The sequence below is a fragment of the Setaria italica genome, chromosome IV (genome assembly GCF_000263155.2).
Source record: "Setaria italica strain Yugu1 chromosome IV, Setaria_italica_v2.0, whole genome shotgun sequence".
Lineage (NCBI taxonomy): Eukaryota > Viridiplantae > Streptophyta > Magnoliopsida > Poales > Poaceae > Setaria > Setaria italica.
The window spans coordinates 3,895,376-3,964,074 of record NC_028453.1 but is presented as its reverse complement, the minus strand read 5'-3'; the positions used below and the strand labels follow the sequence as shown (position 1 = coordinate 3,964,074).

The 68,699-nt window shown below is 45.7% G+C and overlaps 9 protein-coding genes and 1 pseudogene across 10 annotated transcripts in view; 4 read left to right on the top strand and 6 right to left on the bottom strand.

The window, feature by feature from the left end:
* The window catches only part of LOC111257010, a 2,862-nt gene extending 587 nt beyond the window's left edge, over positions 1-2,275 (bottom strand). The window contains exons 1-2 of the mRNA XM_022825903.1: positions 1,760-2,275; positions 654-972 (exon numbers count right to left, since the gene is read on the bottom strand). Coding sequence (XP_022681638.1) covers positions 654-972; positions 1,760-2,275 — 835 coding nt within the window. The remainder of the gene's footprint in view (positions 1-653; positions 973-1,759) is intronic.
* Positions 2,276-4,045: 1,770 nt separating this feature from the next.
* On the bottom strand, positions 4,046-6,470 carry LOC101757827 (THO complex subunit 4A). Of its 2 annotated transcripts, none has more exons than XM_004964628.3 (5): positions 6,143-6,470; positions 5,934-6,068; positions 5,666-5,734; positions 5,391-5,575; positions 4,046-4,619 (listed from the first exon to the last, which is right to left on the bottom strand). In XM_004964628.3, exons 1-5 carry the CDS (start codon positions 6,326-6,328, stop codon positions 4,436-4,438), a joined length of 759 nt encoding a protein of 252 aa, XP_004964685.1. In that variant the 5' UTR covers positions 6,329-6,470; the 3' UTR covers positions 4,046-4,435. The 2 variants fall into 2 exon arrangements, with proteins under 2 accessions (XP_004964685.1, XP_004964684.1); XM_004964627.3 differs by having other exon boundaries at positions 5,934-6,074; positions 6,143-6,469.
* A 114-nt stretch (positions 6,471-6,584) lies between these two features.
* On the top strand, positions 6,585-8,507 carry LOC101757426 (autophagy-related protein 8D). Its single transcript, XM_004964626.1, has 5 exons — positions 6,585-6,787; positions 6,865-6,920; positions 7,603-7,655; positions 7,819-7,937; positions 8,223-8,507. Exons 1-5 carry the CDS (start codon positions 6,757-6,759, stop codon positions 8,318-8,320), a joined length of 357 nt encoding a protein of 118 aa, XP_004964683.1. The 5' UTR covers positions 6,585-6,756; the 3' UTR covers positions 8,321-8,507.
* Positions 8,508-17,630: 9,123 nt separating this feature from the next.
* Positions 17,631-19,398, top strand: LOC101757029 (putative UPF0481 protein At3g02645). The gene is made up of 2 exons (XM_022825900.1): positions 17,631-18,614; positions 18,670-19,398. The coding sequence occupies exons 1-2, from the start codon at positions 17,631-17,633 to the stop codon at positions 19,396-19,398; spliced, it is 1,713 nt and encodes a 570-aa protein (XP_022681635.1).
* A 3,701-nt stretch (positions 19,399-23,099) lies between these two features.
* LOC101756615 (probable protein phosphatase 2C 54) lies at positions 23,100-27,641 on the bottom strand. The gene is made up of 4 exons (XM_004964625.3): positions 27,182-27,641; positions 25,541-25,741; positions 24,944-25,155; positions 23,100-24,002 (listed from the first exon to the last, which is right to left on the bottom strand). Exons 1-4 carry the CDS (start codon positions 27,266-27,268, stop codon positions 23,435-23,437), a joined length of 1,068 nt encoding a protein of 355 aa, XP_004964682.1. The 5' UTR covers positions 27,269-27,641; the 3' UTR covers positions 23,100-23,434.
* A 5,411-nt stretch (positions 27,642-33,052) lies between these two features.
* On the top strand, positions 33,053-38,813 carry LOC101756209 (T-complex protein 1 subunit alpha). Its single transcript, XM_004964624.3, has 17 exons — positions 33,053-33,230; positions 33,316-33,380; positions 33,757-33,846; positions 33,940-34,026; positions 34,111-34,170; positions 34,282-34,332; positions 34,429-34,524; positions 34,868-34,933; positions 35,356-35,573; positions 35,790-35,886; positions 36,591-36,677; positions 36,838-36,972; positions 37,072-37,176; positions 37,531-37,659; positions 37,741-37,844; positions 38,261-38,351; positions 38,438-38,813. The coding sequence occupies exons 1-17, from the start codon at positions 33,158-33,160 to the stop codon at positions 38,519-38,521; spliced, it is 1,638 nt and encodes a 545-aa protein (XP_004964681.1). The 5' UTR covers positions 33,053-33,157; the 3' UTR covers positions 38,522-38,813.
* On the bottom strand, positions 38,748-43,067 carry LOC101754202 (probable LRR receptor-like serine/threonine-protein kinase At4g36180). Its single transcript, XM_012845670.3, has 4 exons — positions 42,461-43,067; positions 41,911-42,066; positions 41,666-41,734; positions 38,748-41,313 (listed from the first exon to the last, which is right to left on the bottom strand). Exons 1-4 carry the CDS (start codon positions 42,789-42,791, stop codon positions 39,119-39,121), a joined length of 2,751 nt encoding a protein of 916 aa, XP_012701124.1. The 5' UTR covers positions 42,792-43,067; the 3' UTR covers positions 38,748-39,118.
* Positions 43,068-43,689: 622 nt separating this feature from the next.
* Positions 43,690-46,191, bottom strand: LOC101755810 (putative glycerol-3-phosphate transporter 5). Its single transcript, XM_012845099.3, is given in 3 exon segments — positions 43,690-44,397; positions 45,152-45,650; positions 45,652-46,191. Coding segments are annotated over 3 exon segments (1,425 nt in total). The 5' UTR covers positions 46,060-46,191; the 3' UTR covers positions 43,690-43,879.
* LOC101755535 (T-complex protein 1 subunit alpha-like) lies at positions 46,104-48,513 on the top strand. Its single transcript, XM_022825897.1, has 7 exons — positions 46,104-46,203; positions 46,785-46,849; positions 47,588-47,677; positions 47,770-47,856; positions 47,942-48,001; positions 48,113-48,355; positions 48,436-48,513. Exons 1-7 carry the CDS (start codon positions 46,104-46,106, stop codon positions 48,511-48,513), a joined length of 723 nt encoding a protein of 240 aa, XP_022681632.1.
* A 353-nt stretch (positions 48,514-48,866) lies between these two features.
* On the bottom strand, positions 48,867-51,220 carry LOC111257009 (annotated as a pseudogene).
* Between the last annotated feature and the right edge of the window lie 17,479 nt (positions 51,221-68,699).

Below are 68,699 nucleotides of genomic sequence, written 5' to 3'. Positions count from 1 at the left end.
CAATCAGTTGCAAGATCAAAATTATTGGCTAACAAGTGGAACCACTGAACTTTCTGTAGTGAAGATCAAACTATTGGACAATCGAATTTCTTAAACGAGGATCATGGTAAGAAATGAAAACCCGGCAATTTATAGAACCAGACCAAATTTAGGATCTGCCAAAGGACTGCTAAATCCCACAAGGCACTCTCAATACGAGACCTGAGATTGTTTCCATTCAAATGCTTCTGCTTAATCTAAATTCTAAAGAATGTTTCAGATTAGTCCAGACCAAAGAAAGTAAACAATTTCCTCAAGCACGAAATCTGCAACCTTGGCGAAAATAAAAACCCAAGAAACTACATATAGAAACCATTCTTTTAGAAAAAAAAATGCAGAAGTACCACTCTGAACATATAAGCTACGTTCATGTTGTGCAAGTTAAATTTTCTGTTGTCATCAGCATGGTATTTCATCAGATTAGTTTACTGATTTATTTGCACATCAAATTTAGAACTACAGAACTACTGTGAGGCACATTTCTATTCTCATCAGTACTCATCCATTGAGCATGTCATCACAAGACCACTTTGAAAACTTTCTAACTCTCACCTGCTGAAACCGTAACAAGCAGAAGTGCTACACAGACCACTGGAAAACTGCAAAGTTCTCACCTGGTGCCCCGGCGGTGTAGACGACGATGTTCATGGGCTCCTCGCTGTGATGCAGGTCGGTGACCAGAGGGGTCAGCCGCCCATACAAGCCGGCCTGCACGCACATTCTGGTGCCGAAGACCTCCCCTTCGTTCGCACGGATCCCCACCTGGGTCCTGAGGTTGAGCACGGAGCGGCCGTAGAAGCAGAATGCGGGCAAATTGGCTTGGCCGAAGTTCAGCGGCTGGTCCGAACGCAGGTACCGGATTCTCCGCCGCCGAGACGCCTCGGGCTCCTCCTTGTTGCACCGCCAGAACAGGATACTGCAGCCTCCTAGATTCTGTTGCAACGCAACACTTGTGTTTAGAAAAAACAAATAACTAGACAACACCGGTGACTGGATGAACAAGCATATCTGAATAAACATTGTAATGAGAACGAAATGTTCAGACCAAGCTAACTAGTACTCACTGTGATCTAGCAATATTTTCCAAGACCGACGACGGTGACAAATAGCTAAGATTTTCCAAGTACACATCAAATTATTCTGGTGACTCGCATATGGCATACGAGAACAGCAGGCAGGTCACTAACTAAGAATCCAGTGCTTTCAACACATCTTACTCGATGCAGGTAACGAATGACAGAGTTTCATAAAGCAACCATAATCTACAATAGACACCAACTTCTGGATAAATGATAGGAAATGGGGACGTGAACAGAATTAATGTGAATCAAACAAATCAGAGGAACAAGAACTCAAGAGCGCGGAACTACAGCTAGCGGGATTCAGATCTAGAACTTTTTTATTGACAGAAGTGGTAATCATGGCAAAACAAAAAGTGCCTAGAATTCGATCACCATGAACAATAAATCAGGAAGAATTAAGCAATTAACTGCTTCAGTAAGTGCAGACTTCGGCAGGAACAAACGCAAGAATCAGATTAAGCAGTTCCTGTGGGAATCGACGCAAGGAAGAAATTAAACATCCACGATTGAATGATAGGTTGGCGTTCCCAGCAGACAGCAACCCGTTCACGCAATCGATTGGTTCCACGCACGAATCCCGCTCCGGCCAAATCAAACGCTCGCCAGTGCCGAACAGAACGAAAGGACGGCGAACTCACCGGAGTTGATGGAACCGGAAGTGGTGGCGGGCCCTGTCTCGGCGGGACGACCTCGACCACCCAATGCCTCATGGTGCTCCGGGTGCCGAAGTACTCGTCGATGCTGACGCCGTTGTTCCAGATGCGGAACCTGCCGTTGGCGCGGAGGGTGCCGTTGTAGACGTGGCGCATGAGGACGTAGTCGCCGCGGCCGCCGTCGGTCCTGGCGGGCCTCCACATGACGGCGTCCTGCTCCGGGTCGTCGTAGCCGCGCTGGACGGCGCACTTGCCGCGGCACCACCTGGGGGCCGGCTCCCCGGGCAAAAGCGCGAGGTAGCGGCCGTAGGCGGCGCCGTGGAGGAGCACGTAGTCGATGCCGTGGCGCTGGACCCGGTGCACCCGCCACACCCCCGCCAGGGGCGGGTCGTAGCCACGCGGGCGCAGGGAGACACCGATGCCGTCGTCGTCGGCGTGGAGGTACGTGCCGTGCACGCGGCTCCGCAGCCGCACGTGGATCCCGTCGGCGAAGAGGTCCATCGCCGTCGCCGCGCGGCGGGGGGGGGGGGGGGGGGGGTCTTCTCCGGGTTGGTGGTGGCGGCGGTGCGGCGGCGAGCGCGTGGGGCTTCTCCGGGCTGCTTGGAGCGGACGGGGTGGGGTGGGGGAGGGAGGCGAGACGAGAGCCGAGCAGGTGTTTGTTGCGGGGCGGTTACGTTTGGGCGTCTGGGCGGGGGGATTTGAAGGCGATGGTAGGTCGGTGGCGGCGCGGCACCTTCACTGACTGGTGGGGCCGCTCGCCGCCAGGGCAGCCGGCCAGCGTTGCAGCCAGGGACATGTGGGCCCATGTCGAGCGCCAGTTCGGCGCCAGGGTGGCAAAGGTCACCGAGGGGCGAGGGCCTCGGGCTGGACCCCTGCGTCTGCGTGAGGGCGTGAGGCGAGCAATGCCACGCCACCAATGCCACGCCACCAGCGCCGACCCTGCTGGTGGACCCCGCTGATGCGTACTATTTCCTGCCGTTGCATTATTTGTCATTTTAACTTTTTTTATGCATAATTATTATTATGCACTTAGATATATATAATTTGAAACGGAGGAAGTACGAGTCTACGACGAGTGGGTCATGCGACGGTGAGGTTTCAATGCTTGGTGATGTTGGTTGAGGAAATCTTTTTACAGCCTGTGAAGGAAGAACTCGGCTGTTGTATGTACAAAGAAATTCACGGAATAGCCGTTTTCATCCAATGTACGAGAAATTAGCTGGAGGAAAGGAAGCAATGCTCTCAGCCCACTATACAAGAAGTTTTCCCTGTGAATAACCTCTTCCTAATTGACAGATCATGGGACTTGAAATACGCGTTGTTAATGGTTGGAGATGCAATGAGAAAAGGTACTTCAATTTCAGGCGGTGAGAAGAAGGGAGAGACCACAAGTTATCTAGAATTATTTGAGGATGATGTCACTAATATAATTTATTATTACCACAGCTACAATTCTGTAGGGATTAAACTAAAATACAATCATCGACTAAGGTCCTGTTTGTTTGCCCCTAGATTATATAAGCTGGATTATGGTTCAAGAGTAATAGGATAAATAACTATCTTGGGACCGCTTGGAACCACAAATAATCTGAAATAAGCTGCTCAAGAATAGCTTATTTGAGATTATTTGTGGTCCTATGGTAGTCCGCAAGTGTTCTTTTACCATAATACCCATGAGCCATAATCTAGATTATATAATTTATATGAATTATAATCTGAAATAAATAGGACCTAAAACTCTACAAACAATGCTGATGGAGGAGAGGGCATTGCTGGCTTGCTGCTTGTGTGCCGCCCGGGCTCCATCGGAGACCGCTCCATGGAGAGATGGGTCATCATGGAGGCTCGGCAGTGGAGGCTCACGTCATCAACCTCAAGTAATGTACGAAATAGCGAAATAGCGAGCTATAGCGAAATAGCGAGCTATAGTGAGATTATAGCGACGCTATAGCTAGCTGCCACTACAACAGTGTTTATTAATTAGCGGGTTACAGTGATTGAACACAGCTCTACGCTAAATCTTATAACGAGCACAGCTCTACGCAAAATCTTATAACCCGTTATTTTGTACATTGAGGTCCTCAACAACTAACCGGCAACCTCACTTCTTCTACCGAATACATGCTTACCATCTAAAAAAATTAAAACATGCTTCTAATCTGACGCGTACATAACATGTCCATTTCCTAAAATCTGAACTCATCAAGCAACAAAAACACATAAAACCACAAATCCTGGACGCAGGCAGACCATGCACACGCTCAGATAAGCTAGTGCCACACCCAAATTGAATTGTGCCCAGACTAGCACAAACGTGACGACCTCCAACAGCATGTAATAAATTTTTTTTAAACTTGTCTCTATTCTATCCCCTCCTACAAGCTTCTAAACTATAATTAAGAAGCTGACAAAAAATACAATGGAACAAGAGCCCACATTTGGTCATCGGCAGCACCTCATCTCACAAATAACCCCCCACCCACCCCACCATCATCTCATCACCCAACATGCTCAGTGGAACAAAAAAAGAAGCTTCTTCCAGCTTAACCTTACACACTCACCGCTCATGATCCAATACATGTCTGCATCAACATTCCTACAGAAGGAGACATAGGGAGACCTATTGCCTGTGTTGAATCAGTGCCACGGTGCCAGAATCATTTAGCTGGTCTCCATTGCTGCTGCGTGGTACTTGTCCAAGTCCGCATCCAGATCTTCAGCAGAAACTTTCTCACTGCCACGCCCTCCTCCCCTCCCTCGCCCACGGCTCGCAGGCCCTCGTCCGCGCCCACCGAATCCACCTCTACCCTGAGGCCATCCTCCACCACCACCTCTTCTGGGACCGCTGCAAAGTCAGTACTGATTTGTTACTCCATATCTTAAAAAGAATAAACTAGGGTGCGATAAAACATAGTTGAAATTATTCAATCACATCACAATACAATCTTAAAATTAGCAACCGATAGCTAAGACTCAGCTCCACTTTCATTTGTGCTTTGATGTACACTAGCAGCGCGGGTGGTGTAGCTATAGATCATTCTCGTTTATTCTTTGGATGCTGTGGTTGAAAAGCTGTAATTTCATTACTGGTTAAGTAATGAAGTAGATAAAAGGAACCGAAGACTAAGACTCGGCTCCACTTTGATCTTGTGTTTGACAGATTTGACACACACTACATAAGTATCATGTTGAGGCAACATTGATGAATTATGAGCTCTACTTTCCAGGTGATTCTAAAATGTCAAGAAAAGCTTGGTATGAGAAACGAGTGTGTCATACATATACTTCTATCACTAATCTGGCTTGAATGCATTTACTCCCCACAGGGCAAAAAATATATATGTTTCCTTTTTTTCGTTCCTGCAAGAGTTTCAATATTAGTACTCAAAAGTCACATAATCCCTGGCGTGCTTGTAGTACAAGCACACTTAACAAACTATAGAAACCATGCAGAATTGAAATTCTAACAGGCATTAATGGCTACTTCCTATCTGTGGAGATGCTAATGAAACAATACGGTAACGGCTGGCAAGAAGCACAGTAGTTTTAGAAAGCAATGTTCTGCCTTCGTTATTTCATCAAGACAGGCATAATGGCCAAGAATGATGCTACTAACCTTGTGAAAGGCACCTTGAAGTTTCCAGCTGGTGGGTTGAAGGCGAAGGTAGGGGTTGGTGGCGCCTCAATATTTGTCCCAATGATCTCAATTTTCATAGGTTTGCCATCAAGCTGCACATTGTTGTACCTCTTAACAGCAGCTAGAGCATCAGACCTTCTTGAGAAGACAACCTCTGCAGTTCCCTGTCAAAGTTGAGGCACACATTAATGAGCACTTGAACGAAGGAAATAAAAGGAAGGGGCAGACGGGAAGAGTGTGGGCATCAGAAGAACCTTTGATCTCCCACTCCTGTCATAGTTGATGGAGTAACGCTTGATATCACCAACATCAGAAAATAGTTCCTGAGCAGAGTAGGATGAGCAATTGAGCATAGTGTTTGGGTGGGTACAATGGCGCAGCAGAGCAAAACAAAGAAAAGATGGAACCGTTCGTTTTGTCTCCTAATAAGCAAGAGTAGGTGCTCAATCGATGAATCAGATGTAAGCAGCGAGGCTGGGAAAGGCATGATGTAGCACTAGGTTTAGGGCAGGAGAAAGAGACCTTGATGTCGTCGTTGGAGACGGCATAGTCGAGGTTGGAGATGTAGAGCCTGGTGGGCTCTTCGAGGACGCCCGCCATCGGCGCGGCCTGGAGGCGACCGGCTCCGTATCCAGCATAAGCCATGGGCCGCCGCGCCTGCGCCTGCGATTCAGTTAGGAGGACGAGCACAGCAGGAAATCTCGATTTGGGGAGAACGGGAGGTCCCTCACCTGGAAAGGGGAAGTGGTGCCGCGGTGGTACGGGGCTGCAGCAGCGCGGGCGTTGAAGCGGCGGCGCGGCGCCGTGGGTGCGGGGCCTCCGCCTCCGGAGGTAGGGCCTCGGCCGCTGGGGCGTGGTTGCTTGTTCTTGTTCTTGGAGATGAGGTCGTCGAGGGACATGTCGAGGGCGTCGGCCATCCTCCCTATTCTCCCTCGCGGCGGCGGCAGCAGCAGGGGGGCCCGGACCGGGAGGAGCGGCGGCGGCGGCGGCGGCGGCGAGGGTTCAGGGGAGAAGAGGGAGGAGGAGAGGCAGGCGACGCGACGACGACAAGCAACGAGTTTTCGATGGGCTGAAGTTTCTGGTAGGTATAGTTGTGGGGTGTTGGGCCCCCATGACCTCAATTGGGCTGATATGGATTTCTCCCACTACTATCCCGAACCGGACAGCCCAGCACGGCAACCACCACTTTGCCGTCCGTCTTCCGGACTCTTCTTCCTTCCTCCTCTTCTCCAGTTCTCCTTCCGACCTTCCTTCCTCCTCCCGCAGCTGCGTCGGCCGTTTGGGGGAGGGCAAATTTCGTCGAAGGGAAGGAAGCAATCGACGATTCGATCCGATCTGATTCGCCATGAAACCCTTCAAGCAGGAATTCACCTTCGGTCAGTAGCTCTCAGTACACATCTACCTCTGTATTTCACTCGATCGAATGAATTCCTGATGCATGCTGGGGGTGCAGATGAGAGGGTCCAGGAATCCGCCGCCATGATCGCCAACTACCCCGCCAGGATCCCCGTATGTGAAGCTTCTCTGTTCCTTTTTTTTATTTGATTTGATGAGGAGGAGAGGGGACTTCCCTTTCCTTCTCTGTTCCAGGCTTCCAGCCCAAACCCTAGGAAAGCAGGGCCTGCCCCTTCGTGTCCACAACTGACATCACTAGCCGGCCGATTAGTGGTTGATACTGCTCTATGCCAGTGCCATCAGGTGCTTCTTATTACGTTTTCCACTTCTGCTCTCATTGATCAAGTCATCACGTATGTGGATGTGGACGGAACCAAACGGCACAGTGGATTTTAGGATTCACTTCAGAATTCCTTTGTTGCTTCACACAATTTCTTGCCTTTCGGAACCCTGAAATAAATTTCTCATGCTGGGGCCTGGGGTTTCGTTCAGGGTTTAGTCTTATTTTGTTTATGCTGTGCCGATTGAATCAGTTCCCTGTCTTCCCAGTTATGCCCACCATGCTCCTGCAAAATGCAAATCAATTTTCTGATGCTCATGGATTCTTACATGCATGCATTAAGGTCTTGACATGTTGCAAATTCTAGCTTAAACCACGCACTCTGAATTTCTACTGAAACTGAACAAACTCTAGCCTCTATTTTGTTCTGCATTCCCCTTTTGCCCCCAATCTCGGACAGTTTGTGGCATCTCTTGCTTGATGAACATGGAACTCCTTGTATTTGGCTATTTGCAGGTCATCGTTGAAAGGTTTTCAAGGAGTAATTTACCACAAATGGAGAAGAGGAAGTTAGTTGCTACTCTCTTTGTGCCCATTACATTGCTAGAGATGGATGGGGTGTTTGATTGTCAATGATCCCATGCCGTGCCATGATTGATGTCTTACAGTAATATCATTGATCATTCATTTCAAAGATTCAAATGCAGTAAGACAACTTTATTTATGGTGCAGGTACCTGGTTCCCTGTGACATGCCCGTTGGGCAGTTCATTTTCATACTACGGTCCAGGTTACACCTATCTCCAGGAACAGCGCTATTTGTGTTTGTAAACAACACATTACCCCAAACAGGTGAGACTGCCATTGGTCATATAATGTATTTGTTACTCCGATCCCTTCTGAAGCCTCAGGCATTTTGTTCCTCAGTTGTGTCACGGCCTGTTGTGCTATGTTAGGACCAAGCAATGTTGTAAAAAATACTAGGTTCTAGGCTCGCTCCAAAGCACCCGAATGTCGAAACTTGGACATTTCGGGAAAGTAGAAAGGGGTGTTGTTTTGCATGAATTGGTAGTCTCTCTCTTTTTTGGGGGGCAATAAAACTTGAACTCATTGTGATGATGCAACTTTTATCCGCAGCTAGCCTGATGGGAAGTGTGTATGACGCGTACAAGGACAAGGACGGCTTCCTCTACATGTGCTACAGCAGCGAGAAGACATTTGGCTGCCTGGCCTGACCTTATAAACGTAGAAGTTTGCTTTGCACAGTCAGATAGCCCGTGCATGTGTTGCCTTGTGTATTACAACCGTGCTCGTTCTCGATCAACTCTGTACATATAAGATCGTGCTACTCCGTATGTTATTGTTATTATTATTATTATTATTATGTTATAAAAGAAGTACGCATCTCATTTTTTAAGACAGGCAAGACACGTGAAACATGAGGTACGATTGGTCTAGCTATAAATAAAGTAAGGTGATATTCTAACTGCTACTTCCAGCACCGTATGTCCGTATGTGGGTGTGATTCGGGTAGAAACACACGCCGCATCTGATGAATATGGGCTCTCAGCCACAGACGGTGCTGGGCCTTGTAGTTGTAGATGTGACTGATGCTGAAATTGACGAATGATTAACTAAACAAAGAAGAGCATCCATGCTTAGCCGAAGATTTAAATCGGTTTTAACTCAAACGTGATCCACCTGTTTAAATTAAACGAAGCCTTCGACGCGAATCAATACCCCACTCTGTACAACACGGCACTCCGATCAATCCCCCACTTAATTACTCGCATAAACGGAAAAAAGGCTGCCGATATGGCGCCCACTTGAACACGCATTAACAGGAACCGGTTGGGCGATGAGGCCCCGCGCATGTTTAACCATCATTTCTCTGCGGAAATTGTATCTGTTTTGCAGATCACTCATCACAAGCGGCACCTCGCAAAAGATGGAAGGAAACAATACTCAAGTGGCAGGGATTATTCTTCAACATCCAAAACGACCCAGATCGGAGTGTTCTTTCCAGTCTGGTGTGTGCATGATGCTTTGGGTGGCATATTGGCCTTCCTGCTGGGCGCTTGATGCGCCTGATCCGACCAGAATTTTATACATGTCAACATGTGTGCCATTTGATCATTGTCACTACCCGTGGCTGGTAGCTCAGGTGCTAGCCTTTTTTAGATGATGAGCTAAAGTGGTAGCTGTAGCAGACACCACAGTCCAATTGTCGCTGGATCGATTATAGACTCATACCTGGTTTTCTTTTTTTTCGCGACCGTGCCTTTTTCATTAAGAGGAAAAGAAGTAGCAGGTTACATGGTTGAACAGTATCATTTAGGAACGATGACCTGCTTTACAAAAATCTTGTTAAGAAAAGTTTACATTACCATCATTTTGCGACCCAACTACCAGGTTAGTGCCCGTATCATGAGTTTGAGGAAATGTAGTGAAAGATGATAGGCAGTGGAAACGAGCTGCTACCCAAGCATACGCGTCTTCGAGGATCCTTTGTACAAGCATCGTCACCATCTTGTCCATTCTATTGAAGGTTCGTGTGTTACGTTCAAGCCAAATGGATCAAGAAATCAGGATCAACAATGAGTCAAAAGATTTCCTGTCCATTTTGTCAACTCGTTTCCTTACCACCATCCACCAGTCGACGAGAGAGAGAGCGCTCTGAAGCAGATGGTGTGAGGGCCTGCCAGTTCACTCTTGACAGGATCAAGTGCCAAACTTTCATGGCATAGGAGCAGTTTATCATTAGATGATTGAAGGTTTCTGATTCCTGACTGCAAAAGATGCGAGTATCATCATCCTGAAGATTGTGCTTCTTGCATCTTGATGCTGTCCAGCAGCGTCTATGAAGAATAAGCCACATAAAGAATTTGCATTTAGCAGGTGCTCGTGTCTTGCAAAGGATCCTTGCCCCAGATATTTCATGATGTCCAATGAAAAAGGCCCTATATGCTGACGTCGTGGAGAAGCTAGGTCCTATGTCCATTTCCATAGCACCCTGTTCGAGGTGGCATCATCCAGCGTGATCATCTCCAATTTGTTCCAGATGTTTAGGTAGTCAAGCAAAACCTGAACCGTTAGAGCACCTGTGATATCCCTGACCCATTTTCTATCCTGTATGCCTTCATGAATTGTTCTTTTCTTACAAATTCTAGGACCAACTGCCTGAAGTAGGCACGGGGCAATCTCAGCAATGGAGCAACCTTCAATCCACCTGTCTGTCTAGAAAAGTGTGTGCTTGCCATCACCCACTTGTACCGAAGTGGAGTAAAAGAACATTTGAGCGACCAGGGGATCCACTGAGTCAAGCAAATTATACCATGATCGCGAGGTGTCTGTTTTCTTCAACCACAACCAGCTCATCTGAAGTGCATAGCCCATGATACGTAAATTTGTGACCCCAAGACCTCCAAGAATAGATGGTCGGCAGACTTTTGTCCAGGCTAGTAAGCAGTGACCCCCAGAGATCATCTCTGTTCCTTTCCATAAGAAAGCTATTCTACATTTGTCAATTTTTCTGATGGTCCATGGAGAGATGGCGACCGCGACAGCTGTGTGAATGGGGACGGGTGACATCTTAACTTTGACCAGAACTGCTCGGCCTGTCTTACTCACTAATTTTGCCTTCCATGTCGGTAAGCCATCACTAATCTTATCCATGAGAGGCATTAAGTCATTTCATCGCAGCCTTTTAGCAGATAGCGGAATCCCCAGATACTTGCATGGGAGAGGTTCTAGGCATCCTGGAAAGAATTGTAGCAACCTAACCGTGTGTTACAGGTCACATTGGATTGGTGAAATGGGGCACTTGTCCAAATTTGTCTGAAGCCCAAATGCCAACCCAAAGAGGTCTAGAATGACTCCAGTAGCAACTAGGTCCCTTTGCATTGGTGACAAGAACAACACTACATCATCTGCATAAACATAAGCACATTCTTGCATGACACTATCACCCAGAGGCATTAGAAGACCTTCTCTGCCTGCCAACCTGATCATGGAGTTCAGAGCTTCTATTGCTAGGACAAATAGCATTGGTGACAAAGATCACCTTGCTTGAGACCCCTAGCATGGCAGATTCTCCTACCTGGGCACCCATTCAAGATTATCTTGGTGCTTGCCGTGGATAGGAGCATACTAAGCCAATTGATCCACCTTCTTGTGAAACCTATGTGCGGTAGCAAACATAGCAGGAAAGTCCAGTCAACCGAATCAAAAGGTTTGGAAATGTCTAACTTGAGCAGTGCACATGGTGATTTTCTTCGATGAAGGAACTTTGCTGACAACCAAACCGTCATGAAATTATCATGCAGAAGGCGACCTTGTATGAAAGCACTCTGGTTGTGATGAATCAGATTGTGCAATTCCGAGGCTAGTCTATTGGCAAGCACCTTTGTGATGAGCTTAGAGAAGCTATGAATGAGACTAATTGGGCGGTAGTCTCCAATTCTAGCTGCAGCAGGTTTCTTGTGAAGTAGCACCATGTAGGCTTGATTGACCAGGTACAGGCTGCGACTATCAAGGTTCCATAAAGCATTGAAGGCTCGCATGATGTCATCTTTGATAACCGGCCAAGCAGTCTTGTAGAAAAGGCCCGTGAATCCATCAGGGCCAGGAGCCTTGTCTGGTGGTAACTCTAGTATTGTTTTCCAAACCTCCTCCTTGGAGAAGCAGTAATATGTCGAAGAGAAATTAGCAGATAGATTGCCTCAGCTTTAGCTTCTTCATGCATGACATCTAGTTGATCGACCTTAAGTGAGTGCATATGATTCTTCCTGCTACGATGGCATGCCTGAAGATGAAAGAACTTCGTGTTGGTGTCTCCCTCCGCTAAGAAAGTGATGTGTGATCTCTGACGCATGATGGTTCGGAGTAAGGATGCAAGGCCAAGGCATTTGAGTTTCATCTTATTGCGTAGGCTCCGTTCATGATGAGATAGCGTTCTACTTTTATGTGCCTCATCAAATCTAAGCACCAATTCCTTAGCTATTTCCAATTGGAGCTGAACACCATCAACATGCTTGGCACTCCATCTTTTTAACGCGACTGCCATATTTCGAAGCTTGTAGTCTAAAGTGCGAAATGCATTTGCATGTTGCCATAGATAGGTCCATGCTTGCTCCACGGTCTGCAAGTAACCATCATATTTGGGCCAGATGTTTTTGAACTTGAAGCGCTTGAATGAAGACAAAGCACAGCCGGTTTGTAAAAGAAGTGGAGCATGGTCTGAGCATTGGGATGACAACGCTCATAGTTTATGATCTAGGAAGATCGACATCCACTCCTCAGAGGCAAATGCCCTGTCAATGCATTCCAAAGTTGGATCCAACCGCTCATTGCTCCAAGTGAACAAGCGACCATTCAGATGTAACTCCTGAATCTCCAGATCATCAATGAAGCATCTGAAATGACCCATCATTCATCGATCTAGCCGCGAATTATTCTTGTCATCTGCCTTATATATGAGATTGAAATCTCTGCATACCATCCATGGACCAGTGCGCCCATTCCTAAAATCTCATAGTTCAGTTAAGAACCATATTTTTTCAGTCTCTAACTGGGGACCATACACGCATGTTACCCACCAATCCTCATCATTTGTCAGTAGCTTGATCTTAGCAGTCACTGAAAACTCACCAAACACTGGGCTAGATGTTGCCCACACCTGTCTGCGCCATGCCAAAATAATACCACCACATGTATGTGTTGCAGGCAACGTCAAGTAATCGAAGTCATCACCTAGCAACTCCCTAATTATCAAGTCATTACAGGCATCAAGTTTGGTCTCGTGTAACATCACAAGTGACACACGTTCTTGAGCGACCAAATCATGCACAACATATCGCCTAGCTCTAGCATTAAGCCCTTAAACATTATACACGAGTATGTTTTCAGCAATCATAGGTATAGAGTTTTGCGACCCAAGGGTGTTAGGACAGGTAGGGAGGAGCTTATGGCTCAATCTCCGCTACCGCCGCATTGAACAACGGCCGACCATCAGGGATGAGCTCGTCGAGGGCTTCACATTGAGAAATAGGCATAGTCGCCGTGAAAACCTCCCAGAAACGTTGGAGGGCCACAATGTCCAGAGGCCCGGCAAACGATGAATTGCCCAGCTTCTTCATAAGCACATTCTGTGCTTGAAGCACCGGCTTTGTCGCTCGATGTCGCAATTTCTTGGCTAGCCTCTCGCTCCTCCTGATCACCGGTGTTGAAGATGGAGGAGTGCGGGCCTTGCACCTAGGTGGTGCTCGTTGCAAGACGGCCGGTGACCTCACCCTGCAAATGGAGTTTGCAAAGTCAGCCAGAACGTTCTTAATCCGCGTAGAAGTCTCCGGTGGAAATGGAACGATAATGTTTGTTTGGAGCCCCTGGTAAGGGTCACGAAATTGTTCTGTGCCGTAGTGTCAATGCCAGAAGCTGGAGCATCATCAAAGCTTACCACTTCAAGGTTGATTGCCGCGTGATCAGAATCAGCATGGGAGCACGTGGATGCTTGTGTGCAAGAGACCAGGGCAGGGACATCCGAGCTAGCCCCCAATGGTGGAGCCTGCAGGACAGCTCCTCCATCCTGGGTGGCCTCAGTTGTGGGTGGCCCCTCTTCCAGCACCAGTGGCTGCACTCCCACTGTACCTGTTACCTTTGGCTGGCCCAGCCTATCAGAACGAATTGCATTGGACAGGATTGATAACTCTGCTTCCTGCCTCATTGGGTCATGTTCAAACATTGACCTCCCTCGCAGCGACCTAGATGAGGCATTATCTTCCTGATGATGATGCACTAGAGTGTTATCTTCCAAAAGATGTCTCTTCGGGAATCCAAGACCACTTCCGTGATCATCGGGTCAAATGCCTACACATTTGCACTGACGCCCGGTGCATAGCAGTTAATGATGGCGTCTTGGGCGTTTTCCACCTTGCCTCCACTTGAAGGTGTAGCATCTAGGTGCGTTGCCCCTACCGTTGGACCCTCTTTAGGCACTCCATGCGCCCAGTGACCAAACCGTAGAGGCGTGGGCAGCGACCAGGCCAGTTGCTGCAAGCCCACCCTCACCATCATTGTCGCCTTGGAGAATGGTGACCCCCATCTAGGACCCAAGGAAGGTCCACCACCCGAGCTCCCTGCCTCATGTGTGAACCGTGTCCTCTTTGGTCATGGGTGTTTCCTACTCCGTTGTGAGAAGCCAGGATAATCCTCATCTTCCATGCTGTCATAGTTATCTGGCGGAGTGTCATCATTTGATGAATCGCAACCTCGATGATTCTGATGTGTACCCTATACCACAACCCATCATGTTTGGAGTGAATCAATTCATGAGGTTTTAAGAAAAGGCCACATTCCATGTATGGTGCCGGCGGCTCGGGGATGAAGATCAACCTCTCATTTAGAACAAGATCCGGGTGAGTGCACCAGCCAGCCAGGTACCAGATTGCGTTGTTATCTCCAGCAAGCTGTGGTGGGGCTTCAACCAGGTCAGAACAAGCTGAAGCTAGAACAATTTGTGCAGTCTCCAAGTTATGGGCGTGTGTCGGGATTCCTCGAAGCTGAACCAACACTCTGAACCGCATTGAGGCCAGGCTAACCATGGATTGACACCGCCACCTTCTTCAAATCAGCTGGAACGACGCTTCTGACGGTAGGTAAGATCCGTTCCACTATTGCCGGCGTACTGAATTGAACTAGGAAATCATCTAGCTCAGACCTCTGTACAGCAGACTCCTCTAGAATGAGATTAAGAAATTTCTCAAGGAGTCGTCCAACCTACAAGACAGAAACCTTTGGACGCGCACCTCCAATTATCGCTACCAGGGCTCAAGATGAAATATTTGATTCTTGAGTATCCATCTTCTGTGACCTTGGCACCACTCACATTTCAGTTTCTAGGCGACAAGCAGAGTGACCATATGGCCTGGGTGACGCTGGCAGCGAGGAAAGGGACATGTCCTCAGGCCCAGACAATGGCAGCGCACAAACTGCTAGAGGAGAACCAATATGTCCAGTAGAGTGGGAGTGTGCTGACCTTGTGGCGTCGGAGGAAAACGAACGACCACGTGCAGCCGAAGCTTGTGCCGGTGCAACCATCTGGGGCTGATGTGAGGGTGGAGGTGGAGGGCGGAGAATGGGCTGTGTTGGGGAGCGATCTCGCTTACATTGGCGCGACCGATGGCCCTCCCGTCTGCAGCGGAGATAGCGGGGATGGGTTTCTGCAGGCAGCAGCGATGTGGTCCATAGCGAAGCAGTTGAAGCAGCGACCTACCAAGTTCACCGGAATCGGGCGGGGTGTGTGACGCAGACCAGCTTGCTCACCGTGACGCCCGCGGTGGCGACACACCTCCACACAGCCCTCATCCGACGGCCCCTCATCGCTGACATTGGGAATCCACAGATGGCGACCTTGAGCGACCGGGGGTACATGCTCTGGCCATCCCTGGGCCCTGGAACGGTCGGCCTGGGTGTTGGATGTTGGTCCCCTCCTCCGAGCATCCGCCATGAAGCCACCAGGGGATGGGGCAGAAGGATGGGTGGTCGGTGAGATGTCTATTGCCACCGCCTTCCCCTTCCCTTTCCTATGGGTGGTGGACAGTGATCTTGTTTGCGATTCATCCAAGGAAGACGAAGAAGAAGCACTATATCTCAGCCAATCTAGGGTCCCTCCTGGCAGCCCCTCAGCTCGCCACTCGAATGGAGGGGCTAGGGGGTTGAGGGATGGCGACCGGGGCGACCGCATTGCTAGGGACGTCGCTGCCGACGGGTCCACAATGTCTGCTGTTGGGGGGAAGGGGTGGATCTAGATCTTCCTCATCTCCCCTTCCATCGTCAGATCTGGGGGCGGAGCCAGGATTTGAGCATAGGGGGGTTGTTTAAGCCGACAACAATAAATCATACATGATGAAATATATATACAACGAGAGTGTAGATAATAACCAAAAATGTTTATTCTACAATACAAAGAAGGCCAAAAACCAGGGGAAAAATTTAATTACACCTTGGTGTCTAACCTCCACCGGTCAACCTAATTCTAGGATAAAAAAGAATCACGGTAATAATAAATGAAATGAGAAGACAAAAGGAAGAATAATCCTCAATAAAATAAATATCGTTAAGATAAATGCGGAGGGAGAATAAACAAGCATAGCACTGACTATATTTATTAACTAGTAAATTATTAGAGATTATCTAGCTAATGGAGGAGGTACTGTGGGGGCACCAGATGTTGGGGGTGTCAGGACCCCCTCAGCCCCTCCCTCCTTCTGCCACTGGATCCGGCGGTGCCCATGCGTGCCTGATGCGACTCGCAGGACGAGGATGGATGCCGGAGCCAGGAGCGGCAGCTGGGGGGTTGGTGGATGCTAGGGCCGAAGTGCTCGTCGGCGGGGTGCAGGAGCTAGAGAGAGACCCGGAGGACAATTCGGGTTTCGTCTTCCAAAACTGTTCCCTCACCGCCGACGAATGTGTCAATCTCACCGGTGTCGAGACCTTATAACTGGTTTTCTTTTTCGCACTTCTATATTTTGTGATTGAATTTTATTTCCAATCCATTGCCCATAAATGGAGTCGTGCACCTACAACCAGGAGCGACGTCAACGGGGCCCTGGCCCCCTATGCAGGTGTACCTATGCAGTATGCACCAGTTTTTGCCATGCTAAGCAGCAATGGTGGTGGTATGGGTGGAGGCATGCAGGGATTGGTAGATGATGCAGAGCATATAAAATAGAGCAAAGTTGGACAAAGGGAGAGAATATGTGTATATTCTTTGCTTCCAAATAGTTGATGATGAGAACAACAATTGTTAAAAAAAACAGAGAAGAGGATAGGCGATCGAGGTACATTTATTTTTCCTTAAATTTCCGTAAACAAATTGGCAAACTCAGGACTTTTTCATATACAACGCTTCGAACTAGAATAGTCGTCACAAGCATTATGATCCAGGCTTCAGAATACGGTCCTACCAGACATCACCGGTAAATGCGCATACCATTCGATTTTCTACTCAAATGAAATTCGTTCCAATTTTCAAATTTTCTCAAAAATTTAAAAATTCCAGCCTATCGGTCGTACTGGTTCTTCGTTCTGAAATTTTGACCGGATCTGGTAGAGTGAACATTGGTATGTGAACTACTGCTTGCCAACCTCTTTTGCAGACTGTTCACACATACAGTGCTACCATGCTGAAGTGGGTGGTTCGAAAGCCATACCGGTCGAGAAATCTGCAGAAGAAGAACGTGTGGAAAATGAAAGGATGAGACATGGCGATGGTGCCTATGAACGGACGTCCAAACGAGACATGCATGTGAAAAATGAAACCTCCACAGTTCAAATCAAAAGCGTTACACCACCAACTTAAATAACTTTATTCCTTCATTTCTTTCAACGAAATCGATCGAGTAACCATATAAAATCATCGTTCATAGTAGTATATATTGCCGCCGGTTATCCAATTGCCAAGCAACAACCAGCAGCTAGCTTCTCTATCTCGTAACTCGTAAGTGACAGTGATCAGTAGGGAGTGCCGCTAGGCCACAAGGACTAGCAATGGCGGCCTCCGATCATCAGGACACCAGCCGGCATGGGACGCCGCTGGTGTTCGACGAGGTCCGGTGGGTGGTCCAGATCCGGGAGTCCCTGGAGGAGGACGCCACCGGCGGCGACGACGACGACACCGGCATCCCGGTGTCCGTCTTCAACGTGCCCAGGGCGCTGCAGGTGCACAAGCCGGAGGCCTACACGCCCCAGTTCATCGCGCTCGGGCCCTACCACCACTGGCGGCCGGAGCTGTACGAGATGGAACGCTACAAGCTCGCGGCGGCGCGGCGCGCGCAGAAGCGGCTCTGCCCGGCCGGGCTCAAGCTCGACGGCCTCGTCGACCAGTTCAAGCGGCTCGAGCGCAGGGTCCGCGCCCACTACCACCGCTACCTCGACTTCAGCGGCGAGACGCTGGCGTGGATGATGCTCGTCGACGGCGCGTTCCTGCTCGAGTTCCTGCAGATATACGCCGTTGCCGCGGCCAACGACGGGGATGTCGCCGCCGGCGATGGCAAGGCGCTGCGACGGGTGTCGTCGAGGATGCAGCACCTCGTCGACTTCACCGGGAGGAAGTCGGCGCACAACCTCATCCTCCGCGACATGCTCATGCTCGAGAACCAGATCCCGCTCTTCCTCCTCCGCAGGATCCTCGAGCCGCAGTGCGCGTCGACCGACGAGTCCGGCGAGCTGCTCGCGCGGATGGTCACTGGGCTCATGAGGGAGCTCTGCCCGTTCAAGATGATGGAGAAATTCCCAGCGATCGACGCCGGCAAGCACGCGCACCTGCTCGAGGTGCTCTACTACCTGCTCGTGCCGAAGCCGGCGGCCGAGGACCACGCGGCGGAGGCCGACGCCGCCCACGCCAACCACCAGGACGACGGGTACGACATCGAGGAGCAGCCGGTGGACGGCGGCGACGCCGAGGACGAGGAGCAGAAACCAGCCGCCGGCTGGGAATACATCAAGCAGCTGCTCGTCACCATCGGGGGCATGGCGTCGGGTGGCCGGATACGCTACGTGACGAAAGCCGATCGCGTTCGTCGTCAAGGCGCCGTGGAAGATGCTCACCGTCGTGCCGGGGTTCTCGGCGATGAAGCAGCCCGTGGAGGCCTTCTTCATGTCCGGCGCCGACGGTAGCGTCCGCCCCCGCGACCCGAACGGCGCGGGGTACCTGACCCGGCCGCCGCTGATCGAGGAGATCATGGTCCCCTCGGTGTCCGAGCTGGCCAACGTCGGCATCCAGTTCTCCCCGACCGCCGGCGACCTGACGACCATCGCCTTCGAACCCAAGACATTGACCTTCCACCTCCCCGTGGTGACCCTGGACTCCAACACGGAGGTGTTGCTCCGGAACCTGGTCGCCTACGAGGCGTCGGCGGCGTCCGGCCCGCTGGTGCTGGCCCGGTACACGGAGCTGATGAACGGGATCATCGACACCGACGAGGACGTGGCGGTGCTGCGGCGGCGCGGGGTGGTGCTGAACCGGATGAAGAGCGACGGCGAGGTCGCCAAGCTGTGGAACGGGATGGCGCGGTCGGTGCGGCTCACCAAGGTGGCGTTCGTGGACAGGGCGGTCGAGGAGGTGAACCGCTACTACAACTCGCGGTGGCGCGTGAAGACGAAGCGGTTCATGCGCAAGTACGTGTTCAGCTCGTGGCAGGTGCTCACCTTCCTCGCCGCCATCATGATGCTCCTGCTCACCACGCTGCAAGCTTTCTGCTCCGTCTACACATGCTCGAGGTGGTTCGGCGCCGTCACCGTCGCGACGGCAGATTGATATTACTGGACGGATTTGGGAGCCTTCCTTGATCTGGCTACGCGACATGATTTTGCATGGGTTTGGTTTTGGCTGGAAATGGCACCAGTATACAGTTGTTGGATAATGTGGTTGGGCATGCATTTTCTTTTCTTTTGGTGGTGGTTGTTCTGATGTGTAAAGTACTGAAGTGATTGGTTGTGATTTGTACGTGAGATTAATAAGACCTGCGCATCTCGCGCCATTGGTTTGACATTATAATTTATCTCCATGTAAATCTTATCTTATGATAATCCAAGTTAACATCTTCTAATTCATTATAATTTACCGGTAACATCTTCCTTGTAAATCAGGATATGGACGCATTAAAATATCATATAAGCTTAATACTTCGAAATTTTCATCCATACCATCAAACCAACCTTTGCAACTTAAACATTCAAGGTATCTTAAATTTTGAAACTTTATATCATAAATTAATTTGTCAAAAATCAACATATTATTGTTCATAGACCGGCTTTTATGAAATCTATCTCACTTTAATGTTCATAACTTTAAATCAAATGTCCGGTCAGAAATAATGAAGCCTACCTGACAATAGGAAACAAATTGCTTGCTTGTGATGATCGATTTGAAATTAATAATTCAAGATGCTTCGCTAGCTAGTAGTTCATCATGACATAAACATTTTTATCAGAGGAAATGGCTGCAGAGCTGTGCCCTTGTGTCCCCAAAGGAAGTGATGAGCACTTAGCCTAACATGGTTTTAGCATATAGTTAAGACTTCAGACGTGAGACGATAATGCTCCTCACCGAGTCGCCAACTCTGTAAAGTAGCAACAGGTATGTTTTCTAATTACTACTCATTCTCTTTATGGAACTTGAATGTTAAGTAGGAATCCTATCAATTTTTTTTGTTTCATATAAAGGCCTTTGGATGTATAAAAACGCAAACCGGAACATGAACAACCCATGAATCATGATGCTTGTTGTAGAAGGAAATGTGGCATGAAAAAGGGAACTCTGCATTGTTTGAACAGGGTAGCAGATGCTGTTCCCGCCCGCCCACTTGCAACAAGAATGTTAGGATAGATAGTCTACTTTCCAATCATCTTCCTCACCCACTCAACGAATCCATGTGAGCGAGAATTGGGCCATCTAATCGAGGCCTTATTAAGCGATCCTAATGGCGACGATAGTGCTTGGGCTGGTTCGGGTTGAAAGCAGGGGTGCGCTCATGGAGAAGTTATAAGCCCTCTAGGAGGAGGTTGAGGGCACAAGGTATCTTGGAGCTCCACCTGCAATGGAAAGTGCTACAGCATCAAAACAGCGAATTGGCAGAATATTTGAGGTGGGTGATGACTGCAAAGTACGGATTTGGTTACTGCAAAGATGATTTTACCCATCACTCTGTTTTTTATGTGCCAAGTATATGTTTGCAGATTAAATAGAATCCTAAGTATTTGGTTGGCTACCACAATTTGTCAAAATTTTCACCACCTTTTTTTTTGTGGTAATTGTTCGGTCCTCATCACAGCTATGGCGTGCCAGAATTTGGTTATTAGATCTCACTTGTCATAGACTTAATATTTAACCAAACTTTGCCTAGGGTGTTGCTTACAAATTGTTAGCCACCTTAGTTAAGATTTGGCATTTGGCAAGGAGCATGGCAAGGTGTGGATGAGAACCAAACACGCATGCCTAATTTCAGGGGCGGAGCTGCAGCCATCCATCGGGGTCCGGCGACCCCGACGACTACCGGCAAATCCCCTTGCATCGCCTGTTGTTTCGTATGAAATGACCCCATAAAAAAACATGGTTACTCTATTCTGACCCCGGTGCCTAAAACTTCTGGCTTCGCCCCTGCCTAATTTCCTTGTGAAAATCGCATGGTCCACGTCAAGCTAATTTACACATTAAGCATCGATTAATCAAAGAGATAATGACTAAAAGGTCAGTAGCTTAGAAAAGTATATGTGTCGTGTTTTATTATACCGTCTTTAACGCTTAAAGAGACTAAAAGAGTGTACTTTGGCGTGGAACACTGCAGCATATCCGGCAATGCTCATCCATTCGTGGCACCGACGCACCTAAGCTGCGCATACATTGTTGGAGTAGGCACACGAGAACCACCCTACTGTTCTGTAGAACCATTATGCTGGCGAAATTAGTGAACAGCTATCCTTTTCCCCTTTTTCCCCAAATACTCAGTATAATTGTGTATCTTTGCATTCAGAAAACTGCTAAAAAAAACTCAGTGAACCACATCCACTGGCGTGTTGCAAATACACCCCTGTTGAACATAGTAATGCCGCGGGTGGAACTCGGAACCCCGGTTGCAGTTTCTTGAGTAATCCTGGAATTTTAGTTTCTTGATTGATTTTTTCTTCAAGAAGTTAGTACATCAGTGGTGTTTCTTCCCCCTCTTCCAACAGGTTGCAAAATGAAAAGGGGAGAATAAATGAATTACATCTTGGATGTTCCTATATCTACAGTAGTAGACTCCTCATCAAGTGATGTGCTCACTAGTTCAAGCAGGTTTCATCTAGAAAAGGAGAAAAAAATAATGGAAAAGATCAAGAAATATTTTGCTCAGTGGTGTCTAGACTTGTGCCCCCTCGGACCATAGTAATCCACATGGATCTCTGGTAGCCTGTGGCCAACTCTATCTTTCTCTTCAGAAATGCTTTCCTCCATCTTTTCACCTGATGGCTCATTGTCAGTGTTCTTCACTGCCATTTCCCCAGATTTCTGCAATAACCAAATAATGCACATCGGTTAGCATCTTCAGGAAGATCCATAGCACAATGTGTACCAAAATGCGCATGTGAATAGCCGTTACTTACATGAACCATCTGATTGCTGAATGCTTCATGGCTCTCTGAATCCAGCCGGATACCCTCTACCCTTGCCATCACCAGGAGCAGGACAATGACAGCAGCCACCAACGGCAAGGAGGTCTTCATCTGATCTCTGTGTAAGGATCTAGATATTGGAACAGTTCGGTAGTGAAGCTTAGATGGAATAATGAAGACTGAAGAGCTGTCGTCTTTGTTGCTTGGACTTGAGCCATTTGACCCTGAGATGATATATATACATCTTTGCTCTGGAACACAACTCTGGCCCCATCCAGTGATTGGTGTACTCATGTCTGCAGTGGAGGGGTTACCGGAAGTACCAATGCAAGGTGTGGCCGTAGTTTGTGTTATCTTTGCCAGCCTTTGGAGAGGTATGTCTGCTCAAATTAGGGGCCTTGGTTAGGCCATTGGTCCCTGGATTAGGTGCTAATGCCACACTTGAAAATACCAAAGCGAATTAAGAATTTTGGCAAGTACAATAGCTGGTCTCAGGCACCACATACAGCTGCCCCTAGAAGCTTGTGTGCGTGTCTGTAAAGAAATGTACACGAGTGCGTATATTTGTTCGTGCATTCCTCCAATAAGTACAAAAAAGCTTGCTAATTCTGTTATTTTACTGGCATAACGAAAAGGAACTATTTTGACCTTGCTGCAAACAGACAACACTAGTCAGACTGAAAGGACCGGAGTTTGTGCAATCTAGCCTTTTTGCTAACAATTGTTCTGAACTGTATTCAGCTCCATAATTTTTGTATTCTGAGGCCACACAAGTGAACATCATCTGAGCCTCTGAGGAGAACAACAGGAAATGTAGCCAAATTTTGACATATTTCAAGCAGTCAGTAAGACGAAACGTTCGTTACATGATGAAAGGTCAATTGCACGGCTAGGCAGTGACATTTTTATTTACAGAAAAAAAAACGGGTAAACATTACACAGTGAGCTGGGAGCTCGCAACTTGCAAGTCACAACTTCTTTCCCAGGTTTAGTTTCACCAACTTAAATTCCTCAGAAGTTGGAGCTCAAATTTGTTGGTTCAATTACCAACAAGAATAATAATGAGTTTGTTGGTTCAATTACCAACAAGAATAATAACCCGTGTAATGGGTAACAACAAACAACAATGAGGCACCGAGATGACTACGTACAATTACATCCCGGCAATGCAACAAAGCACCTATTCACTGACAAGAATGTGGTTATTGCCTTCCCAGGAGTATCCTGAGGCTATTGAGCCCGTCAGCTGATATGCTCCGCGCCACCCTACCGGGGCGGTCCACTTTGATCTGAGGAGGGGGCTCCAGGTGGAACGAAACCAACACTGCGGTTAAGTTGTCAATGGCCCCTCGCCTTATTGCCTCCTCAACGATTTCCTTGCAGCATAGTTTCACATCATTGTGCTCTTGGAGACGCTTCCGTGCAAAGTCCACGGAGTTTTGGTTTGAGAAGACATCCCAAATTCCATCACTGCCAATTATCAAGAACTCGTCGTCCTTTGTCAGTGTAATCATCTTGAGCTCTGGTTCAGCAATCAGGGGACCTCCTGGCTCACCAACCTCTTTCATACCCTCAAGATGCCAGTCACCAAGAGCTCTAGTGACTCCTAACAAACCATTCAGATAGCCATCATCCACATAGCCACCAAGCGATTCTATGCGTAATTTTTCAGTGAGGCTACAGGGCCTGTGGTCCATGGACATTTCGATTGCAGTGCCACACCGGGAAAGAACTGCTCTACAATCACCAGCATTAGCGACCAGAAGAGACCTGCACGAGTCGTGGAAATTTTTAGCATGGAGCATATGGGCTAAACAGATAACAACTACAGTAAAATTTAAATGTATAAATATAGTAGAAAGTTAGAGAGCGATACATCACACAGAGAGTGTGCCTTGGACTTCTCTTATAAATGAGATTACAAATTTGAAACGAAAGTAGTAAATATCGGGTAGCTGCCAATCTGTACCAACCTACAAGGATCCTTCGATGGTTTAAACCATGGTCCCTTAAGCTTCTAAGTCCCAAATTCTCATTGAAGGGAAACATGATAGAAGGTTGTCAAAGAGAATAGACCGTGATTTGTATTGAGAACAATCAGTTCAATTTCTATATGGACAGACAGCTATGGGTATCTAATAAGCAATTTCACCTTTCCAGGTTCACAAAGATTAACTCGCCTACTATTATCTACTTTGCTTAAATATTCACAGGCTTTCTCTAAAAGAGTAAGCACATCCCATGCCAGGTTGGAGAACTTTACAACATTATTTAGAATTGCGTCATTAGGGACAAATACAAGATAATATCCAATTCTTGTGGTAAAGATTAAAATGTTAAAGACTAGACCTAGTACAGCACAGCTGCTGAACAGCCATGGTACTAGCTCCATCCAACTTTAAAATGCAAACCTTTTTTCTCTCTCTCTACAATTCAAAAGGAAAACTTAACAAGTTAACATGCAATGAAACACGTACGAACATGGCTGAACACTGTAGCATTAGTTCTACAAGATTCAAGGTACATTTTTGTCAGATCTCCATAAAAATATTTCTTGTGTAAATTTCCATCTGGTGGATGTTGAACGATAAGGCTTTCTGAGAAAACCAATTATATTACAGAAACAGGCATACATCTCATGGTACTGATGAAAGAACAATAAATATACTGTCTAAAGCTGGGCATCATCATTCCATGTGACAGGAAAGTACCTTCCAAAAATCATTGCTGTAAGTGCAGTTGTGCCGGAGGACAGTGCTCTATGGTGAGAGCATGTCTCAGCAAACTGGCAATCAATCTGCATAAAGGACCTCCTGACAACTTTTTCAAGCTGAAGAGGGAAATCTGAATCTTCCACAATTACCCTTGGTAAATTATCACGAACGAAATGGGCAGCGTCTTTTCCACCGTGACCATCAAAGACCTGATTATTGAAATGGAGAAAATACATAACCAAGAGAAACATCAAAATTTCAAGATTCATATGTATGCAGAACAACTAGCATGCTTATATAGGTTATAACTGACGAAGAGCAAGCAAAGCTATGATTCAAAGTAATTATTGAGGGTGCAGAACTGATCACTAGCTGTGCATACATAAAATAACTATGCTAAGACTTCTATTAAACTTACATAACTGACTGAGAAAAACAACTGCGTATGAACTGTTTATACGAGGTATTCTAGTGAACGTAGTCGGGATATACCATCAGCATAGACTGCTTGTAGATTTGCATGTGTGCAATACAATTTTGTCTGTCAAACTAGAAAAAAAGGTAAAATGGAGTGGGCAACACAGCAGTAGTTACCCCATAGAAGGAAACGACTTCACTATTTAATGATGGGAAACCGAAGTTCTTAGCTAGGTCCGGAATGCACACATGGGCATCTTCCATGTATTGGCGACCTCCAATATCAGACCAATCTCCTGAACGGACCACTGGAATAAAATTGCTTAACTTATTCTGCCTGAAATCAGCAGAAGTTGTGTTTTCACAAACTCTCTCCATCTGCGTGTAAAAAGAAAGGTTCAGTGCACAAGAACGCAGTACAGGAAGCACTGAATGTGAATCTATAGATAAGCTAGCTAATTTAAATTACATGTGATCACAAAGTCAAGTTAGTAGCATTGCCACATTTATCTTGAGCATACTAATATAACCAAACTATGATACTTTAATTATAAACTTGTATCTAAAATGCCCATCAAGTCTACTTGAGTGTCAAACAAATTAAAAAATTCCCTGTCAGGTAGGATCATATTAAGTTATATCAAATATTAACTCATCTATTTTACCGAATAAATTTTCAGTTTAGTTGGAACAGTAAGAAGTTTTACAAATGATTGCCTTTCTTATGCAGAGCATTAGTGGCCAATGTTGTACAACAACCAGAGCCTACAGATAACAAGTTCATAAGTTGGTAAAAATCATCTTTACAATCTACATCAGAAATGATTGGACAGTTTGACAAAAACTAATGCCGAGAGCACTATTCACTTATTCCATGACAAAAACTAATGCTGGAAAGTACCAACATTAACAGTCAAAAACAAATCTGAAATTACAAGCTTCAGTACTATTTGCCTATTCCGTGGCACAAATTAATGCTGGCGACCGACATTACCAGTCTAAAAGGACAATCCACCCATGACAACAAAACCTAAATCAAACTGCAGTACCTCAAAAGCCATGGGCTACAAAAATCTAGCAGTTCCTATCACCATGTGGGTATAAAGCCCATCAAAGTCAGTAATCACATGGACCACTTAGGAAAGTGATGTCCTTCACAGGTAGCAGCACGAAAAAAGCACGTTGTTTCATTTCATTTTAGTCTGGGAGGGAAATCAAGTACATGTGCACTTGGCAAGTAGTTAGATTTCTGAAGAAATTTCTGACTTTTCCGGCTCGCTAGGTACAATGCTCAGAAATTAGTAGTACCTCTCTGCCACAGCACATTTCACCATGAACAAGCAATGATTGGACAGTTTGACAAGTTCAGCGTTCAGTACAAAATTGACACGCTGATGAACAATGAAAAGCATTGGCAAGCTGCAAACAACCACCAGAAAACACCTACCGACATTATACAGCTACAATGCAAGGAACATTTTTAGTTGTACAATTCAGGCAATTTTAACTGTCATGCTGAACAGTGTTAATCGCCTTATAAGTCACACCTTCATTAGGATCAACTGAACACAAAATCACCCACTGTAGATTCTTGCATATACAAGAAAAAGAGCAAAATGGGCCGTCAGCGGCGTGTACGCAAAGCAAAGACAGTAATTGCTTTGCACTCAATCATCCTTCACTCCATGATCAAGCACTCAAGTGAACCGATAGAAAAAGGCATATCAGATTCGCAGATGCATCGAAAGTTCCATCTACGAAACCAAATAGCCACCCGAAAATCGAATCTTTATTTTGCAAAGAGCAGTGGGCACCCACCTGACCCAGGGGAAATTCGGCGGCCTCCTCGATCCCTTCCTCTCGAAAGCCAAGCCCTTCCGTGTCCTCCGGCTCCTCCGCGCACATGACGCCGCCGGCCGGACAGCCCCACCTCCGGCGTTCTTCTTGGCACGAGGCGCAAGCGCGCAGCTGGTGCTCCGCTGGTAGGAGGAAGAAACACGAGGGGCCGGGGGAGAGGACAGGGAGAACAGAGAAGCAAAGCAAGTCAGTAGGGAGAAGAATAATTGGAGCGTGAAGGGAGGAGGGGGGAGGAATCCGAGGAGGAGAGCAACACAGAAGATTCTTTGGGAATATCTGTGGGGAAAGAAAGAAATCCTCCGGTGAAAGGGAGATGGTGTGTGGGGGAAGGCGAGGTGGGGATGGAGATTGCGGTGGTTGTTTGTTGGAGCTCGGATTTTTTTTATGGGGGCAGTGGGCTGGGGACTGTGGCCTGTGGGTGCAGCCGTGCAGGAGCAGGACAGGTAAAGGGCGACGAGGAAGAAAAGCACGTGGTAACTGTGGCCTGTGGTGAGCAGGCGTCAGATGTGACGTCTCTAGGGAGTTTGATGCACGCCCTGCATTTGTTCAATTGTTTGGCTAACTGAAATGATCCTATTTCTACTAGTAAAATGTAGTAACAGTGATACTGTAAATGTCACGCATTCTGGCTAAAATCGCAATACCACTTGAATTTCCTTCGCTGCTTGTTTTAGTTCCTCCTTTCAAGGCTTTTTTTTTATAGAGACTATGTATCACCATTTAACTATTTAACTAAACACTCGTACAACTCGGATAGACAAGAACGATGTAGAGTAGCTAGAGTGACAAATCCAATGACATATAGTGCCGGCTAGGCTATGCGACCAATTTTCAGAATGGACTGTTGCATTGGTTGAAATCAAGGGTTTTCAAATTATTTTTTTCCATCGCATCACGGCTATTCTTATTATTGCCACCTACATGTTTATTAAGGAAAGACAAATAAGGGTAGGTGTCGCGGTTGTCTCGTCACTATAGCGGTCACTATAGCGCGTGCGTTCTTTGTTGTCGCCATGGCATCTGCTCTTATGAACATTCCATGTCATTCATCGCATCGAGTTGATTCTCATAGATCGCATCTCCCTCTCATGGTGCTTGCCGACCTGAGTTTGAACCTAGTGTGACCATCCAAATAGGGCAACGCGATATGAATATGATAAGTGTATATCTATTCAATTTTCCTAGGCTTTCCATGAAAATGATTTTTTTTAATTGCATTGATTTTTCCATATGACATTATGGATGGTCCAGCACAATGGCTTTTCCGTGGGTGGTGGAGCTAGGAACATATTTTTAGGCTGAATTATCTCGATCCTTCTATCAGCCTGGCTCAAACCTAGCCTATCACTGATGTAATATATGAATGTCAAACTCCAAGTGACTTGTTGGGGGAGGGGAGTTATAAAATTTTACCAAAGTTCTTTTTAATGCATGGGTGCCGTGCTAGTGCCGTGCTAGACTCGCTAGACGTGGTGCCAAGTGACTTTTGATCAATGCCACGTATATAGAGTAACAATGCAACATAACCATATTTTGCACCCACAAATCAAATTTAATGACTTGTATAAGCAATTTTCACTTGTATGAATTACCTTTGCTTAGATAATGAGTTGTATGAATTACTTGCACCCACCACAAAGTTGTACTCTCAGTGCAACACTTTACTACTCTTCCAACCAAATTAATCTCGTTGAATGTGGATACTACTTTAGTATGCAAATGTGTTCCATTTTTCTCACCAAGCATTTATTTTATTTTCCATCTATAAGTTAATAAGTAACCATATACACTTAGGCATGTAGGAGATGAAAAAAAAAACAAGTAGGGTTGGGACATATGCCTCTTACTTGCATCACTCATATGTTTGTCCCACTGATATCTGTGACTTACAAGATCCTTTTATTTCCTTTTATTTATTGTTTTTTCTAGTTATTTTTTTTCTAGTTATATTACTTACCGTGAAAGAAAAGATACATGGTTCATGTGGCAGTGACAAAAAGGGAAGCCTAGTCTATCTATGAAGATGGTTGTCTTGTAAACCAACATGTTCATAAGTTGCATTATGCGTCTATGAGCAAGATGACAAATCTAGTTGTGGTTAGTCGAGGAACATTCTAAACTCAGTGATTTGATGAGAAACAATTCTCCATTTTTTTTCTCGAGGTGACTCAAGAAACTTTTTTAATGTGATGTTTACTCTAACCTTGATTGCTATCTTTGTAAGTTTGACCTAACACTTAAATGAATTAGTAAATGTTTGTATGCATGCAACATTGGCTTAAAACCATGGAGCTATACACAATGTAAGAGTTGTGGAGTGAGGCAAAAGCCTGAACAGCAAATGTATTGATCTTGGAGAGGAGTAGACCCAAAAGAATCAGCTATCTACTAACAAAGATTTAATCCATCCATTTCAAATTGTAGTGGTTCGTAGATATTTATATGAATCTATGAATCTAGAAAAGCCAAAATGACCTACAATTTGGGACGGAGGAGCAGTCTTTAAGGAGTGGTGGAGAATATACTCATCGGGGTTGTTTTGCTCCGCTAAGAGCAACTCCAGCGATCTCCCTTTTCCCAATCCAACCGCCATATTGGGAGAGTTGAAAAGAAAATAGTGCTCAAGCAACCTCCCGTTACCTTTTTCTTTTTCCAATAATTATTAGGACAACCCAATAATTCTCCACAACTCTCCCTAAATAAAGGAGGAGTTGTGACTCTCTCAACACGGTAGTTACATTGGGATGAGATTATTGGGAGATATCAAAAGCAACTCTCCCAATAACAGTGAAAGCGATATTAAGACATCACTATTAAGTAACTAGTTATTGAAAAATATATTGCAAGATTGTTGGAGATGCTCTGTACACACAAGTCAACACAACAAGAAGTTGTGTAGCCGTGTGATCCGCCGGCTCGTCGGTGCGACGGTCGTGTGTGGTTTGCGTTGGCTTCGTTCGCGGCGTGCTTTGCGTTGAGAGGAAAAATCCGAAGGGCTTCTTCATCGCTCCGGTGCAATTCAAAAGCCTACCAGGCCCATCAACATCAAGCCCAACAGCAATGCAAGTAACAGAGCCTGCGTAATTCCTATTTTTCGCTGTAAGATTCCAGATTTTTTTTTCGCCCAAGACTTTCGAAAATCTCGGCCGCTAGAATTTCTGACGCTCATCCCTCGTTCCATGGGCGGCCATGGGACGGAAACGCTCGCGGTCGCGGCAACCATCTGCTCCGCCGGCCATGCGCCGGCGTCGGAGGCCGACGTCGCGTTCCGGCCTAGGGAGACACCGGTCACCGGAGATATCGTCCCTGCATCCTGCTGCTGTCCGGACGACGGGTCCGCCGCCTTCCAAGCCTAATAAGGAAACACGGGTCCTGTGCAAGGTAAGATTATTCGGCAAAAAGATCATGTCAGACGCGAAGTTTTTAGTTCGAGGACCGAAACATCTTCAGGTTTCTATCTGCTCTTGTAGCTGCGAGACGCGGCGGGGCGGAAGCGGCCACGATCTCGGTCGCGTGAGCCACCTGCACAGCCGGCGGCCGGGGCCCTTGGCCAACGGAGAGATGGCCCATTCGAGCTAAGGCTTGTCAGGATTCGGGGTAGTGGTATCCTGCGCGGCCAGGCCGTGCGGTGGTCGGTCTGGTCGCCGGTGGCCCCGCGGCCCGGGACGCCGCCGCCGCCGTCCGAGAAGCGGGCCGCGTTCCGGGCGAGCCCATCGCCGGAGCCGGCCGAGGAGGAACACGCTGCTGCCACGCCGCGGGTGGAGCGACGCTGCGACGGCGGCGGGCGGAGCGGGAGAAAGCACTTTACCTCGTCATGCAGGAGCAACTCCACGGCCACGGAGTTGCCTCCGGCTACGCCGTGCACCGCGTCGCCCTGGCGGGGTCTCGGCACGGCGTCTCAGTCTCCGTCGAAGAGCTTGAGGAGCCACCCGTCGCGCGCTTCAAGGCGGCTCCGGGCATGGCCTTCTGCAAGGCGGGGTCGAAGAAGATCGTGGGCGTCACTGGCAAGGACGCCGGCGTCGTGGACGCCGAGAGCGTCGTCATCGACGCCGGCACGTGGGAAGTGTCCACCGGCCCGCCGCCGTCGTCCACCGAGTACAGCCTCGTCGAGGTCTCCGGCAAGGTCTACGCCGCCGACATGCTCACCAAGGACCCGCGGTGCGAGGTGCTTCGCTCGGTGACCGCCGGCTGGTCACCCCTACCGCGGCCTCCGTTCCGCGACCGCATCCTCACGCTCGCCGCGTACCCGCCGTGCCGCGGCCTCCTGGTCTCGACGGACAAGGGCGAGACCTACCTCTTAGACCGCCGTCGCCGCCGCCGCCGGGGGGGCGGATCGGCCTGGGTGGCTCTGCCTGGCTCGGCGCCGATGCCGTTTGAACAGCGCGCCGTGTACGCCAAGGACCACGGCCTGTGGTTCGAGGTGTCGCCGACCGACGGCCGCCTCCGCGCGCACGGCCTCGACGTCGTCCGTGGCGCGCGTGCTCCCAAACTGGAGCACACCACGCACCGGGTGTCGGACCCCATACCGGTGATCACGCCGAGCGCGCGTGGCGGGAGGACGCCGGGCGCCAAGCTAATCTACCTCGGGAGCGGCAACTTCTGCGCCGTGCAAGCCGCCGGCGCCGAGCGTGACGGCGGCTGCCCTGTCACCGTGACGGTGTTCAGGGTGATCGACTCCGGGATGCCGGTGACGCTGGCGGAGAGGAGGCGCCGGCGCCGGGAGCGCCGGATGAACGCGAGATGGGTGGCCGCCGAGCTGGAGCGCGCGTGCGCGGAAAAGGCCTCCACGTCTGGTCGGAGGCGGCGGAAGCTGTGCCGGGTGAACCTGTGGAGCCGCACTTACATTGTGGGTGGCGCCGCCGGCCATGGTCCATCTCTTGCTGGGGTGCTTTGGATGTGGCGCGTCAGAGTTGAACGTTTGGAACACTGATTTCATCGGTAGAATTTGTGCACACGAAATTTGGAAGAGTGAAGTTTGCATTGGATTTTGAAGAATTTAATTCAGTTAGATGGAATCATACTTCTTTTCTTATACCGACAATTTTAGGTTTAAAACCATTTTTGTCGCAATTCCATTTTTATATTGATTGATTGACGATTCAACGGAGTTCGTCGGTCAGGATGAAATTTTTAAATATCATTGGCACTTGAGTAGTACTACATCCATCCAAATTATATATTATTTTGACTTATTTAGATTTTGTATATATACTATGTTTAGATGCATAATAATATCTATGAATATAGAAAATTTAAAATAATTTATAATTTGGAATGGAGAGAGTAATATATAATAATTATATTTCAGGTTCTACGAGAATAGGTATGTTTGTCTCGCAAATCGTAATTATTTGGCTTCGGTTCCGGGCCTCAGTTACAACTAAATAAACGGATGGCAAAAAGGTCCGTTCCCAATAACACATGCGGCAGCCCAGGCAAAGCGACGAGCCTGCTGGGCCATCTTTTTTGTTTTTTACTCTTTTTTTTTTGAAAGATTCTCACAAATATATCCCTATCGGAACCAATTTCAAAAAATGGACTCGCGCCAAGCTACAACGTCTCGGCGTCAGCGTGGATGGCGCCAAGCTAAGGATCCATTTTTGGAATTGGTTCCACCAGGAGCTTATTTGTGAAAAATTTTCACGAAAAGGGCTAAAATAAAAAAAAGTCGGCCTGCTGGGCTACCGCGAAGAAACGAGAGATGCAGCAAGGAGGCCGGCCCGTTTCCTGAAAAACAAAGAGGCCCGTTGGCCCAATAACACATTCAGGCAGCCCAGGCGAGCCCGGCTACTGAATCCTCCCTCCCCAACACACACCGCCGCCGAACCCTAACCCCATCGCTGCCACAAAGAGAGCAGAGCAACAGCCCCTTCGCCTCGAACTCTCTCGCGCCTGCCTCCACACGCCAGGCCGCCCTCCCACCTCGCCGCCGCAGCCATGGCGATCACCGCGACGACGCCCGACATCCTCGGCGAGCGCCAGTCCGGACAGGACGTGCGCACCCAGAATGGTAACCGCCGCCGCCCCCAGTTACTTGCCACCGCCGTTGGGGGCGCTCTTTTTAATTACTTTGTGTTTTTCTTGTTTGATCGCAGTGATGGCGTGCGGGGCAGTGGCCAACATCGTCAAATCCTCGCTCGGTCCCGTCGGTCTCGACAAGGTATGTGTGCCCTTCCTCTTTGATCTATCTGGAGTTTACATCACGCCTGCAGCCTTTGGTGGATCCAAACTCTAGGTTTGTAAATCACAACATGATCTATATAACTAGAAGTCTATAATGGTATTTCTGCTCGTCTGAATGCTGCATTGTGCTGAGGAAGCTGTTGATTCGAAAACCTAGCTTGCAGGATTATATCTGACAACACATTGGCTGCTAATATATGTAGATTGGGTTCAGTGTCGTCACGATTTGAATAATTTTTCTAACAAATCAGAACGATCGCCCATACATACAACTTAGAAACTTGAGTCTATGGTGTGTGTTCTGTACTCTAAGAAGGAGAAGCGAGCACTAATTCAGTGCATTCTGCATACAGATGCTAGTGGATGACATTGGTGATGTTACAATCACTAATGATGGAGCAACCATACTGAAGATGTTGGAAGTTGAGCACCCAGCTGCTAAGGTGATTCCTAGCAGCAAAATCTGAAAGTGAAGTCTCATGTTTTGATTGCTTCTTTGTGTTTATGTTTTTTTTTTGGTTTCTATCAATTGCTAGGTTCTTGTTGAGTTGGCTGAGCTCCAAGACCGTGAGGTAGGAGATGGGACAACTTCAGTTGTCATCATAGCAGCAGAGTTGCTCAAGGTAATAGATATTTTCCCTTTTCCTTTTCCCACGTTGTCAATTTCCCAACCAGTTTTCAGATACACTCACACTGTTCTGTTTCAGAGAGGCAATGATCTTGTGAAGAATAAGATCCATCCAACCTCTATAATCAGTGGCTACAGGGTGAGTTTTCGATTCTACAAGCTGTAGTAGCATTTGAATGTTCAATGGTCATTTCAGTGGCAAGATTACTGTAGTTGACATTTTGGAATGTTTTCCTTCACATTTTACCAGCTTGCTATGCGTGAAGCCTGCAAATATGTTGAGGAAAAGTTGTCAGTCAAGGTAAGAAAATGTTGTCTCCTAAGCAAATTTCAGAAGAATGCTGTCTCATCCCATGCCTATTGTCATACCGATTCGAATATTTATCTAAATTTTCAGGTTGATAAACTTGGAAAAGACTCCCTTATCAATTCTGCAAAAACTAGCATGTCTTCAAAATTGATCACTACTGACAGTGATTTCTTTGCTGCTATGGTAAGTTCCTACAGTCATTTAGCATTTAGTTTAGGGGATTCTTTTGTTGGTTCATTTTTCCTTGTTGGTATTGCTTTAATTTTGTGTGTGTGAATACTAACTGTAAAATCCTTTAGTCATAGGACTGTTTTAGTTGTATTTATTTAACATAAAGTAAGTACATGCCTTTAGTGGTTATCTGCATTTTTGCTCTTATAATTCTCTTGAGATCAGTAATAATGTGCTGTTATGGTTTCTGCCTCACAGAATTTATCCCAGTAGCTAACTGCTATGGTTTCACTGTCTTTCTATTGGCATTGCTTTGAACTATTTGATGTAAGTCATCCTGACTTTTATTTCTTAGGTTGTTGAGGCAGTTCAAGGTGTGAAGATTACAAATGCCAAGGGAGAAGTGAAGTATCCAATCAAGGTCAGTCAATGACGTTTGGTTACAACACTGCTCCACTAAATCTATTCTATCATATGGATTTGTTATGTTGTGAATATGACATCTCTGGAATATCCTTTTGATCCATTTACTTTTCCACTGCTTACAACTCTGTAGTGGTACTTGTTGCCATATTATTGTCTGGACAATTTGCTCTACCAAAACATTCAATTAGGATGTTTGATGTTTAACTATAGCATGAACTGCTTTGGACCACCTAGGTGGTCCTTCTGCCCATGCTGGGTCAAAGACTTTGATGATTGGTTGCTTAGTAGTGCATGGACAGCAACTTTTAAACATGTATTATTGTTCTCTTTAATCTTCCAGGTTTGGTGTTAATTGTTCTTATTGTTGAGTTCTTTCATAAATTTAGCTTGTAACTATGGGTTTTATCTGATCTTCAGAGCATCAATATTTTGAAAGCTCATGGTAAAAGTGCCAAGGATAGTTACCTGCTGAATGGGTATGCACTAAACACAGGCCGTGCAGCTCAAGGAATGCCTACTAGAGTGACTCCTGCTAGAATTGCTTGTCTTGATTTTAACCTTCAGAAGACAAAAATGCAACTTGGTGTCCAAGTTCTTGTAACTGATCCAAGGGAACTTGAGAAGATTCGTCAAAGGTATTTGCATTATGTGTAATACTTAACGATTCCTTAGTCTATTCTGATTGAATCAGCAGTAAACATGCTCTCTTTAATACCTCTTTGCATATTGCCAATTTCTAATTTATTTAAGCAGACATCACTGCCATTTTCTATTGATTGGCTAGCAATTCATAGATTCAGTGGATTTTTATGGTATCAAATTGCAATCTTGTAAAATACTCTTTTTCGCAGAGAATCTGACATAACAAAGGAGCGAATTGAGAAAATTCTCAAGGCTGGAGCTAATGTTGTATTGACCACCAAGGGAATTGATGATATGTCCTTGAAGGTATGTTTTTCATTATTCAGGCAGTAGTGGTTCTGTTGTTTTTCCTGATACTTTGTGTCTATAGTTGTCCAGCACCAAATCATTTGGTTTGTTTGGTTGTCTGGTCAATTTGGCAACAGAATGGCAAAGTTGCTTTTGCACTAGTATTTTTCATTGTTGTCCTTTTTTTATTACACTTAAGGTAGTACTCCCTAGCCCCTCTTCCAAAATGTAAGTTGGTTTTTTTTGTCCTAAGTCAAACTTATATAACTTGACCAAGTTTATAGAAAAATGCACCAACATCTATAACATCAATTTAGTTTCTTTAAACCCACCATGAGATGTCTTGTAGGTGCATTTATATGGTTGTAGATGTTGACATATTTTTCTATAAACTTGGTCATGTTACAAATAGAGGAGGAAGAAACAGATGAAATGCTTGTAATGTTGTATTGACCAGCCCCAAAAGGGGCTATATATACAGTACATGGGATCACCCAAACGCTAGAATAGGAGATTACACAAATACCCTTGACACATTGACACTTATACCCTTAATAAGTCAAAGTTGGAGAAGTATGACTTAGGACAAACCTAAAACGACTTACATTGATGGTTTTTCATTGAAACAGCTATTAGGATCTTTTGATGTTTGCATGCTAATGTTTGTACAGACACCTCATCATGATTGTCATTGAGTTTCTGTGTCATGGAACATATTTCAGTACTTTGTTGAGGCTGGAGCAATTGCAGTAAGGCGCGTGCGCAAGGAAGATTTGCGCCATGTTGCCAAAGCCACTGGTGCAACTATGGTATGCTTACATAACAATTTTTTTTGAAAAATATTGGCAGGATTTTTGTTCATAGTCTTGTCTAGAAATGAGGCAGAAGATTAAATTCAACTAAGTGATAATCTTACATGCTGTATTATCGTGCGCTATTTATAGGTGGCTTAATTATTGAACCTTGCAGGTTACTACTTTTGCGGACATGGAAGGCGAAGAAACATTTGATCCATCATTTCTTGGACATGCGGATGAAGTTGTGGAGGAAAGAATTGCTGACGATGATGTTATTCTGGTGAAAGGCACTAAGAACACCAGCGCGGTTTGTACTTTTTCCTTACAAAACTTAAGCTGGTTTGCTATTACAGGAACATCACTATTTTGAAGATAATGGCATAATGTTTGGTTTTCTATTGTGCAGGTGTCCATAATACTTAGAGGTGCAAATGACTTCATGCTTGATGAGATTGAGCGGTCCTTACATGATGCCTTGTGCATTGTGAAGAGAACCCTGGAGTCAAATATGGTAATCCTTTTTGCTGCCATTCCTTTATGTGTTGGTCACCTGCGACTGAATAAGTGAACGTAGTGACAATTTTCACTGTTTCTTTATTGGTGGCAATTTTGTGGCTCTTGTTGGGTCTCAACTCTAGCCTACCCCAACTTGCTTGGGACTGAAAGGCTATGTTGTTGTTGTTGTCTTTTTTGTGGCCATGTACTGAAGCCTTAATAGCTACAATCCTGGTTATCGTGGACTATTCACATGCCTGAAAGAACCAAACAGTTCAAAATGCACCTACTTTTATTTCCGAGTAGGCTAATACTATTTGTTATCATTGGTCATGCTAGTGTCTTGAACATGTTTGTATTGGCTGTGCAGGTTGTTGCTGGTGGCGGTGCAGTTGAAGCTGCGTTGTCAGTTTACTTGGAGAACCTTGCAACAACCCTGGGATCTCGGGAACAATTGGCGATTGCTGAATTCGCTGAATCTTTGTTAATCATACCTAAGGTTTTAACCTGATCCATTTTGCTTACATTTTAAACCAATCAACGTGGTATATTAATTGGTAGGATGACTTTGCACTGACAGGTACTATCTGTTAATGCTGCGAAAGATGCAACTGAGCTTGTAGCAAAACTTAGGGCATATCATCATACTGCTCAAACAAAGGCTGACAAGCAACATTTCTCAAGGTAATTATAGAACTTATCTTTTTTAGTTATTCGATTAAATGGGCCCTGGTTACTCTTTTCATTTTTAAAGTGCTCTTGATATATATTTCTTTCTGTTGCTTGGAAAGTTCTATTATACACTAGTTAGCCAGTTGTAAGGAAATGTACTGGCTCACTAAGTGTGACTAAGGGATATCATCTCAGTATCTTGTACTGTGCCACAAGCTCTGTAATGTAATAGTGAGCTTTGATTTATAGTTACGAACAACACACCACCTTGTTGCAATTTCACCTGCACCTAGATGAATCTTAGTGGCCTCATAATTCGGTATCCATAAATGGTTCCAGATGCAATTTTACTTCTGCAATTTGTGCTGTGCTTGCCATTGAAGGGTCTAGATGCAATTTCCATAAAGTTTGCTTCCTTGTTTGTGCAGCATGGGTCTTGACTTGTCTAAGGGCATCATTCGCAACAACCTTGAGTATGGTGTGATAGAACCGGCGATGAGCAAAGTAAAAATTATTCAGGTTGGTCCTCTTGTTACTCTGTCATCAACTCATAGTCTTTGTACTGCCTGAGATCTCTTCCATCATCTGTTGTGTTCTTGTTGCAGTTTGCGACTGAGGCAGCCATTACTATCCTCAGGATTGACGACATGATCAAGCTTACCAAGGATGAGGGTAACGAAGAGGAGTAACCTGCTCACCAGTAGGGTTAGCTGGCTGTTTCGTGATGGTTGTCATGGCATGTAATATTTGTTTTCCCCTTTTTGTTTAGCTCTTGCTAGGTGTGGACATTCGAGTAGGGTGTTGTACGAAAACTGCAAATGGATGTGTATCCCAGTGAGTTGACGTTATTTGGATGTGTATCTGCCAAAATGGAAGTTCAGTTCATGGTGAGGTGCCTTGGTTGGTTGTGCACTGTAAACTGGGAATAGGATTGGTGTAACATAAACTGGAATCTGATGAGTTTTTACCCCCGCCGAATCATGCTGCTGAAACTGTTTGTGCTGATTCACGCGCTGGCAAATGTCCAACAAGAATATCACACGGTTTACAACATGCCATCATATATCGGTTTACATCATCACATCAGATATCCTAGCAAACAGAGTTCATATGTTTGATCAAAGAGCAGACAAGCCACAGAGGCAGAGCATTACCAGCTTGTTGTGCCCCACACATCTTTCTTTTTCTAAAAAAGAGGCTTACAACTCTTATTTACTCTAATCTGAGCCAACAGGTGTGACTCTGAACGTATCAGCAGTTACTAAACAGTTCAGATTCCGGAAAGCTCAATCGGTGCTATGGAACCTTTTCATCAGTATAGCAATTCTAACCATCAGAAGATCGGTGAACCTGTCCACAGCTAAAAACAGCGCCCATCGCCAGCTTCTCTTGAAGTAAAGCACAGCCAAGGACGTCCAGAACCCAATTGCGTAGAACAACGCTGAAGAGCCAAACAATATTAGATCACCAATTCTATCATGATGGTCATCCACTTCAGGCAGAGGAATCGATGGCGGCGTGATGGAGCAGATCTTCAGTAGAGGTGGGCCGCAGAGGCCAGGGTTACCCTCGTAGCTCCTCTGATCAAATGTGATGAACTGTCCCTTGGTACCCAGTGTAGGACCTGACAGGTTGTTGTATGCCACCGAGAAGACCTCCAGTGATTGTAGCGCTGCTAGCTCCTGTGGTATTTGGCATGTCAAGCTATTCTGTGATAGATCCAAGCTCTCAAGGTTGGTTAAGTTGGATAAGGACTTTGGTATTGGTCCAATCAATGAATTGTTCGAAAAATTTAGTGCCCGTAACCATTGCATGCCACCTATACCTTCAGGAATGGATCCTTCCAACTGGTTTGAAGAGAAGTCTAATCCAGACATGAAGTTGAGAATGTTACCCTTGTAATAATCTTGCCTACTTTTTGTCGTGAATTCCTCCTGGTCCGTTTCCAATAAAGAAGCATTGAACTCTGAGGAATAACCAAGTTGGAATATCTGGTATAGGATGCTGTTGGGTATTTCAACAGAGCTATTGGTATGAATGGTATCACTGTATTGGAAGGAATATAAATCTCCAAATAAACCCATACTGCTCAAGCATGAAGGTATCTGCTCCGATAGCATATTATTAGACAGGTCTAGCAGCCGCAAATACTTCAAACGACATATTTGGTATGGAATCATCCCTTCAAACATGTTTCCTTTCAGCAGTAACACTCTTAGCTCCGGAAAAGCCTCAGCTATACTGCTTGGGATTGCACCACCCAATTGGTTATATCGAAGATCAATTGTCTTCAGATAAGAATTGAATGACAAGGGCAACGGAAATGTTCCATTGAAATTATTCTCACTTAGATGTAGATATGTCAAATTGGGCAAAGAGGGTATCTGACCAGAAAGAAGGTTTTTCGAGAGATCAAGAAACTGAAGTTGTCGAAGGTTGCATATATCTGATGGGATTGATCCAGAAAGTTGGTTCCCTCTTAGATTAAGGATATAAAGGTTTTCGATTTGACATATACAATTTGGGACAGACCCGGTCAGTTTGTTATTGCTAAAATCAACCGCACCAAGATTTGCGTTTCCACAAATACTAGTGGGAATCTCTCCGGATATGCTATTATTACTTAGAACTAAAGATTGCATGGATGTCAAGTTCAAGACTTCAGGGAGTGGGCCATGGAAGCTGTTGCTGGATAAAAATAAAGCAGTGAGGCCTGATTGAGTTCCAATGAAACTAGCTGCTATGTGATCTGAAATATTGTTGTAAGAAATGTCTAAAATTGAGAGATTCTTCATGTAACTAAAAGCTGAAGAGTGTGGACCTTGAAAATAATTTCTTGATAAGTTTAAGTGGTCAAGATTTGGCAACGTGATGTTGATGTCCATAGGAATTTCTTTGTTTAACATGTTGCAAGATGCGTCTAACCAAGATAAGTTCTTATTTACTTTGGATGGAAGAACTAGTGGACCAACAAACAAGTTATTTTGCAAATTCAAGTATGACAGCTTTGTATTGTTCTCTATCAACCACATAGGGAAATGACCGCTTAGATAATTGTTTGACAGATCAATCAAGTACAATTCATGCTGATGCAACAACAAACTTGGTACACCAGAATTTTCATTTAGATTGCAGTTAGATAGTTCAAGAACCTGAAGCTGAACTGATATATTTGCAGCTGGAGTCTCGGTTCGTAATTGAAAGTTAGTACTATCGCTTGAAAGTCCCAAGTATTTCAGTCGAATATATTTTGAGAAGGAACTAAGGAGTAGCATTCCTTCAAGCTGATTATGAGAAAGGGATAGATGCACGAGTGAGGACATATTTGCTAAGTTAAGAGAGGGAAACCTAACTGTTAAAAGATTGTGTGAAACATCAAGAACTCTAAGGGAAGTAAGGTTTGTAATGCATGGCGGAAGCTCCCCAAAGAAAAAATTTCCATTCAGATGTAGCTCTTGAAGATTTGTCATATTGCAAATCTCTGCAAATGAAAAGAACTAATATGTTAATAATTGGTTCTGGGAATACTTTTGGTTTTTGGACCATGTTTCTATGCAATCACTGATGACAGACACAATAATAACTCACAGTATAAATGGAATTAAAACACGAAGTTCCATAGCAGTAAATTGCAAGATACATCCACACGGAGTATGCAGTCAAGGGATTATTGTTCCAAATCATAAAAAAGACCTAAACATGTTGTGGTCTACAGTTACTGTAATCACTTAAAACCACAAATACTTTTATTATCTTACAACTTAAATTTGAGGTCATAAATGTCAATTGCAAAAGTTGAGCATACACTACTGCTTAGTAATTTCAATCCATACCTCTTGATATGTTGCCGACAATTATATTCCAGCTTAGATCAATAACATCCATCTTTCTTTTGCTCAATCCTGTAACAAAAAAGTAAGTAAACCTAAGTACCTAATTAAGAGTTGATGTACACATAAAAGCCTGTGTAAAAGGGACAAGATACCATGAATATAAAATCATCAAATAACTAAATAAATCACAAAGATATTCATATAAGTCAAAAGATATCCAATAAATTTGGAAACTATATGCTTACTTTTGATAATTTGTGCACTGGTGATAATGTTGCCACTAAGGAATAGGGACCGCAGTGATGGAAGACCAAGCAAGGATGATATAGTACTATCATTCATCTGATTTCCAGATAGGTCAAGAATTTCTAATTTGCGTAAATTAGACCACACATCAAAACCTGTGTAAAAGGGAAAAGATGCCATGAATATAAAATCATCAATAACTAAATAAATCCACAAAGATATTCAGATAAGTCAAAAGATATCAAATAAATTTGGAAGCTAGGATAGAAATGGCAAAAATAAATTGTTGAAGAAGTTATCATGATACCATCGATGTGTTACAGTGTTAATGACATGTTGCCAAATTTTTTTTTGTCAAAGAGAGTAATAAATCTATGGTAGTGAAAAATTTTTAACACCGCGTGAGAAACAGGCAGATAACAGATAACTGGTTAATCTATCCAGAAAAAATATAAGGAAAAAAGAATCTAAGAACCATGGTAATACAAGGAAGATGTTCTAATAAATCCTTCACAATTTCAAACAGAGTGGGGGCAAGAATGGGAATACCTGCACCAGGTACACATCCCTGTATATCAAGGTTACTCAAGGACAGATTCTGCAGTTCCTGGAAGGGAAGGAACATAGTAGTGTTGAGTTGTAATTGTAGGAACAACCCAGCTCCTGCAAGGTCGAGGGCCTTGACACGGCCTGTTCCCGGGTCGCAGGTCACCCTCTCCCAGGAGCAGCAGTTTTCACCATTCCAGTTCAGTGTAGGCCACCCCGGCATTGAGAACTCATTAGCAATGTCCAGAAGCGCGCTTCTCTCCTCGTGCAAACACCCGTCACAGACCACGCAGAGACACACGAGAATCCAACACCAGCTCCAGGGGTTCCCCATGGCCCTTCGCCCCTTTCAGCTCAGCTCCCACTATGCTCTTGGAAATGTTCTGCGCAGAGCCATCTAGACTGGCTAGCAGTTTAGTGCACTACTGTGGAAGATGATTACTGCCGTCTTTTCCCGTCCAAACACACTTACTGTCGAAGACTTGCCGCCACGAAGACTTGCTTGTAGTGGCCAGCTAGTGTCAACAGAGAGTGACATGGAGAGGAGAATCATTCAACTAGGAACCCAATTTCAAGCTGCCCGGACGCGACCATAAACGGCATGTGTTGACTCATCTTGCGTTGGCCCAAGACGGAAAAAATATACCATAGTCGAATGAGCCGTGCTCTTGAAGAAAAAGAAAATGTAAGAAGCACCGGAGCAGGATCTCTCGAATGAGCAGTTTCTTGAGCAGGGTCGACGGGTCGTCTGTCTACTTGGGATTGGGATGGGGATCGTGGGTTCGGCGGCGTCAGTGGGCAACTAGCGCGTCGGCCCCGCTGACTCCCGCGCACTTTCCTTGCCGTGTCGGCGGCGGCGGTGGCGTTGCCGTGGCTGATGGGCAACTATCTGCTTCTTCCTCCCTCCTCACTCAGTCAGTGGCTCAGTGCCCAGCATGCCTAGACGGTTTGGCCCATGCAAGGGGGCCCATGCAGGGGGCCAGTATGAAAGCTCAAATATATATATATATATATATATATATATATTGAGAATAATATCATTTATTGTGATCAATGTAACATGTTTTCTTCATAGGAATCCGGTTAATATTTTTCTTTATTCCAAAAAAATTCTAAATTACATACGTGAAAGTTTTGAGTGCTTCTTATTCTACTCACCAATATTCATTTTATCGAAATATTTAATCTTCAGTAGATAGAGAATGCAACTACTATTTTCCAACTCCTTTTGCTTGCTACAGTCACGGGCAAAATTGTATTCCTCTTTCTGGGGGTGTATAGTTTCACATTGTACAAGTGTATGGCAACAAACAACCATTCTAAATACATGTTGCAAGAAATGGCCTAACTAAGCTCCTGCTGAAGTACCTACAGCCTGAAGTCTGAACTCTGAAGCATCACCAATTAAACATATACTACTCTTTAACTTCTTGTGCCAAGCTTGGCTACTATCTCATCCCTTGCCAGCCGTATCAAAAACAAGATGGCAAGTGAGATGGAAACAATCAACATGAAAAATACACTGTTCCATCCTCTAGTTGAGATGTAACCCGTAAGCAAGGGCCCCAATGCCGCACCAACAGAGCCAGTGCCGTCGATTATGGCAGAAACTGTCGCCAGTGCTCGCGAATTCCCTTTGATCGCATCTTGGGTGCCAAGATCAGTTGCTACTGCCGTGGTGATGAGGGAGTATGGACCATTCACGAAGTAGCCGGAGAGGAACATGAGGCCAATGTTGTGGTGCATGGATATGCTTCCATATGTCCGGTACACGATGAGTGCAGGGATTGAGAGGAAGAGGAACAGAACTGATGTTACTGCACGGGCACCTATGGCATCTGAGAGGAAACCAGCTGAAATCCCTCCTAAAACCCCTCCTATGTCAAATACAATCGATAAAATTCCAGAAGCCTTGTGTGACAAGAGCTGGCCTGCTACGGCTGCAAATAAAAAATAGGTTGGTATCAAGCACAAGTAAGAAAACTTGAGAATGATTAATACTCCAGAATGAAAATTCTATTGTAACAATGCTTCCAAGAAGTAAAACAATCCTCCAATTTCTGAGCTCATAATTCTCATGGTTTCACCTTACCATGGAAGGAGAGGTATTTTACATTAATGAGCTAGATTTTTGAGTTATTTGTGTCGAATCCTACCATATAAACAAAGAAAAATCGGTAGGAAAAATAACATATGCACATCAGTACAAGTCAATTGATATGTCAATCAACAACTAAAACAGTTCCACATGTGAGCAAAATAATATTATGAACAATTAGGTAGGCACCTTATCAGAAACTTGAGTGCAAGCTAAAACTGGTGCGTATTATCAACAATTTCGGTATGCTTGTGTTGCATCTGGTCCAACTATCACACTATAGAACAATGTTTCAGAGAACTAAAAGTTTCAGACTCTTTGGTGACTGTTAAACCTATTCAACTGATTTAAACCACACTAGGAAGCAATCAACTATTTAGCCTGAAATGTAAAACTGGGAACTACCGCACTGAGCAAATTCTAATGAGTGACATTTTAGCAACCAAATTAGAGTTCATGTCACAAACAAGTTAAAACTAACCTTCAGCGTATAGTTGTAGATTTGCTCACTGAGAAAACTAATGGACAAGTATCAAGCTCATACTCTACCACTGTTAATGTGAGATCAAACAGTATAATGTCAATTGACTACATACCATTGTTCCTGATATAGAATGGCAACCAGTAGAGGAAGGTATAAGCCACGAGCTTGGAGAAGAAGAGACAGAATGCAAACGGCGCAACGCCAGGCAGTCTCCAAGCCTCCAAGAACCCAATCGCCCTCGGCAATTGCGATCCCATCTCCAGCTCCAACTCGTCATCCTCATTCCCTTGGGCCTCTTTCTTATCCTGCCCAAGCAGCCCCACCTCCTCCCCACCATCCCCATTCATCTCAACCTCCATCGCCTGCACCTCCAACCCGGCCTCACTCGGGTGTGCGACCAAGAACACCAGCACGACGACCCCGAGCGCGGCGATGACGAACGCTGGCACCAAGAACGACCACCCCCATCCGAACTCGAGTACGGTGGCGGCGAGGACGGAGCCGGCGATGTTGCCCACGGACGTGTGCGAGTTCCACACCCCCATGATGGTGCCGCGCTTAGACGAGTGTCCGAACCAGTTCCCCACGATGGCGACGACGCAGGGCCAGCCGGGCGGACTGGACGACGCCGCTGGCGACCTGAGCTGCCGCGAAGAAGGCGAGCGCGTGGACGTCGAGGAAGTACGCGGCACCGAGCGCCGCGCAGGCCGCTCCCGACGCGAGCATGGCGGCGCCGAGGAGGCGGCGGAGGTCGGCGCGGTCGGCGAGGTGGCCCGCGGCGAACATGGCGAGCGCGTAGGCGGAGAGGAAGGCGACGTCGAGCTCGCCGAGGCGGTGCGTGCCGCGGGCGCCCGAGAAGGGCGCCCACCCCGCGGAGAGCACCGCCTTGACGATGCTCGGCGGCTTGCGGGAGGCGTGGAACGACGCGTAGGACGCGAAGGTGAGCGCCAGCACCGCGTACTCGTGCCGCCCGAGGCCCCGCGCGGGCGCGCCCCCGTGGGGCGGCCGCGCGGCTTCCATCGGAGGGGCGGGGCGGATGCTAGAGAGGGGAGAGGCTTGAGGGCATGGGGCGCAGGGGGAAGGTGAGATCTGGCATCGGGGGAGACGAAGACGACGACCCCTGGGACAGGGAGGACTGGACTGACAAGAGGGGAAGTTTGGCCCGTTTGCCTTCTTTTTCTCAAACCTGAATTTTTCCTGCCCATTTCTTTTTCAGAGAAAGCAAGCTGAAGTCTGAAGAACAGGTTGTTCAGAGTTCAGACTACAGAGTTCCAAACTTCTCCAATCCAAGAGCATTGTTTCTGCAGCTGGACTCGGATCAGATGAACTTTACAGAAAATATATCTATGTGGCTTCTTGTTTATGCCAACCAAATACTAGACAAATTCTCAACAGATAGCAGTCTCACAAAAGTGTGCGTGTGTTTGACGTGTGCAGTGTCAGAGCTCAACGAGCTGCATAAGCGTCCCAGTTCGGTATGCTGGCTGTTGCTTCATTGACCATCTTCACAAGTGTAACCTGTGTGCAACACGAGATTCCATAACATGGGTTAATAAGAGTAAGAAGGGTATAGCAAGAACGAGGACCGGGAACAAGCAAAGAATCATATATGTATGTGTGTCTATGTATTCTGAATTACTGAAATATCTCAACAACAGAAGAAAATCGTTGGGGTTTCTAATGCTTTTTTAACTGTTGGGGGCGCTCTTTTTTAATTACTTTGTGTTTTTCTTGTTTGATCGCAGTGATGGCGTGCGGGGCAGTGCCCAACATCGTCAAATCCTCGCTCGGTCCCGTCGGTCTCGACAAGGTATGTGTGCCCTTCCTCTTTGATCTATCTGGAGTTTACATCACGCCCGCAGCCTTTGGTGGATCCAACCTCTAGGTTTGTAAATCACAACATGATCTGTATAACTAGAATTCTATAAGCTGTTTGGATCCTTGGAATTGAATTCCATTCTAATAATCATAATTTAGATACAAATTAATTAAACTAACATAGTTGTATATGAAAATATTTGTATATTATTGTTAGCCATATGGGAGAGATGCTTATGTGCTGCACTTCTGCTACAGGGAAGCGAGTCGAAGAGCGTGCTATAAGTTGCATATTAGATACATAGGATGAGGATTTATAGAATCAATTTCCATCTTCCACCCCTCATGAATTTAAGATAGGCTTATATCTAAACTTTGGAAAGTTGTGGAATGCCACACTCCAAGATAAATAGCCTACTCCATTAAGTAGATTCCAATTCCTTCAAAATGAAGGGATCCAAACGGGGCCTAATGGTATTTCTGCTCATCTGAATGCTGCATTGTGCTGAGAAAGCTGTTGATTCGAAAACCTAGCTTGCAGGATTATATCTGACAACACATTGGCTGCTAATATATGTAGATTGGGTTCAGTGTCGTCACGATTTGAATATTTTTTCTAACAAATCAGAAAGATCGCCCATACATACAACTTAGAAGATTGAGTCTATGGTGTGTGTTCTGTACTCTAAGAAGGAGAAGCGAGCACTAATTCAGTGCATTCTGCTTACAGATGCTAGTGGATGACATTGGTGATGTTACAATCACTAATGATGGAGCAACCATACTGCAGATGTTGGAAGTTGAGCACCCGGCTGCTAAGGTGATTCCTAGCAGCAAAATCTGAAAGTGAAGTCTCATGTTTTGATTGCTTCTTTGTGTTTATGTTTTTTTTTGGTTTCTATCAATTGCTAGGTTCTTGTTGAGTTGGCTGAGCTCCAAGACCGTGAGGTAGGAGATGGAACAACTTCAGTTGTCATCATAGCAGCAGAGTTGCTCAAGGTAATAGATGTTTTCCTTTTTCCTTTTCCCACTCTTGTCAATTTCCCAACCAGTTTTCAGATACACTCACACTGTTCTGTTTCAGAGAGGCAATGATCTTGTGAAGAATAAGATCCATCCAACCTCTATAATCAGTGGCTACAGGGTGAGTTTTCGATTCTACAAGCTGTAGTAGCATTTGAATGTTCAATGGTCATTTCAGTGGCAAGATTACTGTAGTTGACATTTTGGAATGTTTTCCTTCACATTCTACCAGCTTGCTATGCGTGAAGCCTGCAAATATGTTGAGGAAAAGTTGGCAGTCAAGGTAAGAAAATGTTGTCTCCTAAGCAAATTTCAGAAGAATGCTGTCCCATCCCATGCCTATTGTCATACCGATTTGAATATTTATCTACATTTTCAGTTTGATAAACTTGGAAAAGATTCCCTTATCAATTCTGCAAAAACTAGCATGTCTTCAAAATTGATCACTACTGACAGTGATTACTTTGCTGCTATGGTGAGTTCCTACGGTCATTTAGCATTTAGTTTAGGGGATTCTTTTGTTGGTTCATTTTTCCTTGTTGGTACATATGCTAGAAAAACGCCACCTCCGCCGCCCACCCGCCCTCGGTGGAGTGCGTGTATCCATATACCTTCTACTCTCTTCGGACATAAATAAAGTACATTTTCACATGTTAATATATACTAGCAAAATATCCGTGCGTTGCTACAGTAAAAGATCGATTGTGTTTTTCAAACTAATGACATCTTATACCAACACAAATACTGCCATATCCTTTTTTTTCCTTTCCGTTCCCAATAACAACTATATCCAGCATTTAACATTTCCTAAGTTTAAGAAGTTTTGTAGTGGCTACTTGTTACCACGCATCAATTCTAACATCCAAGAGCGAAAACATATCACATTCACATTTAAGCAGTACTCCTATCAGCTATATTGTTTGCTTGATATTTTCACCATTACCCGGTAAGAACTCATAAAGTCTTGCATTCTGTGCTTTCAAGGATCACCTTCGGTTTCTAGCACTCGTGGCTATTTTGGACTCCCTTTGGAGCCTCTCTTCAAAAATTCTAGTCCTCTCAGCAGCAGCTGTTCTTTCTTTTTCCAATTCTTGTTGGTGCCTCTCTTCAAGCATTCTTGTCCTCTCAGCAGCAACAGCTCTTTCATTTTCCAATTCTTGTTGGTGCCTCTCTTCAAGTGTTCTTGTCCTCTCAAGGGCAGCTGCTCTTTCATTTTCCAATTGCCTACAGGTGTGATCAAGTAACAAGTATACACGATTACACATTGTTGTTCATAGGGCCAAAATTCTGTTAAAGAAACTTTTGAGGAAGCTCACTCCATTAATTTGGAGTTCTTTGCCTTTAATTGGCTTATGTGAGCATCATATCTCCCCATGATTCTTGTAGTACTCTGGAATACGTGTTAGAAAATTACAACCAATAATAGTCATTACCTTCAATCAAACTCGTGGAAGAAATGTGTTTACCTCATTGAACAATGCGATAATATCTCCACTCAGGTTATCATCATCCTGTACAATCATCCTAGCATGGAATGAGCTGCCTGCCATAACCGAGGTATTGGTCATTTGTACAGTTGGTGCTTGTCGCTGGTACTCAGTACCAGAGGCCGCTGGAGGCCCAAAAGTCTGTTAATCCTGCCTAGGGGCTAACTGATCATGGGCAAGGGCAACCATCTCCTCTGGGATAGGTGGTGGTTGCCACACAATCAAGGCTCCAGTCTCCGTAGAAAGATGGCATGCTGAGTAAAAGTCTCGACACCTGATTCGTGACAAAGCATCTCTTCCAACAGGAGCAAGATTCTGAAAAAAGAATGCAATCTATTTAAGGATTATAAAAAACCAACCCAACCTATGAAAATTATGGAGAAAACGTACAAAGTTACCAAGATAGAAGACTCATAAACTGATTCCTTAGCTACCGAAGCCTCATCAGCTTCATTGATCACCTCAACCTCTATCTTCTGTTGCAGTGGTGTAGTTCTTCCTCCTATAATGATATCCACCACTGAAGAAATGGTTGATTCAGTGGAAATCTTTTCCTTCCTCTTCTTGTTCTTGTAGCATGAAATATCACTGCCCTAATGTGTTGCAGGCTATGATCAGGTCTATCAATTATTCAAAGCAACATCTTAGATTGTGCTTTTACCACAAAAAAAATTGCATTAAGGGAAGTCTAAGTTGAGGGCTACATGTCAATCATCTAGTTGATAATATAGCAGAAAGGGACAGGTAGAGCATTGTCTATTGCTGCAAAGGGATGGCAACCAGATATCGATAGAAGTGTATCATGCTTCATATTACATCACAAGCAATAGTTATCTACTTTACACACAGGAACTTAGATGCATCATGCTTCTGAAGGTCCAAAGGAGCTCACAATTTCTTTTAGTGAAATATTAGGAGTTACTATGGGTTCACTGAAAAATAAGGAAGAGAGCAGGAACAGAAAGAAAGTAACCAGCTACAATCCACCAGGTCAAGCAAAAATGCAGACTACGAACAAAAATGGAGAGAAGAAACAAACAATACCTGAGCTTCTCCAATGGAGCACGGCCCAAAAGAACGTCGCACGTCGGGCATTTTGTATCCCCCTTCGTCAACTTGTCATATATGCATTGCCTGCAAACTGAACAAAGCATGCTATTATCGATGACTGAAGAAATGGAAGTCCAGGATGTTTACGGATTGCTAGCACAACAGCTCTATAATTCGTTTCATGACAGCGCTACGCGATGGCATCAAGCAGCTAGGACTGGGCGACAAGACACTCGCGCACAGATCGAGAACCCTCTGCACTCATGCTCAGCTGATCTAATTGCGAGTTGCGACTGATGCGCACCTGACCACTGCCCAGTGGAAAGCCCCTATTACAGTGTCGAAATCGAATGGAATCCAATCGATGGTAGGCGAACTGGAACTGGTCAAGAAGGCCATTACCATCCCCGCCCGCCGGCCACGGCCAGGACGCCCACATCTGCAAACTTTTGGGGAACGCCGCCCCCAGAAGAGGAAGTAGAGGAAGTAGCATTTCGATCGAGGATCCCTGATCCCATCAGCTTGCGCGGAGGAGGCGGGGGAGCGAGCTTACAGGCATGGAGGCACTCGGAGATGGAGGTGGCGTCGTGGAGGAGGCCGCCGCAAATTCCGCAGCTGAGGCACGGTGCGACGGCCGAGCGGCGCACCACCACCGCATCCGCCGGGGCGCCCGCGCGGCCGCCGCCTCAGCTTTGCCGCGCGAAGGTGCCGCAAGGTGGCGGTCCTGGCGGCAGGAGAGCGGTGCTGTCGGGGAGCGGGTCCGCCGTCGCCGGAGCCGAGGCTTGCTGGCTTCCCCGTACCATTGCCGATGCGGGGTGGCACGAGCGCGCCGGCGAGAAGTCGGCCCACCGCCCGAACACGACGCCTCCTTTTTCCCGATCCAGATCCGGCGCGGGGCGCGGCTCGAAGGGCGGAGGGAGGGGGCCGCTGGCCGCCTGCTCTGCCACCCGGCTCCCCTACTCCGCCACCCGTCCTCGCTCCCTACCGCCCAGCTCCCACCGACCGCCCCTCCCTGCTCTCCGTCGCCGCCGCCCTGCTCCCGCCGGATCCAAAATCCGGCGCGGGGCGCGGCTCGGAGGGAGGGGGAAGCGATTACCGTTTGTTTTAGTTTAACCCCCTCCCTTACTTCTTTTTTCTACCCGAGCCACCAATTTGTTAGAATTTGGACCGCGGGTTGATTCCAGGAAAGTTGAGGGGCTTTTTTGAAAAATGACCATGACGGTCGACCGTTGCAAGAAACATCATCGCTTTCCTCTTTTTTTCCACCCGAACCCCCCCTATATTCAGAATTGGACCGCGGGTTGATTTCACAAAAGTCTGAGGGTTTTTTTTGCAAAATGACCACGACGTACGAATGCCCAGGCAGAGACGTTACTTGCTTTAATAATAGGTAAAGATGAAACTGTAGCAAAGTTGCATTGGTGTCATTTTTAATACCCAAACTTGATATCAATTTGTGACCACTTACATTAAAAAGTACACAACTCAACAACATCACTTACTTAATTATTTGTAATCGGTGCTAGCATTAAATTAATATTGGGGCTAGTTAATGCTTTTTTAAAAATGAATATAAGAAGCACCTTTTTATGTAGGCATGACACTACATAGCACCACTTATAGGAATTGGACAGATGACATACAGATGCAAATACTTCATACATGACCTTATCACACATCTTCTTCTATTCTCTCCCAACATTTATTATCTCATATACATCTACAATATTGTGTCACTTTCCTCTCCCATGTTTTCGTGTGATGGATGTAGCCTTAGAGCTTAGGGGGTATACATTGTTTGTAGCAGGGGCGAAGCTAGCTCCAAAACTAGGAGCATACAAAAATAGATAGGCAGTATATGGTAAATATGAGTATGACTAGTGGTAAAAATTTTCTTTTCCGGGTGCATGTGCACCAGGCAAACCTCAACGTAGCTTCGCCCCTGGTTTGTGGGGAGGTAGGGGTTTTAAGCCCCCTGGATTCACCAATGTCTCCTCCCGCCTCCCTCAAACCCTATACTTATAGAAAGTTAAGAGGAAGACGAGACAGCGGAGGCCGCCATCGGTAAGAAGTGGTAGCAGGCCGGTGAGCATGGTCAAAGCTACACTAGAGCAGGTTAGAAAAGCTGAGCTGATGAGCATATTAGCGAGATGTTATTGGTAGCGGGAGGTCAGAGACAGAGCTCTACGCCGAAGTGGTTTAAAAAGCTAGAAAGATAGGACAACAGCAAGGTGTCTCGCCAATGTAGCAATATGCCACCAACCGGATTAGCGGGTTGGAGTGGTGTGGCGGGTGATTAGGTAGATGGATGCTGCTCTTGATATAGTGGCCTCCTAATTTAAAAAAAAAGATTAATTGCACTTATTTCCAGTGGTAATATATGAGAAATTATACATGAAATAAATAAGCAATAAGCACTTTCTATTTTAATTACTCGTTTGTAGAAAAACAATTAATTGAATTTATACACAGCGAGAGGTACAGCGGTGCTGTAAGGGATGTACACCCAAGACTCCAAATCACACACGTGAGTCGTGACACGTTCGTACGTATACGTCGAGAGAAGCATGGAACGGTGAACTGTGAAGCACGTGCCAGCCCCAGATAAGCGGCCAGCCGGAGCCGGCCAGGGGCAACGGAAGGGAAGAAGCAGCAATCAACCCGCGGCATCACACCCACGGCGGCGGTGGCACGGGCATCGTCGTCGGCCTGTTCCACAGCGGCGCCGGCGGCGACCACGGCGACCTGAAGCCCAAAGAGCGCCGCCTGCTCCAGACCTCTCTCCGCCCACGGGAGGCCCCGCCGCTGCCGGCCGCGACCCATGCCTGATCTCCCCTCGCATCCCCATCACTCGCAGCTGCATTGGATTATTGCATACGATACGACGTCAGTTAGCGTCGCCCAGATCGAAATCCCAAAAGAAAAACCACCACGCCAGTCGTCATCGTCGTTGAGATCGATGATATACCGAGGGGGCGGGAGGAGCAGACTGCTGGGGCAGCCGATGAACACACGAGGAAGACGACCACGAGCAGCCAAGCGAAGAGCTTGCGATCCATGGCGCGCGATTGGAACTCTGAGTAAGTGTCCCAGATCCCGATGCGAGCCCGGAGCCTCGCCAGCTCGTGTTGTTTATGTACCAGCTCGATCGCCGATGGGATCGATGACGCGAGGGGCTCGAGCGAACTGCCGAGGATCGATGCCGATCTGGAGCTCAAGCTAATGAATTAATCTAATGATCAGGCTGGCTAGTAGGTGGTGGCTGCCTGCTGATACCTGTCACCTGTGGCTGGTGCAACGTATTAGTGCAATAATTGCAGCTCGTGCGCGGGCTTTAAAATTGAGGTTGGCTAATGGTCTTGGATTCATCAGTTGACCTCTGGGCTTTGTTTTTTTTTTTTTGTGATGAAACTGGGCTTTGTTTTATCTGGCCTGGGATGCCCACGGCAGTCCGGCCAAAATTCCGGTAGTTCAACGTACGTGGACGAGGGCGCCGTTTTGACGGCAGCAGCCGCGATTTGGCACGCTCCGGCGCAGCCCGGCACTCCGGCTCCGGCGGCTCCCGTGCCCACGCTGCAGTCTATTTTCGTGCCCACGCGCGGCCGTCTCGTGGGCACGGCAACGCTTTGGCAGCATAGACGTAGGCAACAAGCAACATCGTCCAAAACTCCAGAAACACCCCAAGTTCAAAATGGCCCGAAATGGTCACAAGAACGACAAAATAAAAGGACTGTTTGGAATGAGGGATTTTACCGGGATTTTAAGAGTAAGTGCATGTATCCTTGAGCTTGTTGCCATCAAGTTGAACGGTGCGTCACATTCACATCCCAATCCAACCAGTCACGAGTTGTTGTAGAGTTGAGTGGTGTTACAGCGTCCAACCGGCTGAGTTTTTTTATTGTTCTTCTAGTTTTCTTTTCTTTTCCTGACTATGGTTTTTCAAGATTATGGTCTTATCTTTTTTCTGCTATATTAATAAAAACTTGCACTGTGTTGTACGGTTCTTTCAAAAAAAAAATATTTTGATTACACACAATGTCAGTGGATGAACAGTTTGTAGCATGTCAATTTTAGCCCCCTTTTCTTCTTAAATCCAGCGACTTCTTAGACTATGCACTTGAAAAGTTAACTAATATTATATGCTTGGGTCTTTTTTTTTTGCTTTGCTTTCTGATGGCACGTGAGATTAGTAGTATCTAACATGGGTGGAATGGCCGTATATTACATCACATACCGTGACAAATTCATGGAAAGCTACGTAGCATCCGTCGTCTGTTCATAACGTACGCTGACAAAGTGCACGTTTATATAAGACAAGTGATAAATCATGATGGTGTGTACATAGTGGACTTTGCTGGATGATGATCATGCACTGCTGGCATCCGTTCGTGATCTAAAAATATAATATTATATCACTCAAGAAAAATTATTTAAAAGATGTACCAAACCAAGTCTCAATGGAGATTTTAGAGAAGTTTCATGAGCATTAAATTAAATAACACATCAGCAATCTTGTTAAGTTGGTAATATCATTATGAGGAAGAGGAGGGTGGAGTTTCATTAGATTAGAGAGAAGTTTCTATCTATTACACCTATCAACTCAGTTACCAACTCAGTAACAGTATCAGAAAACTATGCACTAAGACTGGCCTAATAACTAATAACCCGGTGTATCTTGAGCTGTGTTGTCTCCTCCGACCATGCAAACGCATTTGCAAGCAGGGTGGAAGAGTTCAATTCTCACGAATATGGGTAAAAAATTAAAGAGTTTCAACTTTCAAATGAAGGCTAAACCAGCAAGAATAATATGGAAGAAGGTTAGCAAATATATGGATGAATAAATGTGTTGAAATATAAGTGAATTGTCCATTTCTTTCGCTCGCTTTATACTTTTGGAGTTAATTTGTCAATGCATCTAGCTTATATGGTACCATGCATGGTAGACTCTTGACTTCGAGTCCAGGCTGACATAATTTAAATAAAGAAATTGCACACGGCTCATATTCCATATTTGTGATTGGAGGAAGCATCCTACACAAAATTTACAACCACATAGCAACAAATACACGTGCACAAGAAAATGTACATATTTACATTAATATGTTGAAATATAAGTGAATTACACCTATCCTGATCAATCTAGACTTTTGTGATCAAGTAGTCGGTGCATACAACTTAACAAAATGGATGGTAATAGGAGTCTTGATCGTTGCAGTTTAAGTACAACTTTTTTTAAAAACCAACTTATGCTCCATATTTGAGGCAGGAAGGCGCCCACACGATATACGAAATGTTGAAGTATAAATCACTTGTCTCTTCACATCAGTTCAGGTTTTCGAGACTGACTAACCAATGCATATAGCTCAAAAAAAATGGATGGTAACATAAGCTGGGGTTAAGAAATAAGAATTGTAAGTTGTAACCCACTCCTATTCCATGTTTGCGTTAATTCTCAGAGCTCAGCATGGTAAGAGTAGCTAGTGTGGAAGTAGCTAGCCACCTCTCTTCACATCATCATAGATTTTGAAGTCAACTAGCTAGTTGAAGCATGTAGCACAATGAAATGCCCAATAACACTAGCTAAGAAATTAGTAGTAATTGTATCCATAAACCACATGATGATAGTAGTAAAAGACACACACACAAACGTCCAAATCAAATGTAGGACTTGGAGCAACGTGAGGGGAAGCGTTAAGTGTAAGTGAACTGACCATCCTTTTTCATTTGCATAGACTTTTAAAATCAATTTGCCACACATGCATACAACTCAATAAAATAAATAGTAACGCTAGTAGCGTTATCACGTAGCGACCGTTACATAGGAACACGCCGCGCGCCGCTGCAGAGCAGGCACGCCCAGGGAATGCTAAGGCGCACGAGAGGAACACAGCAGTAGACAGGTCGTCAGATGACCGGCGGCGGGGGCGTGGGCATCGCCGTGGCCCTCATCTTGTTGGGCAGCGGCGGCGGCGGCAGCCACGTCGTCCTCGACCCCAACAGCCGCCTGTTGTGAACAGGCGGCGTCCTGCTGCGGGGAACCACGCGGCGGCTCACCGTCGCGAAGCCGGCGGCAGCTGCAGGTACCCTCCTCGCGCTCGCGTCCCCGGCCGCCGCAGCAGCTGCATTGATCAGCTAGTTAGGTCGCCGCGCGCGTCGATCTCAGAATGATATTTCGAGCAAGAATTATTCATTCGTCAGGCTAATAATCGACGCTCGAACCGGACGTACCGAGAGGGCGCGAAGCGCAGGCGGGGGCAGCGCAAGAACACGCGAGGAAGAGGACGACGAGGAGCAGCCAAGCGACGACCCTGCGATTCATGGCGACCGCCGGCAAGCTTGCTGCTCGATTGGCAGTCTGTGGACTGAACGATGACTGGAGGAGGAAGAAGGTGGGGAATGGAGTCTACAGCTTGGAATTAGCCTCGTCAGCCTCTGCTGTTTATATACACGCCGCGATCGCGTCAAGAAACCGCCGGTGCCAGTCTGTGATTTTGCAGGCTATTAGGTGGCGTATTACTATACTATTACTAAACTAATCCCCTGCTTGCTAATGCGGCTGGTTCAAATAATGTCGTACTAATACTAGTGGTTAATGGTAGCTCGTGCACATTTTTTTTATGATGATGTTTAGATTCCGCGTATGATATCAACTAACCATTATGGAACACTAGGACGAACACGGGAACCGAAAGAATGAATGGGCCTGTTTTTCGTAAAATTTAAATGAGTTTCATGGTATGAAGAACATTCCTATGCATGTCTAATTCCTCTTTCAAAATACATTTGTCCCCCATTTTTAAACTGGACCCCTCTCTCTCTGCCATGGCCGCGCAAGCGGCGGCAGGTTCATGGAAAGCTACATGGCATCCATCAGCTAGCAGTTAACATATATCAGCTCGATCGATGCGGAATTGCGGATAAAAATAACCGCTGTTTATTAGTGGTGATGGTGGACTTTGCTTAATGATGATGAGGAAGAGGCATTATTATTCGAGAGAATTCCCTATTTGACATCAGGAAAATGACCCGTTCCTTTCTTACCCTCAGAAAATTTTCATTACCTATTTGACACCAAGTTCAACTTTCATTCCTTATATGACATCCTATTGGATTTTCCATCCGTTAAGTGCCCTTGTGAAAAGATGATTTTGCCCCTATGGGCACCACCACCCTTCTCCCTCTGCTCCACATTGGCCTGTTGGCTGCCGTGCCCCCGCGGGAGGCCGAACCCCATCAGCCGCCGGGCCCCTTGGGAGGCCGCGCGCCATCGCGGGAGGCTAGGCGCCGCCGGCCGCCGTGCTCCTCTTCACGCTGCTCCTGCTGCCGTTCCTGCCTTCCGCGGCGGCGGCGACCGGGACGACAATGCGGGCGCCGGCAGGACCTAGGTCTGGTCAGATCCGCCCGATGGTCATCCACTTGGCACATCGGGTAGCTTGCGCCTCTGTTTGCAACCCCAGCGCCTCTTGATGCGCCTCAGCCACCTTCACGGCCGCGGACGCCACCGGCTGTTGCTGCTGCTTCTGGTGCTGGCCCTGCGTGCCACCGCTGAGTCGGAGCGCGTCAGAGGACAGCCTCGTGGTTAGCGTGCGGCTATCCTAGTCCCACATCTTGGCTTCCAGTTCCCCTCCCAGCCGCAGCCGCCATCACGGCGGCTGGCCACGGGTGGCCACGCTTCTTTGCCGCGGCGGCATTGGGAGGCAGCTGCTGGATCAGGGGGGGCCTGCTCCTACTGCCGTTCCTGCCCTCCGTGGTGCGGCGCGGCGGCCTGACGCCCTGGGCTGGAGGTGGTGGCGGAGGAGGGGGAGGAGGCCTGACGCCCTGGGCTGGAGGTGGCGGCAGCGACGGGGAGTCCTCTGGCACGGCTTCGGTGTCGGCGGCGGCCAAGGGCGACCGCAGGATGTCTCTGGAGCAGAGGGAGAAGGAGAGGAGAGGAGGGAGAAGGGTGGTGGGGCCCACAAGGCAAAATCATCTTTTCACAGGGTACTTAACGGTTCATGGATGGAAAATCCAATATAATGTCATATAAGGAATAAAAGTTGAACTTGGTGTAACGAAATTTTTTTGAGGACCAACAAAGAAACAGATCATTATTTTTCCGGTGTCAAATAAGGAATTTTCTCTTATTATTCGGGTCAGTTCATGATCCGTACTAAATTTGCTTCGTGAACGGGCATTAAAGATGTGCTAATTCGCGGATCTCGAGCTGTGACGTCTCCTACTACCGAGCCATGAGCAACGGCAGGCGGGCAGAGCAAATGCGGATGCAGAGTCGCAGTAGGTGCTGGCGTGCTGCATCGCTAGCACAAGGGATAGCACAACGGATAATTAGCAAGATGGCCCGCGCTATTAGCGTAGCGTGGGTAGCTAGCTTTTTTATACCAATATATGAATGCTTTATTTTAAAATAAATAGATTATTTAGTCGTGTCACGAGAACAGCCAATATATTATCATATATTTTATTGCTATATTTTGTGTTGTATCTTTTTTAACATGAATTAAAGAGGAAAAGGTAATACCTTAGATATAATTTTTTTTTGGTATTTCCTGAAACAACATAAAGATTTATACATTTTCACATGAATAAATTTTTTAGATTTTTTATTTGTGATGTACATTTTTTGTTTGTAAGTTTTTGCTACCATTACCAAAAGAACTCCTTTTATTTTAGTAGAATGTTCAATATATACTACAAAAGTAATCATTAGAATTTATTTTTTGAGTTTGACCTGTTTAATTGTTACTATATCCAAATCCCCTTTCCTTTTTTCTAATTTATTCTCCGATCATTGGTTGCTACAACCCCATGTACCTTTTCTCATTATAAACTCTACCTTGGGTCAAAAAATACATTATTGCAGCTACCAAGCTATATTCTTAGTCTTTGTACTCATCACCTCTCTTTCTTGCTTTTGCTCTAAGGAGCGTTGTGTGCTACGTTGTGATCACCAAAGACACGTCTTTGTGACTACTGTTCCCTTTCGACGGATATTTCGTGCAGCATGCTATGACGCACATGCCAAACTATTAATATGATTATTTTGAAATTGTCGCATTGTGGTTGGTGTTGCGACTCTCAAGTTGCTCCACTAGATCATCCACTATGCTAGTGGATCCAACTACTATTCCACAAATCGACAGCCTCTCTATCTCCTGCTACCATCCTATCACCCAATCGTAGGCAACAACTACAATGGACCGGTGAGTTTTGGGACGGGGGACATACATGTTGGTTGTATTTTTTTTTCTCATTAGCTACTTACGACCGTTAGCCTAGACCTACTCACCAGTGGCGGCTAAGGTTGGCAGCTAACAATAGTACACTATTGCATATATAGTTCATCCTCTCTTGCACTCTCGTAGCACATGAAAAAATTTAACCCATCACAGGGTGATTGTTGTGCTAGTCAAGGTGATCCTTCCTCGATGTGGACGCATTTCAATGGAGCTGACTGCAATGATGATGGTCATTGATTACTACTATAGATAGGGTTATCAAGAACAGTCATCAGTGCCTGTTTGATCCAAACAGGTGGTGATACGCTTTCACTGTCGGTTCGTGAGTAGCTAGGAGTAGTGGAGGTTGAAATCAGTGGTGAAAATGTACATCACTGGCAGTTCCACCCACGAACCTATGGTGAAAATTAGAATCTAATTTAACTGCCGGTTCGTGGTATAACTCGTCTTAAATCACAACCCTTATATATCTTATCCACATCCATCCTCTTCTCTCCACCAACCTCCCCCTCCTCCCTTCTATCTCCGCATGCGCACCTCTCCCCCCCTCCCCACCTACATCTCCCTCCCCACCTCTCTCTCACCCCATCCCTTCTCTCTCCACTCCATTTGCTACCTCTCTCCCCTCCGCTTGCCCCATACTAGCAGTGAGGAGCAGTGGTGGCGCATAAGGAGTGGGCAGTGATGGTAGGCATGGTTGGCGGCAGTGGCGGTGGTGGGCGCGGGCGTGGAATACAGTGATGACGACGGATGCACGTGTCGGGCTGCAATGGCAAGCACGGATGCAGGCCAAGAGGCGGGCATGGGTGCAGGATGCAGTGGTGATGATGGGGAGTTCGTCTCCCCCATGGTTTGTTGCCCCCTCCCCCCCCTCTCTCTCACTCCAAGTAGCGGGCTCTAGCAATGCCTTTTTTATTTTTTTAATAGGCTTCACCGCCGATTCATTGTCCGACGGTGATGGGAACACTGTAATCGTTGATCCAAATCCAATGGGAGGCAAACCAGTGGTGATGTTGGGTTTAGGGTTGGCGGTGAGATGCCGATCTAGAGTAGTGGATGTAAATACGAGAGGCTAGCGCGGTGGCCTCATCATCGTGCAACCATTCAGTGAAGCTAGTCAGATTTATTCCAAGTGTCTTCCTCCTACACGTCCCATTGGCTACATGGACGCCTTACTATCGCTGGTGCCGGCATGGCCCTCTTTCATGGTGATTTTGTCGTCATGATCCTTCATATATTTTTTCTCCTTCTAATCTATTGCCTACACTATGGCTTTGCAGTCTCGCACAAAGCAGCAATTTTGTGTCTGTTGGTGTTGCACAAAGCGGGTATGTGTTTGTGGTGCAAGCTGCTCCTACCTGCATCCGCATTTCCATTGTCGGGTGTCCAATTTACGCACTTTGCCGTTGACAGCGGATGATATGTATATTTCTGCTCTTGTATCTCACGATTGTTTTATCTAGTGGCCTTGAGATGCCAACTGAAGTCCATTGGAATGCTAAGTTTAGTCTTGTTGCAAAACTACACGGACTTCAATTGGATGAGTTTTGGCCATATCACAAAAGTTACATACTTTAATTGAGAAAAGACCAATTTCCAAACAGTTTTTTTCATCCCATACTATATATATCTTATCAACATGAAGTTTACGGAAGATTCAAACATGTTTTATTTCCATCCCATATGATATTTTCTTAGAACATTTCCTTATTTTAATTCCAAAATTACATAATTATTAATCGTATTGATATACACTCTTTGATCGAATTAGTACACACCATTAGATCATAATAAATTTTCCTAAACATCCCTTCTCTCTCTCAATAGTCAATAGTATTCTCAACTCAATGCGTCATTCATGGCCGTTGTTCAGTTTTATCTGTCAGCCCCACGCACCACCAGCACTGCGCTTTACTTTTGTGTGGTAGCTCTGTCCCATTTGCACCCTCGTCTTGTCTCTATGCAAAAAAGATCCTCCCGGCTTTTGTCTAGCTATCGTGGTTGTCTCTGATTTTCTATGTCACCACCAAGTGCACCATCTAGGTTACTGGTCCAAATTTAGAGTCTTTATAGTTAATAATCACCAAAAAATTAGATCTATCACTCTGTGGATCAAACTCATGTACACTCAAAATTGTGCCCATGCTATCGTGTTGTTATTCCCTCGCGCCAGCCTTACACTAACAATAGTTCTTTGTCACCGCCATCGCTTTCGATTATCCATATACTCATCATAAATTCACAATGAACACAAAACACATATAAACTGTTTCTGATGGAATAATGGGCTTGGTCCATTGTAATTTCAGAAATTCCAAATAAATCTCAAAGGTCCATGTGGGCATGAGCAAGTGGTTAGAGTGGTGCAAACATTTAGTCCCACATTGCTAGTGGAGGAGAAGGATGACCAACATAAATATGGAGGTTATCTCCACTCCTCCAAGCTATGTGTGTGATGAGAGAAGGAAAGCTCCACACGCGCGCACTCGCTCGCCACACCATGCCTCGCTGGGCGACGGGCGTAGGCGTGCGACACCTACGTGAATGGTCCACCGAAATCCGACCTCCAGCCTTGCGAGGCGTGATTTCCTTTTGTTGTTTTATTTTTTTTGGTTACTTGACCTTTAAGTCAACGAGATATATGGAAGCCTAATTGGATCAGTTTAGATTACGATCGCGACATGAGATCGTGGGCTCTCCTATATATACGACCTATCGGCCTCTACCAAAAACACATCTAATCAAGCTAGGGTTTTTGTCTCTTCTCACTGCTGCGCCGCCACCGTAGTCTACTCCATCCTAAGCACCGGTGCACCTAATCGGATCGGTTTAGATCACGATTGCGACATGAGATCGTGGGTTTTCCTATATATACGACCTATCGGCCTATACCGAAAACACATCTAATCGAGCTAGGGTTTTTGCCTCTTGTCGCTGCTGTGCCGCTTGATTTGATCTGTTATTTCAATATGTTTTCTGAGATAATAAAGTTGTGCTTCCTGTTGCCTAGTATGTTAGAGATTTGCATGCTAGGTTTTATTCTTGTTATGATAAATCTAGTTCGGAAATTAGTCATGCAGTTGTCTAATTTTTCAACAATCCAAAAACCTTATTTTAGGCAATCTGTTGATTTTGGTATGGCTGGTTTTGCTGAGTCACTGAGGCCAGAAAAATTTAACGGTGTGAACTTTAAGAGGTGAAAATCAAAGATTTGTATCTGGTTTAATGCTATGAACATCTGGGATACGAGGCTTAGCAAACCAGAAGGCGAACTTACTGCTAAAGCGCAGAAAAAGTTCGATGATGCCAATAACCTTTTCGTGGGATGTATCATTAGCAATATATCTAACCGTCTGGTCGATGTCTACATAGACATGACCGATGCGAAGGTGTTGTGGGATGCTCTGGTTGCAAGGTATGATGCAGCAGATGCAAACAATGAACTATACCTCATGGAGAGTTTCCAAGACTACAGGATGGTGAACAACTGTTATGTGATAGAGCAGGCTCATGAGGTGCAGTGCATTGTGAAGGATCTTGAGCTCCTTAAGTGTCAATTACTCGACAAGTTTGTGGCTGGTTGCATAATTGCAAAGTTACCTTCCTCATGGAGGAATTTCGTCACTACTCTGAACATAGGAGACAGGAGATATCAGTTGAAAATTTGGTAGCGTCTCTTGATGTTGAGGAGAAAGCTCGAAAGAAGGACACTATTGAGAAAGGAGACCAAGGTCAGTCTAATGCCAACATGGTCCAGAAATTTCCACGTGGCAAGAACAAAGGGAAGAACAAAGTCGTCAAGACTACTACCTTCAAAAAGAAGGAAAATAAGGCTGAGATGAACTGCTACACTTGTGGTGAGCTTGGACACTTCTCTAAGGATTGTCCAGAGCGTGCAGACCGCAAGGGCAGAAGGGCCAATGGGTCCAAAGATATCAACATGGTGATCATAGGCAACACTGGAGATGGGTATGGTAATCTCCCTATTATTCTTTTAGTTTTTCATTCCACTAGTTGGTGGCTTGATACGGGTGCAAATGTTCATGTGTGTGCTGACATCTCCATATTTTCTTCTTACCAGGTCACCCAGGGTTCCTCCGTGCTGATGGGGAATGGATCACATGCTGATGTTCATGGTGTTGGTACAGTAGATCTGAAGTTTACTTCGGGAAAGATCGTGCAGCTGAGGGACGTGCAACATGTCCCTACTATCAAAAGAAATCTTGTGAGCAACTCGATCCTGTGCAAGGATGGGTTTTAGGTAGTGTTAGAGTCCAATAAATTAATCGTGTCAAAACATGGATAATTTATTGGTAAAGGCTATGAGTGCGGAGGCTTATTTCGCTTTTCCCTTGCAGATTTTTGTAATAAGTCAGTGAACCATATTTGTGGCAATGTTAGTGAGGATGCGAGTACTTGGCATTCACGTTTGTGTCATATAAATTTTGGTATGTCTCGGCTTTCCAGCATGTGTTTAATTCTGAACATCACCATTGCCAAAGTTTCCAAGTGTCATAGTTCTGTCCAATCGAAGCAACCTCGAAAGTCTCACAAGGTGGCTGAGGAGAGACACTTGGCATCTCTAGAAATCATAAATTTTGATCTGTGCAAGATGAATGGTGTGTTGCCAAAAGGTGGAAAGAGATACTTCATGACTTTGATTGATGATGCGACTAGATTTTGCTATGTTTACTTGTTGCAAACTAAGGATGAAGCATTAGACTACTTTAAAATTTATAAGGCTGAGGTTGAGAATCAACTTGAGAGAAAGATCAAGCGTCTAAGGTCTGATCGTGGTGGCGAGTACTTTCCAAAAATCTTTGATGAATTCTGTGAGGAACATGGTAGTATTCATGAGAGGACGCCTCCCTATTCGCCCGAGTCCAACGGGATTGCTAAGAGGAAAAACCGTACACTGACTGAATTAGTTAATTCCATGTTAGATACTGTTGGTTTATCTATGGCATGGTGGGAGGAGGCTCTATTGACTTCATGTCATATCCTAAATAGAGTTCCGAACAAGAATAAAGATCAAACTCCATATGAGATGTGGATCGGGAGAAAACCATCACTTTCTTATTTGCGTACTTGGGGGTGTTTGGCGAAAGTCAATGTACCCATTCCGAAGAAGCGCAACTCTAGATTTTCTGCTAAAATAACTCCTGAACCTACCGCACCTGTTGAGTCTTCTAAACAACCTGATGAGCATGAGGACGTCCTAGAGAAGGATGACGGTGAAGCTCCTAGAAGAAGCAAGAGACAGAGGGTTGCAAAATTCTTTGGTGATGATTTCACTGTGTACCTTGTAAACAATACTCCCACATCCATCACTGAGATGCAGACGATTGGAAAGAAGCTGTCCAAAGTGAGATGGATTCGATTCTTTCTAATGGGACATGGGAGCTCACTGAACGACCCTATGGTTGCAAATTAGTGGGTTGTAAATGGGTGTTCAAGAAGAAGCTTAGTCCTGATGGTACTATTGATAAGTACAAGACTAGGCTTGTTGTCAAAGGTTACACACAAAAGAAAGGTGAAGACATTTTTGATACCTATTCACCTGTCGCTAGACTAACCTCTATTCGAGCATTACTTTCTCTGGTTGCCTCGTATAGTCTTATCATACACAGATGAATGTAAAGATAGCTTTCCTAAATGGAGAGTTGGATGAGGAGATTTATATAGATCAGCCTGATGGGTTTGCGGTGAAGGGTCAAGAAAGCAAGGTGTGTAAGTTGTTGAAGTCGTTGTATGGACTAAAACAAGCACCTAAGCAATGATATGATAAGTTTGACAGAACTTTAACTTGTAGGCTTTATCATTAACAAGGCTGATAGATGTGTGTACTATTGCCATGGTGGGGGTGAAGGAGTTATATTGTGCTTGTATGTGGATGACATACTAATTTTTAGCACAAACATTGATGTGATCAATGAGGTCAAGTCTTTTCTATCACAGAACTTTGATATGAAAGATCTAGGAGAAGCTGATGTTATTCTGAACATCAAGCTGATTAAGAATGAGAATGGGATTACTCTTTTGCAATCCCATTATGTGGAGAAGGTCTTGGAACCGTTTTGGTTATATGGACAGCAAGCCTTCTCCAACACCTTATGATACCAACGTGATACTCAGAAAGAATAAGAAACTAGTAAAGACCGAGATACTCTTAGATTATCGGTTCACTCATGTACTTAGCTAGCACAACGAGACCCGACATAGCTTTTGTTATGAACAAATTGAGCAGGCTCATATCAAACTCGGGTTCTGATCATTGGCATGAACTTGAAAAGGTTATACGCTACTTGGTGGGTACTATGAGTTATGGGATTCAATATTCCGGGCACCTCGCTGTGCTTGAGGGATATAGTGATTCGAACTGTATTTCAGATGCTGATGAGCTATATGCCACGAGTGGGTATGTGTTTATCCTTGGAGGTGGTGCAATATCATGGAGGTCTTGCAAACAGATCATTCTGACGAGGTCAACCATGAAAGCAAAGCTTACTGCTTTGGAAATAGCCACTGTTGAGGTAGAGTGGCTGCGTGAACTCTTGATGGACTTGCCTGTGGTTGATAAACCAGTGCCGGCAATCCTTATGAACTGTGACAATCAAACGGTGATAGTCAAAGTGAAAAATACTAAGGATAATGCGAAGTCATCAAGACATGTCAAGAGACGACTGAAGTCTGTTAGGAAGTTGAGAAACTCCGGAGTAATAAGTGTGACTTATATTCAAACAGACAAAAACCTGACAGATCCCTTTACAAAAGGGCTATCACGGAATGTGATAGAATGTGCATCGAGGGAGATGGGAATTAGACCCGTGTGAGTTGCCATAGTGGTAACCCAACCTATGTGATCGGAGATCCCATGAATTAGGATTTGGGAAAAACAAGCTGTCAGTTGACTAAGGAGAGTAATTACTAAACCCTCTCTATATGAAGACGCAGTACCCTCAAATGCTATAAGGCAGGTTAGTAATATGCTTTAGTGTGTTTCTATTGGCTTGATTAAGTGAAGATGCTGTCCTAAAAAGTACTCTTGAAAGAACACACCTGATATCAGGTTGTATTTGCATGGAAGGGTGCCTTTTTTATTTTTTTGTGTTTTCCTTTTGTTCAGAATCAAAAAATGCTTCCTAATACTAATTGTTTACGTCTCTTCTAAACAACAAACTAATTGTATTTGTTTGGATGGTGTCTTTTCTTGTTTCCTTTTGTGCCATTTTTTTTTTGTGTTTTCCTTTCGTTCAGGAATAAAAGATGCTTCCTAATACTATGTTTACGTCTCTTCTAAACAACAAACTAAAATGTAATCAAACAATCATTTAAATATCGATCGACCCCTTGCTATTTTTTAGCTTGTTCTTCACAAAATTCAAAGCCGAAAACTTTTTCCACCCTTAAAATTTGTATTTTGAACAGATAGCAAACAAAGCAAAATACCCTCACCATGGGCTCTGCCTCCTCCGCGTTTGTGCTTGCCGGGGCTGGCCATGCTTCCGGCCCTTCCGCACCTGCCATGGCCGTTGCTATCACGCTGTGACTTGTTCTGCCCCTGCTATGATCGGCTGTGCAGAAGGCATGGCGCATGCACCCCATGTCAGATCAGTCCTCTTCTCTTGCGCTCCTCTTTCACATAGCAGGCGCCGATGGATGTGGACGGGCAGACGGCCAGGGCCAAGGAAGGCGGCCAACCCTAGTGCTAGCTGCAGCCAACCAGAAAACGGAGCGGGGATCATAGAGGGGAAGATTCATGTCGGGAGGCAGCAGGCCGAGCAAACAGCAGACCCACAGTCCTGTTTTTCATGTTTCGGCTAGGATAGATACGTTTTGACCCACTTTTACATATACTGGATATACCTATATGTACTAGATGATTTTTTTCTCTCAAAATTATTGCGTTCGCCCCTTGTAGGCGGCGTTGCTGTCGAGAAATTTGTATTTTTGACACCCCAAACACATGGCTTCGCATATTTGACACTCCAAAAATTGCCTTCACAAAATTGACACGTTTAGATCACGGCAAGCGGCGAGCGGGCAGAATGCAGAGAAGTAGCTGCTGGTAACGACAACCGGGCAGTCCGACGGATGCTATCGGCGGCGAGCGCAGATGGCGGAGAGCGTCTTGCCTCGGAGCACCGAATGGGATTGATGGCGGGCTGCTGAATGGGATCGATGGCGGAGCGCGTCTTGCCTCGCCACTGATTCAATTGCCCAACCGAGCCAATCATGTAGGACCACATATCCAAAGTGCAATTTGGTCTATCAAATGGAACAGAAAAGTAAATTGGATAAATAATACAAAATGTTAAGAAAATCAAGATGTTCACGATAAAAGTGCCAATTTTGCGAAAGCAATCTTTGAAGTGTCAAATATGCTAAGCCACGTGTTTGTGGTGTCAAAAATACAAATTTCTCGTTGCTGGCCTGCTGCCATCGTTGCCAACTGTCGCGTCGCCGACGCTCCTCCCACCCCCACGTGAGGAGCGGACCATAGCGACGAAAGAACCCACGAGGAAGACGAAGAGCAACAACCAAGCAAGGACTCTGCGACCCATGGCGGCTGCTAGTGCTACAATACTAAACCTAGATGGGCATACAATACGTTTTTTTCTACCTTTCTTTTGGCTGTGTACCCTGGTAATGCAGAAGTTGGAAAAGTGGTTCAAAAAATTTGTATCAACTCGACGTAAAAACCTTAGATTTAATTAATAAAATTTTCCTTATCGGAAAAAAGATGGGCAAACAGTAGTTGAGGAGTATTCCTACCGAGAGAGGTGGCTAGTAGCTGGCTGAACCCCGAAGCGCTTACGGAAAACTACGTGGCGTCCGTCGGCCGTTGACAACGCAAGGCGACGGACAGGTGCACGTTTGAGTAAGCTCCATGCAACCAATTGATGATGATCGTTGACCTTGCCGCATGATAATCCCACACGCAAAGGATAATCTACTAGGGCAGTTCGTGATCTAGCCTAAATTTGTTTCGGTCGACGGGTTCAAAAGATGTACAGTATTATCTGTTCGCGGATCTCGAGCTGTG

Bases quoted from the DNA above. Each gene is read 5' to 3' on its own strand.
- LOC101755535 (XM_022825897.1), top strand. From the start codon at position 46,104: ATGGGGCGCAGGGGGAAGGTGAGATCTGGCATCGGGGGAGACGAAGAC. The intron at 48,002-48,112 runs GTGAGTTTTCGA...ACATTCTACCAG, and splicing joins CTATAATCAGTGGCTACAGG to CTTGCTATGCGTGAAGCCTG. The intron at 48,356-48,435 runs GTGAGTTCCTAC...TACATATGCTAG, and splicing joins GTGATTACTTTGCTGCTATG to AAAAACGCCACCTCCGCCGC.
- LOC101757426 (XM_004964626.1), top strand. From the start codon at position 6,757: ATGAAACCCTTCAAGCAGGAATTCACCTTCG. The intron at 6,788-6,864 runs GTCAGTAGCTCT...CTGGGGGTGCAG, and splicing joins CAAGCAGGAATTCACCTTCG to ATGAGAGGGTCCAGGAATCC. The intron at 7,938-8,222 runs GTGAGACTGCCA...TTTTATCCGCAG, and splicing joins CAACACATTACCCCAAACAG to CTAGCCTGATGGGAAGTGTG.
- LOC101757827 (XM_004964627.3), bottom strand. From the start codon at position 6,328: ATGGCCGACGCCCTCGACATGTCCCTCGACGACCTCATCTCCAAGAAC. The intron at 5,576-5,665 runs GTTCTTCTGATG...CAACTTTGACAG, and splicing joins ACAGGAGTGGGAGATCAAAG to GGAACTGCAGAGGTTGTCTT. The intron at 4,620-5,390 runs GTTAGTAGCATC...CTGACTTTGCAG, and splicing joins TTCAAGGTGCCTTTCACAAG to CGGTCCCAGAAGAGGTGGTG.
- LOC101757029 (XM_022825900.1), top strand. From the start codon at position 17,631: ATGGCGGCCTCCGATCATCAGGACACCAGCCGGCATGGGACGCCGCTG. The intron at 18,615-18,669 runs GCGTCGGGTGGC...TTCGTCGTCAAG, and splicing joins TCGTCACCATCGGGGGCATG to GCGCCGTGGAAGATGCTCAC.
- LOC101756615 (XM_004964625.3), bottom strand. From the start codon at position 27,268: ATGTGCGCGGAGGAGCCGGAGGACACGGAAGGGCTTGGCTTTCGAGAG. The intron at 25,156-25,540 runs GTAACTACTGCT...TTCAATAATCAG, and splicing joins AAGTCGTTTCCTTCTATGGG to GTCTTTGATGGTCACGGTGG. The intron at 24,003-24,943 runs GTACTTTCCTGT...CGACTCGTGCAG, and splicing joins ACAGCAATGATTTTTGGAAG to GTCTCTTCTGGTCGCTAATG.
- LOC101754202 (XM_012845670.3), bottom strand. From the start codon at position 42,791: ATGGGGAACCCCTGGAGCTGGTGTTGGATTCTCGTGTGTCTCTGCGTG. The intron at 42,067-42,460 runs GTATTCCCATTC...CCTTTTACACAG, and splicing joins GGGATGTGTACCTGGTGCAG to GTTTTGATGTGTGGTCTAAT. The intron at 41,314-41,665 runs GTATGGATTGAA...TTTCATTTGCAG, and splicing joins TGTCGGCAACATATCAAGAG to AGATTTGCAATATGACAAAT.
- LOC101756209 (XM_004964624.3), top strand. From the start codon at position 33,158: ATGGCGATCACCGCGACGACGCCCGACATCCTCGGCGAGCGCCAGTCC. The intron at 36,973-37,071 runs GTTTGTACTTTT...TCTATTGTGCAG, and splicing joins GCACTAAGAACACCAGCGCG to GTGTCCATAATACTTAGAGG. The intron at 38,352-38,437 runs GTTGGTCCTCTT...TTCTTGTTGCAG, and splicing joins GCAAAGTAAAAATTATTCAG to TTTGCGACTGAGGCAGCCAT.